This window comes from Meles meles, chromosome 9 (assembly GCF_922984935.1).
Source record: "Meles meles chromosome 9, mMelMel3.1 paternal haplotype, whole genome shotgun sequence".
Lineage (NCBI taxonomy): Eukaryota > Metazoa > Chordata > Mammalia > Carnivora > Mustelidae > Meles > Meles meles.
The window spans coordinates 78,714,205-78,786,293 of record NC_060074.1 but is presented as its reverse complement, the minus strand read 5'-3'; the positions used below and the strand labels follow the sequence as shown (position 1 = coordinate 78,786,293).

Genomic DNA, 72,089 nt, shown 5'->3' with positions numbered 1-72,089 from the left:
GGTGGAGGTGACCACATTTCCTTCTTCGTTATTAAACTGGGGAGGCAGTCCTAGATGGATAAAACAAGAAGGAATTGGATGCCAAAACAAATTTGCCTATTCCCTCTCCTACCCAGCCACTAGTACCTGGGTTGAGGGATTGGCTCCCGTTTTGTTAGCCATATAAAGGCACAGTGTGGAATTAGGTTCGTCTTCACTTCAAAAATCTGAAGATGTTTCCCAGATGAATTTAGAATGCCTTAAAACAATTATTAAATGCCTTTTAATCATGTTTCAGATGATAGGTGGCTCAGTGTCCTAGAATTTGTGTGAAAGGTCACATATCCCTTCAGAGATCCTAGGAAATCAAAAGCCACCAGTGCAGATGTCCCTGGCTTGGGGACTGGGATGGTGGCTGTGACTCCATTCCCACATAGCCTGGCCACATGGCACAGAAGGTACGGTTCTGCCTGTGACAAAGCCCAAAGGGCATGAGACAGCATTGGTAGAATTGGGGCTTGTACACGAAGATATGCACAATCATATTTTGCTTTCATCTAGATATGCTGTTTTCTCCTTGGGTCATCCACTCAAGTATTTTTCCATTTTACAAAGTAATACATGTTTATTAATGGAAACTTACATATTTATTGCAGAAAATCCACATATATTTAGGACAAATACAGACAGCAATAAACACAAATATTAAATCACCTCAAATCCTATCTTTATTAACATTTAATCTAGATATAAAGAGATTTCTGATAGATGTCTAGATATATATACATACTTCCTAGAATTATATGTATTTCTGTAGGAATATTTATATTTACAAATGTATCTACATCTACCCTTATATACTGATCTATCTTCAGTTTATCTCACTATCTATATTTATAGGCACTCATACAAGATCATGCAAGGTCTCCTATGTGATAAGTTTTTAAAGACTTAGCATATCATGAACAGTTTTCCATGCCAATTTCTTCTATTATTATAGTCTACAAAGTCATTTTTAATGACGTAATGCACAGTAATCCATAAAGCATGCATTTGACAATTCTGTTTTTTTAGGAACAATTCACAGACATGGAGTTATGAGTCAGTATTGCAAAGCTTCTGCTATTCAATGACATTGTCTTCTAGATGTATGTTCCTATTTCTACTTCTACCAGCAGGGTTGGGGAGGGTCTGTTTCCCTGACTCATTACCAAACATTGCTCTAAACTTTTATGGGTTGCTCTTTAACAGAAGAGCTCAAAGTGCCACACAGACATCCACTTACCAATGTCTTCTGTATCAGGCAATGGAGTGAACGGGGTTGTTATGCTGGTTTAGCAAAGAACATTCACTATACGGTTGAGGTAGGAAACTAAGGGTGGATTCCTGGTCAGCTGATGGCCCACTTACAGTTCTTACTTTTAGCTCTATTGCAAACATTTCGTTTAACTATATATTCAAAGAGCTATTATTTTGGTGAAGAGTGGCATGGTTCATTTTATAATATTCAGAAATTTCTTCAGTGTAGGGTTTCAAATTCTAATCTATAGGAGTTTAGTGTGGGGTGGCTTCCCATTACCAGGATAAAAGAGATTTTAAAGAGGCCCATAAGAATAAACATGGTATGAAGGTTCCCATCCTTTATAAATAAATAAAAGCAACACAGAGGTCAGTGTGAAAGACAACAAAATGAATCTGCCATACACGAAATGGCAGGCACCACTCAGGGACAGGAGATTTGTAGACTAGACTCATACCTCTGCCCAGACCATGCCTCCCTCTGTCAATTAATGCTTTTTCTCTTTTGTTTCCCCCTTTCTATGTATTTCAATCTTTCTTGATCTTTTTTCTTCTCTCTGCCATAATTTTAGTTTGTGGAGGTTCCCATAGCCTTGTTCAGTGGAGGAGAAGAAGAGAATCTGCTGCTACGTGTTATTCCTTATATGGACTTACTTTATCTCCAATGGAACACTGCTGTGTGTTTCTCTAATACAGAGCAGATAAACATATAACGAAGGGAACCTTCATACCGTTAGCCTGCAATGACATCCTTTAGCTGTAGGTGGTAAAAGAGAATACTGCCTTCAGAGTTGGTGATTTTAAATGGATTGTGTCAGGAGTCTGAAAGCCCTGGTTTCAAATCTGTCTCTATTACTTGCCAGCTCCTTGCTATTGGGTTGACCTAGAACTTAGAGTATTTCAGTGAGGTTTAAATAAAGTAACATATATTGAGTACTTAGCACAGAGCTTAGCATACAGAAAAAAACCCTGTTTATTGGCATGCAGGAAAAAATGTTTTAGGAGGTGAAGTAGAAAATTTTTGGAACTCTGTTAATTATGCTGACTCCACTCAGTGTTACTGGAATTACTGGTTTGACGTAGAGTCAAACACATTCCCACTCACTGAAGAAAGTCCAATGCTTTCCCGTCTATGTCCGTGAATTCCCAAGAAGCCTATTGTCATGGTCGCCTATGCATCCAGTCTCTTGCTTCTGCCAAATTACTCATTAAGAGATTGCCTCACTTTCCCATGAACCTGTCCATGTTCTGTGCCACTTTGACCCTGACATGTCACCCAGTGATTTTCTTTCATTTCCATATACACTCAAAAAATTACTCACCATAGATATTTATGCCTGTGTAGAAAAGTTGACTGTTCAGGTAGAGGGATTTATATCACAGACACATTAGTTTAACAAATTAAATGTTGGATATTTCTGATTTTGAAAATGCCTTGGCCATTTCTGAAAAGTGAGCTTTGGATAAAATCGTGGTGAATAATAATACCTAAACCACAGGGTTGTTATGAGGGTTAAATGAGATAAACCATAAAAAACCACTTGGAACAATGCCTGGTATGAAGTGGTTAGCTGCTTTTATTCTCACTATTACTCTCACTATTACCGATATCCAGCCTGCCACCATGTGACTTGGTCGTCCTCTGTGTCCCGTCTCTTTCTTCTGCCAACCACATTCCTGTTTGTTGTCTTGGCAGCTGCTGACCTTTAGCACCGGCATTCATCCAAGGTATTTATGAAAGCATTTCCCAAACAGAGACGGTTCCTTTTCTAAGAAGAATTCTGCTGCCAGCTGTTAAGATAACATGGTTTTGTGTGTGTGTGTGTATGTGTGTGTGTTTATGTGTGTGTGTGTGCGTGTGTTTTGTTTTTGTTTCTTTGCCTTACTCCTTACATATTCCAAGCTTATAAAATAAATTTATTGAAGAAGGCAAATTCCACGCATATCACAGATTCAGATCACATTCATCCTCCTGTCCTAAACAATCTAACCCACTAACCTACTAATTACCCAGGTAACTTAGTGATCAAAGAGTGTGTTTCTTGTCTTTGTTACATGAGCATGTACTCATTGGTGGCATGGTTGTGTCCGATTCATTTTGGTTAGAGACAGAGACTTGCCTGCAGACGGATGTCATAAGTAACAATGTATTGCTTTTCTCCCTTTCTCCACCATTGTGGTGTGTGAGGTTGACAACTTTCCTTGTCCTGTTTCCTATAAGACTTTCATGATCAAGTGATTTCTGGCCAAGAAACAAAAGCAGAGTCATTTTCATTCTCCAGTGAATTCACTTGAAAACTCATAGTAAGTCAGGTACAACTCCAAGAGGAGACATTGGGGAATAACCAAGCTGTGTCTGTAAGGAATCACACATCGGATGACTCACACTGATGCTGTATTGAGGTCACTAGAATTTTACCCTATCAAGCTGAAAAACTGCCACTATCAGAACAGTTGGGCATAATATATTGGGAAAATAATTTTTTCTTTACTTCTGCACAAATAGATTGTTTCAGTAATAAATATGTGAGAACTTTTGTTTGGAAAAAAAATAGGTGATTAAATGAAGAGACTGAACAATACTGAGTATATTTAGTTCCAAGGAAGAAACATATTTTTGAAAAAAGAGTCAGCAGTCTTTTTAAGGTAGCATGGAAAGGTTTAATTCATTCGCCCCCTCACAGAGGGGTGGAAGGGTGATAATGGTTACATGGAGAGGCCACCTGTCTGCCCCAGCTGAGCCCTCGGGCAGAGGGGTGTTCTGGGAACGTTTCACCGCAGCTCGCAGCTTGGCTCCCAGCAATCTAAGTGCTGAAGACACCTGCTGTGGGAGCAGGTGGTCTGGAAGGTTCGCCAGTGTGTGTGCATGCATGTGTGCACAAGTCTGCTTGTGTGAATGTGTGTGTATCTGTATGGGGTGTGCACAGCACAGCAGCAAGGGGCCGGATGTGTGTTGAGGGGGTGGGGTGGGGTGGTGCACTTTTCATCCTTGTGTCTAGCTGAGCCTTTCTTGACAGCTTTGGATGCATTTGGCCTTTTAAATAATCTTGTAGGTATTCTACTAGCCTTGGGCATAATAAGGTTTAGGATGTTTCATCTGAAAGGGAATGTTTTATATAAATCTTAGAACTCAAAAGTCAATTTTCAACAACAGAGGATTTGACCTCTGTTCTGCCTTTCCTGATGTTGCCTGATTACTGAGGTATTCCTGTGTTTCTCCTTCCTCCAAAGGAAGGTGAGCGAATGACATTTACTAACTTCATAAGCTGTGACTTGTTAGTAGTTGTGGAAGACCTACATCTCTAGGCTCCAGCAAGGACAACTCTACTCCAGGACACCTAGCCCTACCTCGGCAGAGCTCATCAGCTCAGCTATTTACACCGAAGCTAAGAAGACTGTTCTGTTTAGAACTGGCTAGAAACTATGTGCGAATGAGGGGCAAGTTATTGGTGTGGTGTTTAGTAAGACAGAAGTGGGGTAATAACAGTGCAAATGAAGAGGAGAGTCAAGGAGAGAAGGAAGGGAGGGAAGAAGGGAGGGAAGAAAAAAGAAAGGGAAAGGGAAGAAAGAAAAGAAAGTGGTGGGTTGTGTTTGAGAGTCTAGGGCCTACTAAGGGTTTACTCAGTATTCACTGTAGGAGTAGGGCCTGGGAATGGAGGGGGTTAGGTATCTAGTCACTTTCTACTTAAGGCCTTGATTCACCGAGGGAGGTTGTAGAATATTATTTTCTGATGGTGTTTAGACTTTGGAAGCTTCCAGTCTTCATTTCTGAGATCTGTATTTTTATCACTAAAAAGACGGTGCGGTTTCCTGTCTCCTGGCCACCACCGTGCAAACCACTCCCTATTCAGGTGGTTTGGTCTCACAGAGGTGGCTGCTTCCCCTACCTCCTTCTGAAGCATTTCTGAAGCATTTAAAATTTAAAATTTTATTTGAAAAACAGTGGGAATCCAATAACATAAAAACTAATTACCCGATCTTTTTAATGTCATGGTATAAAGTGGCTAAATTCCCCCTCTGTCTGTTTACACCCACATTTAATCCCATCCTCCTGGGAAAGTTTTACCCTCTCTTAGGTTTTTGGCTGAGCCTTTACAACTCCTTCCTACAGTGGTACGTGCAGACACATGCGACTATTTCTTGCCACAAAATGGAGTTCTATGTATATTTGTTTGCATTTTTTTTTCTACTTTATGAATCATGGATTTGTTTTCAAGTCACAGTGTCCAAATCTGTCTTGTTCTTTTCTGTTGCTATACAGAGTCACCTTTGGGTAGGAACCCTCTTTTATTGAATCAGGCCCCTATTAATAGCATTTATGTTGTTTCCAACTTTCTGTTATAAACTATCTAACAATAGGTGTCTTTTTAAAAGCAGGGTTTAATTTTAGAGCATTTAAATTTTTTCTATGATTTTATGAATGAGTTTAGTTTAGTTGTTGTTTAGTTGGGCAAAGCTATTGTTCCTGAACACTGGTAGAGAAAACAATTGTGAAGACCAAAATTCTGCGTTTTCTCCTGAGAATCGTGGGATGGATTAGTTAGAGTGAGCTAATTATACAAAGAAGTCTAGTGTATGTAATTATTTTGCTGTAGCCATATGTCTCTGGTCTGCTAAGTGCTGTAGAAGTGTTAAGATTTTCTATTATATTCTTACCAGTTCCCCCCCCACCCCCGCCAAGATTTTATTTATTCAACAGAGAAAGAGAGAGAGAGACAGAGAGAGCACAAGCAGGGGAAGCAGCAGGTAGATGGAGAGGGAGAAGCATGCTCTCTGCTGAGAGCCCGATGTGGGGCTTAATCCCAGGAATCTGGGATCATGATCTAAACCGAAGGCAGACGGTTAACTGGCTGAGCCACCCAGGTGTCCCTATTCTTACCAGTCTTAAGATCATTTGAAGCCAGTCCTGCTTCAAGGTAGGTTGAAGAATGAGATATGTAATATTATAATCAGTTTGATATTCTATTTATAATTTGTTGTATAATTGGAAGAATTGAATTATAATTATGTTGTATACATAGCTTAATAATGATATATTGCTATGTACCTCAAGTCTAAGTTAGTTAGACCTGATTTCTGTAAGCCAGTGTTTCTGGGCCACTTCCCACACAGCTTACCCTGTTTAGAAATCTATTTAATAAGTTTATTTCACAAAAATTTAGCTGTTTAATATGTACTAAAAACCTATTTGTGAACAAGAAATTTAAAAAAAATAAAAAAATTTCTGCCCTTAAGAATTTGACTATTGTAAGCAGTTAGAAAAATTTCACATTTCATTTCCTTTCAACACATGAAAAGTTGAATGAATAAATATAAATGACAATTCATAGAACTGTATGTGATGAAATGCTAAATAAGTCAAATAGCAGTAAGTTTAATAAAGAAATTACCTTTGAAATTTCACTGTTAAGATGATTTGTTTAACATTGTCAAAACTACAACTTACAAATTTATACTGTTTTTATATACATTATCTTATTTCACCCTCAAAATTGCTTTTTGATACAGAGTGAGAAAGTACTATTAGGCTCATTTTACAGATGAGGACACTGAGGGTCAGAGAAGTTCAATGACTTATACAAGGGCAAGATATTAGTATGAGATGGAACCAGGACTAAAACTAAATATGCCTTGCTAGACTTTATATTCAGTGAGGTTATTATAATGAATGACTTCTCAATGTTGCTGTTCTTTTCTAGAACAATCAGCAAAGATTCTTGTTCACACTCGTTCATTAATTCATGCAACCAATATGTTTTGAGTTTCTACTAATGTCTGGTTCTGTTGTAGGCACTAGAACAAAATGGTCAAATCACCATCCTTGAACTTACATTCTGGACAATAAAATATACACATATAGACTATTATTTATTACAAGGTGCTAATAGTTAATGAGGAAAATAAAGCAGTGCAAGAGGGATAAAGAGGGCCATGGGGTTGAGCCTTTACCTTTTTAAATAGGGTTGTCAGGGAAGTCTTCATTAAGAAGTTAACATTTGAACTTAGAGAACTTCAGACAGAGAAATCCACCAATCAGGAGCATTTCCATTCCCAGCATGTTCAAGAGACAGCAAAGAAATATATGTGGCAGAGTGAGTGAATGTGGCTCAGAGTAGTAGGAGATTAAGGCAGAAAGGAAAAGGAAAGGTAGGTCCTATGAATCTGGTGGGCCACTGTAAAGACTTAGATGTCTGCTTTCAGTGAAAATGAAGGCCATTGGAAAAACAACAGGATCTGACTTCTGTTTTTAAAGTATTACTCTGGCTGTGGTGTCAGGATTAGGCAAGAAGGAGCTGACAGTGGAAGCAGGGAGATGAGTTGTGAGGTTCTATGATTAATCTAGACTTGTCTCTCTGTGCTCACAGTGGAAGTGATGAGAGGTGGTCAGATTCCTTATTTATTTTGAAGGTAGGACCAAAAGAGAGAATGGCCCCAAGGGTTTTGGTCTGAATTAACTGGAAGGATGGAGCTGCCATTAACTGAGATTGGAAAGATTGTGAGTGGGCCAACTTTAAAACTTTTTATTATTTTATTTTTTGCGGAGGTTGTTGGTGGTGAAAGATCAGATGGTGTGAAGATCAGGAACATGGGTTGGGACATGCTAAATTTGGGATGTGTATTAGATATCCAAGTGGAAATGTTAAGTAGGAAGTTGAGCAGAGTCCAGGGTCAAACTTGGGCTAAGAGACAAAAACCTGGCAGTCATCAGTTTCTAGACAGAATGTAAAAAGCCGTGAGACTGGATGAGATCACCAAAAGAGTGAATACAGGGGAAAGAATAGAATCAAAGACTTGAGCTCTGAGGCTCTCCAACATTAAGAAATGAGGGAGATAAGGATTTCCAGGATCATCTTTTAGGTAGAGAACATACCAGAACTCTCCTACATATACAGGTAGTGTGCCACACCACCATCATGACCACCATCACCATTATTATCACTTCCAAGACCACATAGCTCTTCTATGATGCTGGTTAGGTGCACTGGATCTGCCATAATAGTGCTTTGCACAGCAAGAGTGAACTCTTTGAATATCTATGATAGTGGAGAAATTGTTGAGTGTAGAAATTCCTTAGCCAACTTTCATATAAGGGGTACCTCTTATTCTACTACTATGGAATACTGGTTCAGAAAGGGCATTGCTCTGGATTAACATGCCTTGATTAAAGAAGCTACATAAGATAATTCTAGAGGAAAAAAAAAAGAATCCGTTCTCATTTAGGTTATAAATACTAGCCATGTACTATGGGAACAGCACGCTGGGAAGTATGGCGAGACATACAAAAGAGTTACAATATAGCTCTCAGCCTTGTGGCGTCATAAATTGTTACATGCCTCCATAACAAGGGGTAATCTGATTAAGTGATATGGTCGTGAATGAGTCACATCATGCAGCCAGGGCTGGGGAAGAGTTCATGAAGTTTATGCTTATACAACAGCCTTTCTGGAGCAGAGCATATGTATTGAAAGGCAGCTCTGTGTTGACATGGACAGAGGAGTAGGTAAGATCTAAGTAAGGGGCATCAAGAGACCAGGACCCAAGAAGCCTTGGGGTGGTGCTGGTTTGGAAGGGGAGCATGGTCTAAGCACTGGGAGATTGTCAGCGGTGTGGCCACCCTGGGACAAGTCTCTAAAGGGTTTTGATTAAAATTTCAAAGGGCGAGTCTCAGCCCTAGCCACTTACACTGCTTTGAAGAGACATGGGTTTGAGGAAGCCTGGACATCGAGACTCTGGGCACCTTCTTATATTGGAGATGGCGGCTGAGCCCCCTCACTGACCTTCTAGGTCCTTCCCAAATCTCAAGACATGCGGGGCACACGAGTGACTTCCAAGGATTGCTTTTTTCTTCCCTTCACCCCCACTAGTGTTAGATTTAATTTCGCTAGGAAAACATGTTATGAAAATTTTAAAAACATGATTTTTTTTACATGAAACCCTTCTTAAAGAACAGAAAGTTGCTATACCAGACAAAAATGACACATAATCTTTTATTTTTTTCATTCACTTCCTGCTCTCACATTCTATATTTATTGACGAAATATATAAGACATCATACTGAGGGCATGAAATGGATGGAGCCTAATTTCTGCCTTCTGTGGAGGTTCTGACTTGGGCTTACATCATATTATGTTACAGTTGGAATACTTTCTGGCAGAAAAAAAATCATTTAAGTATGTGCCCCATCACATCCACTCTTTATAACCTGAAATAGTGAGTTCAGTTTAATTTTGCACCTGTGTGCCTCAAAGGAGAAAGTAATGACCAAGCATTTTGTTAAATAAAGCCAAACTGGTCTTTTAGTTGCAGTCATCATGTGCTCACGTTGAAGGTGAAGAGCCTACAGAAAAACCTAGGGCTAAAGTAATTGAGTTTTATAATTTTATTCCACTAACAAGTGATGGTTTTCACTAAGCAGGAAAGAGGCATAAGGCACTTAGTGGGATAGGTGGTTTCAAGACTTTTCTGGTCAAAGGGTTTTTATTTCCTATTAACAACATCAGATTTTCTCTGAAAGCTTTCTTTTGGAAGGACCATATTAAACCTCAGAATGTATTTTAAGTGCCTTAATCACTGTAATAAAAAAAAAGATAAACACTGTGGCTGTTTTCATAAATTTCAATGTCCATTTTATGTCTTTGCTGCAGAAGAAAGTAAAAAGGGAAAAAAATGAACTCTAGCACTTTGGTATAGTTCATCTAAAAAAATTTTTTTTTCTTTCTTAACAGTTAGGGCCATATTTACCATTTGGGACTAGGTAAATGCAGCAACAATGACTTTGGCAGAAACTTTTTTTTTTTTTTTAAGGAAACTGAGAATTTTGGAACATTTCCAAAACATTACACTAAGGAACCTTTAATTGGTAGCTGTAAAGTTTTGTTTAAGTTTAACCATTTGGTATTTTATGTTTGTCTGAAAAAAATTGCCTAGTATGTGGCTGCCAAAGAGCATAGAGTACACATACAATAAGTCAAATTTGTAGTTCAGTATGTCATCTTTAAACAAAATGGCGACCTAGGAGGATTTTCAAGTCAATGTCACATTTTATGGGTTTCTGGGAAATATTTAATGTAAGTTATTGTAGAGTCTTCTATTTTAGATGGACAATTTAATCAAACTGTAATGGGAGGCCTAACTCTGAAGTTTTTCCTAGTTAGTTTGCTTTAAATCAATGGATTTAAAATTTGATGGATATTCAGAAGTTGGAAGAGCTCTGTAAATTAAATATTGAGACTCTTATTCTTTGTAAGTAAATATAAGTAATGTAAATATAAGCAATGTAAATATTCCATTCTAGAATAGAATGGAATGCCTTTCCAAAGAGTTGGATTTTGTTCATGTTTAATCCAATTTCAAAGCCTCCTGTCTTCTTATCAAGCTGTGCGGCACAGATAATGGTTATGGGCAGATCTTGGTTATAGCTGATGGCATTATCACAAGTGTACACTGTCTTGTCTTTCCTAGAGGCCCTAATAATGAGACATGGGATCTAATTCTAACCTCATGGTATTTTTTTTTTAAAAGATTTTGTTTATTTATTTGACAGAGAGAGATATCACAAGTAGGCAGAGAGGCAGGCAGAGAGAGAGAGAGGGAAGCAGGCTCGCTGCTGAGCAGAGAGCCCGATGTGGGACTCGATCCCAGAACCCTGAGATCATGACCTGAGCCGAAGGCAGCAGCTTAACCCACTGAGCCACCCAGGCGCCCTAACCTCGTGGTACTTTATCTGTCAAATCAAGGCCATCTAAGTCAGAGCTGGAAAGAGGGCAAAGAGCAGTGTTGATAAATCTTGGATGAAATTGACTGTGAAGGTTCTTCTCCCCTCCCTCCTCCTGCAAACTGGTTCTGAACCCTGGAGGTTTCCTCTGCATATCACAATGATCTGGGTTTTTTTCCCCTCCTTTCTTTTTCTTCCCTAAATTATCATTATCAATAAAGTAATTAGTATATACTTCTGATCTGACAGAGTGATTTAAGTTACATAAATTTGATTGAATTTTCTTATCATTGAAAATAGAATTAAAAAGCCCCAATACCACAAACAGCTAGATAATTCAAATTTCAATTATATTCAATCTGACTTTTTCTTCTTAGTCAAATTTGTTTGTTAATACATAGATTCAACCATAGGGTAAATTGTTTCTATTTTTTTTAAATTTTTAATTTTTAATTAACATATAATGTATTATTATTCCCAGGGGTACAGGTCTGTGAATCGCCAGGGTTACACACTTCACAGCACTCACCAGGTTTCTATTTTGTAAGTGCTTAAAGTGTAGCTATCTGAAAATAGAATCAAGTATATAGATATAGGTATATATGTGTATGTATAATGAAAGAAAGAGAAAGAGGAAGGGAGTGGAAGAGAAAAGAAGGGAGAGAAGGAGACGGGGGAGATGAGAGAGAGGGAGAGAAAGAGAAAGACTGAACTGTTGGTTTGGTGAGGGAATGGGGTTCACAAGGTGAAGAAGTTATGCATTCTATAGAATATTTGCAAATGTAAATAATTTCTAGGCCATGTCTGCTCTTAAGTACAGAGATACGTTCTAAAGTTGTTTTTTAAATAAAGATTTTATTTGTGTATTTGAGAGAGCCAGAGAGAGGGAGCACAAGCAGGGGGAGTGGCAGATAGAGGTAGAGAGAGAAGTAGACTCCCTCCTGAGCAGGGAGCCTGATGCAGGACTTGATCACAGGACTCTGATATCGTGATCTGAGTCAAAGGCAGACGCTTAACTGAAAGAGCCACCTAGGTGTCCAAATTTTGAAGTTTTTAATTTCATTTTTCTTGTCTGCCCCTCCTGGCTACTCCCTTTATTTAGTTTGAAAGTTACATTTGCAGTGGTTACCTTAGACACTCTGAAGGACAAATTTAACCTAATACAATCTAATGTTAATAGTTAGACAATCAAATAATCCTCTCAAACAATAAAGGATTTTAAAGTGCTTTAGCACTAATCATCACACCTTTTGGAATTACACGCTGTTGTTACCCAGTAAATAGATACCTATGTGTGGATATTGAAAAAAAAGAAAGAAAGAAAGAAAGAAAAAAAATTGGGACAGATCAGTTAAGGGTTCAACAGATGTAAATTTTTAATAGATAATTTATAAACTAATTAATAATGGAAATGTACAGGAATTTTTATCCCTAAGCATCCACAGTTTGTTAACTATTCCATATCATGGCAGAACATATTTATGTCCTGACTCTAGTCTTGGTGAACATACTCGTTCATTATTTCTATCAATGAAGAGTTACAAATAAAATAAGCAGGAGAATCTTGGTGACAGCACATGATAAAGCTGGTAGGATACATGATAAATTACAAACAGATTACACAGAAGCTCAGTGGTTTTCATGGATTTTGCCTCAGAAACTTCTACTATTTTATGGCCTTAGCTACAGGACAGATCAGATTCCTGAACAGTACTCATATTCTAAAAAGGTACAACAAAATTCTGGCCTTACAGAAACATACAATATGCTGAAAGCCCCTTTGGTCCTGGGATTTCTGGGGAGGGGGAAGGGTTATGGAGTGCACCATCTGTTCCATTTTATATTTATGTAATACTTCGTCTCCAGGGCATTTCTGTTTATAATAGGCAAAGAACAGGCAACATGAGAGAAAAGTTGGTGGTAGGGTCATGCCAAACATGAGAAAAATTAAAATGGTGAGAGTTGAAGGATTGGTAAACAGCGTATTTATCAACTGTGACTTATTTATTCTTTATAATCCTATTTATAAAATTAAACAATAATATTAATAACATCTCTTTGCAATCATATCCTCTTTGGTGGTGTATAGCTAAGGCACCGCACAGAGGTCCCATTACCACCCATATCATGGCAGAACTGGATTCCAGCATGTAGTTGTCCCTGAGGTCGATGGGGTGAAATTAGACTTCTGGTACATCTTGAGGGAGTCCGATAAACAAACCCCTCTCTTACCAATTCAATTTCAGAACCACTTGGAAAACAAGTTCTAGCAGAGAAACTAATGGATGTTATTACTAACAAAGTTGATTGGGGAATGTGAATTTAGGTATATGGCTAATAGGGCTTGCTAATTTTTGACTCCTGGCTTAGTAAGAATTAAGTACCCAGTCACAGAAATGCCGGACCACCCAAGGCGAAGCCCCCCTGCAGTGGCTGAACCACCCGTAGCAGTGACCACATGAGGGGCCAGACAGGGTGGAAGAGCCCCCAGGGAGAGGGGGGCAGCCTGAAGCATCCTTTGTTCAAATCCACAGGTCAGAAAAACTGCTCCTTGCCCCGCTTCCTCCCATGACTCTCCGTCCTGGGGAAAAAAGTGGACAAGACCTCCTCTCTGTCGAACTCTCTTCTTGTTTCTCTGCTAGTGTTAAGTTCATCCCTGGCATCCTCCCATCTTGTTCTCCTGGGCTTTCCTTTGTTCTCATTTACCTGCCTGCAGTAAGGCAGGTGGGTGCATGCTGTATTGATCGTGGGCAGCGATCGGACATTTTTCTTCTGCATTTTCTTATTTCAATCATGTGTTGTAGATTAGAGATATAATATTAACATTAGTGATACACGTTTAAGATGCAAACATGGGGACACGCATTTTATATATTTTGAGATCTCTGTATGAAATGACACAAATCTTAATTATCTATATTCAGGAAAGAAAAAATACCTTTGGTTGAAAACATGGAATGTGTGAATGTTTAAGGAACATTACATTTGTTAAAACTATAGAATAAGTTTATTTATATACCGAACCCAAACATTTGTCTCCCTAGAGGTAACAATATCTAGATAGAAGCCATTGATTGGCTATCTATTGGGGTAATTTTTTCTTTTCTAAATGTATTTGAATTCTGTTTTATGTAAAGTAGCTTGTTGATTGCCTTTGGTTCCTTTGTTGTAATCTTACCAGGAATTAAGTGCTATAGTTTTCGTAGTTTTCTGTTTGGTTCTTCTTAATTTTCTAGGGAAAATCTTAGCCTATTGTGGACCACATTCCTCACAGAAAAACAAGTTCTAAAATAAAATGCATTGCAAGTGTAAAGCACTGCAAATTTCCCCACCTAATTTTTCACTATAAATGATAGTCATAACACCAGCATCACACACTGAGTTACAGACGCAGTGCTGGGTCACAGAGAGTTCCTTGTGCTTGCACAGACCTGGCAATTAGGGTCTTACAGATACTTCTGTGAACATTTTTTCTATCTAGATGAGAAAATGCAATTTCCTGGGGTGGGGGGGGACCAAACAAGTCCATGGATAATGTGGGAAAAGAAACAAAAATAAAAATAATATATGGACCTATAATTTGGTGAAATGAAACACTAAATGTCATCTGTAGGACAAATAATTCTTTCAAGTGTACACTGGTAGGGTATTATTACATGCAAGGTGACTAAATAAATATATACACCAACATGACAGTATGTCAGTGAAATGTAAGCTGTTTTACAAAAGCTGTTTATATGAACTATCAAAAATGCCTACTTAATCATTTTCTACCTGCTAGTTCTTTCTATACCTCACCTCCCACGCCGTCTGTCTTCTACATTAAGCAGGGGTCCTGTCTGAAGATAGGAGGAAAATTTGTGGCTTCATTTGCAGGTGGAGTCATCCACACTCTTGGAAGAGAAAGATGGTCTCTCAATAGTAACTTAATTTTTAAGGGAACCATTTCAGGACTTTACCAACCTCTACCTGGAACATTCTTTAGATCTATTATAACGCTTTCTTGCCATAACATAATGTTGTAATTTAGTCTTTCCTTAGTCAAGATATAGGGCTGATCATTTACCATTCTTTCTATTTTGTAGAGAAAAACTTTATTAGGGTGCAAATTTTATGATGGCCCTGACTTTGCTTTGTTAATTGTGCTATTTATTCCACCTAAAACTATCTGGAACTTAAAAGGCCAGCAACAAGTGTTTAGGAAATGAATGAATGAAATTTCTTCTTCAGAACAACAATATTCTTTTAAACTTTTTCCAGAGATTATATTCCATCCTTGCCCCCCAAAGAAGATGTTTCATGTTTCCTCTGTATCTTCTCCAGTTTGATGCTATTGGACACAGATTTCTAGACCTTAATAGCTATGTTGTCATTGTGTTAATCACCATCTTCATCATCGTAATAAAAAACATGAAAACATTTATATTGTTTATAAAACAGTGTAAGTAGATGCCAATGGACATTCCCCTCCAAGGTCCTCTTGAAGGCAAGTAAATTGTTTTCACTTAAAGCAGATTATATTATGCTTACAAATTAAAATCTCTTTAGTTTCAAAATTGGTGAGAAAGAAAATCTAAGATGTACTATGTCTTACTCTTACAAAACATTTAAAAAATTCAAAATGTTTTCATTTGGCAGTTACTAGTGAAAAAACTCAAAATCTGAACTTCTATCAAGATACAAGGTGGGTTTATAGAAATTCTGTACTCAGAAAGTATCTGGATGGCCTTAACTGGTCTTCACGTGTGTTGTTGTTTTCATGACTTTGCCAGGTTTTTATTTTTGACAGGCCAAGAGAAAGGATGGCTAATTTTTTGGGTCCGCATTTCCCTTTTCACCTCAGATTGAATAAGTGAGTGATGTTAACTCCATATTACATCTTTCTCAAATTCTCACTGGGAAAATTTCCCATGTACCAAGCTGCCTTTCAGATGACATGTAACTAGGGGACAAGGATGGTTTCCCAGAAGACCTGTGTGCAAAGTCCTATCAAATCTTTTTTTTTTTTTTTAAGATTTTATTTATTTATTTGACAGAGAGAGAGAGCTCACCAGCAGGCAGAGAGGCAGGCAGAGAGAGAAGGGGAAGCAGGCTCTCCACTGAGCAGAGAGCCCCATGTGGGGCTCAATACCAGGACCCTGAGATCATGACCTGAGCTGAAGGCAGAGGCTTGACCCACTGAGCCACCCAGGCGCCCCAAGTCCTGTCAAATCTTAAACCTCATCAGGTCAAGCAAGGAATTGGAGAGACTTTTCTGTTCCTTTAGTAATGTACACAATCAGACTGACAGCCAATATTGAGTATCAAAAGAAGTATTACTTATAATGAATTATAATTATTAAATATATTCTAGATAGGTTTAGAATCTATTTCTTATAAAGGATATAAGTAAAAACAAATTTTTATCTAGATAGAAGAGATAGAAAGTATAATTCTCCCCTAGAATTTTCCTGGAGACTGTCATGTATCATAATGTTATAAGTAATGGCTTTAACAGGATGCTTTTCCTTTGGGTTCAAAAAATTATTTGCTACTGTGTTCAGTTAATAATATTGTATTAATAACATATCAGTCATACATTCAGGGTAGTATTTGAAAGTCATAATCTTCTTGTCTTGCCTCATTATTTCTGAGAGATCGCTCAAAGAAGATAGGCTTTATAGGACAAATTTCGCAAGACAAAACCAATGTTGGTGTTAAGGTCTTTGCTATTTATCATCAGAATGAATCAGGATATCAGGACAGTGAGTAGAATAGAATTGAGAATCCAGAAACACCCTTTACATCTATGTTCATTGATTTTGATGAAGATGTCAAAACAATGAAATGGGGAAGGAATAATCTTTTCGACAAACAGTGCTGAGACAACTAGATAGGCACATGCAAAAGAATGGAGTTGGACCCCTTCCTCACACCATGCACCAAAACTAGCTAAAAATGGATCATAGCCCAAAATCAAGAGCTGAAACGATAACATTTTTAGAAGAAAGCAAAAGAATAAATCTTTGTGATCTGGGTTACTCAAAACCTTCTTAGATATAACATTAAAATGCACAAGAGACAAAAGAAAAAATAAATAGAACTTCATCAATATTAAAAACTTTTTTCTTCAAAGAACACTATTAAGCAAATGAAAAGACAAACCATAGAATGAGAAAAGATATTTATAAATGATATATCTGATAAGGGACTTGTCTCTAGACTATAAAGAATGCCTACAACTCAAAACAAACTTAAGAACAAATCATCAATGATAAACAATCTAATTAAAAAATGCAAAGGGTCTGAATTGAGATTCTCCTGAAGATGATATGTAAGTAGCAAATAGGCACTTGAAAAGATTCTCAATATAACTAGCCGTTAAGAAAATACACATCCAAACCACAATGAGATGTCATTTCACAGTCGTTAGGATGGCTATAACAAAAAAGACAGACACTTACAGTAAGTGTTTACGAGGATGTGGAGAAATGGGAACCCTTATGCATTGCTGGTAGGAAGGCAAAATGGTATAGTTACTTGGAAAAGAGTTTGGCAGTCCCTCCAAAGGTTAACCATGAAGTTACTATGTGATTCAGCAAGTTCACTCCTGAGTTCTACCCAATAGAAACAAAAACCTATGTCCAGACACAAAAAATGTGTACACAAATGTTATAGCGGTGTTATTCATTATAGCCCCAAAGTGGAAAAAAAAAACAGGTACCCATTGGCTGATGGGTATTCAGTTTTTCCCACTTTTTGGCTACAACATTGGTGAACCTAAAAACATTTTAGGAGGTGAAAGAAGCCAGTCAACAAGAACCCATATTGTATGATTCCATTTATATGAAAATGCATATATATGTTTCAAATAGGCAAATGTGTAGAGACAGGATATAGATTAGTTGTCATCTCGGGCTGAAAGGATTAAGGGAGAGATGAGAAGTGACTACTAATGAGTTTGGGTTTCTTTTTTGGGGTGACAAAAATGTTCTAAATTTGATAGTGATGATTGTTACATAACTCTGTGACTAAGCTAAGAACCACTGGACTGTATGCTTTAAAAGAATGAACTTTATAAATTTTATGCAAGTTATATCTTAATACAACTGTTATTAAAAAAAGATATCTGAGGAATGGCATGCAATGTAGTAGGTAGAGTGTTTATGTTATATTATACAATCCCAAACCTCTCCCTGTGGACATTGTGCCTAGGAGAGGAGTAACTTCTCATGTAGAGGACTGTCTGAATCAGAATCCTGATATGACCTCTTATTAAGTCATGGGATCTTGGGAAAACAATTCATTCTGTGGCACAGCTTCCTCATTCGTAAAATGTGAATAATCGTGCTACTATGGTATAAAGTTGTTGTGATGCTTAAATGAGTTAGATGCTTTAATAGTGCCGGGCACGTAGCAAATCAGTCAGTGCTATGTAAGTACTTGTTATTATGATAGAGTCTACAAAATTCAAGACTTAATCCTCTGGTGCTGAGTGAATTCCAGCTCTTCCTGTTTCTAACTCAGGGAATAAATATATTAAAAAAGGAGCTCAACTTTGAGTAAGGAAAGCAGATTTCCCAGGACAAATTTCAGACAGATAACAAAACAAGGTAGAGGGGAAGAATAAAATAACATCTGCATTTGCCTCCTCATGATCCAATTCTTTATGACGGAAAAATGGAGAGAATGATTGAAAGAGTATCAGCCAAAGGTAGGATTATTAGCTAGGGACGGGAAGGCTAAAGTAACTGAGGGCCACCTTGAGGGTCAAGGACATCAATTAGAAAGGATCAGGGGGAAAAATTGAATAGGATGATTAATATTCTTGGGGTAGCAAGAAGGTCAGCAGGCCAGGATTCCCACGTGGGGTAAATTAGTTGATTAGTGATATAAGGGTAATAAACCTAGTCCCAGGAAAGGTACTATTAACACTAGAAGGATCCATGTTAAGATTTAGGGCTTAACATTGGCTAATTTATTTTGAAATACCTCATTTCAACCCTAGAAATTTGTCAGTAGCCATTTCTGATATTCTGATGAACATTTACTCTTTAAGACTGAGGAAACAGTTTTAGACTTAAAAAAAATTCACTGGCTTTAGTATTTTAGTATCCGATATCTTTGCCAAGTTGGCAGATTGATGCATTATTTATGTATCCATGAAAGAGAACAATTCATCTTCCAGGTTTAACATGAGTTATATGCCTCACATCTACACATTTAACAATTCACAAATGACTGAGGGCTAGCTGGGTTATTGCTTCTTATTGATTGTTTTGCAGGATTTCCAATATAGTGAGAATTATTTTAAGGCTTTTCTGACTTGGTCTTGACGGTCACAGTCAGTTGCTCACTTGTTCAGCCATAAGCCTAAAGCCCATGTTGGAACAACCTGTGTGCCACTTGACTTCCCTTCACCATCAGAGGGGAGCTAGGGAGAAAATTAAAGACTTTTAAAGATATAAGATGTTGTCAAACACACAGGTCTGTCCTAGAGTAAGATGGCAAAAGAGTATTCTAGACATCATCCATAATTAAATATTGTCAAAGGGAGATTAGAAAGAAATTCAGGATCACTTGAGTTTCAACTGATGTCAGCCAGAGGGAGCAGTACAGTCTGGGGTCCACTCAGATGTGTCCCATACCTCTCCTTCTCAACCCCCAAATCCATTTGGGCTGTTTGGAAGGTTTGGATGATTTTAAGGGATTGCGAAAACTGAATACATACATATTTGGTATAGGCATTGGTGTTGCCAATCAAGAAGGGTGGTGTAAATAGAAAGATCATTGAATTGAGCACCATTGACTGCCATTAACTGACTCCATGATTTTGCATAAGCGATTTTTATCTCTGAGTTTTTTCAAAAATTAGGCAGGGAAGGCTGGACGGTTAGAGGGGGAGAAGCAGGTGGGTGGGCTAGATCAAGGAGGTTCATTCCATTACTAAGATACTATGGTGACTCCTGGAACTTCTTTGAAGCTCCATCTATTGTTCTTTTGTTGCAGTGGGGGTGGAGTGGTGCTACTTTCCTTTAGGAAAGTACATGGGGGTGAGAGAACCTGCTGATTTTATTGTCAAGTCTCGCTGAGGCTCTGGGGTTGGCCTTTGAGTAACTAGTAGGGAAATCTAGTCCTCTGTTCCTCCCCAGCCCCCCTTCAGAGTGTCATTTAGCTGTCTGACTGCTTTACTGAAATTTTGTTTCTAAATTCCTCCTGAGAAAAGATCACCAGGAGATAAAATAATGAAAGCTTTATAGTATGCAAAGTTTACTTAGGGCGAATCAAGACTTCATATCTTATTCAAAATGGTGATTCTCAAAGTGTTATCCCTGGACGGCAATACCATATCACCTGGGAACATATGAGAAATGCAGATTCTCAGGCCCTACCCCAGACCTACCATACCAAAAACTGGGTGGGGCCCAGCAATCCGAGTTTTCCCAAGTCCTGCAGGCGATTTTGCTGCACAATCCCTGCCCTGATACTGATGCAGCTCACCGGCAGGAAGCTTTTTTTGGATTGTTTGGAGACCAGAAAGGTCATTTCTTCCCAAAGTGGAACTTGAGGAATTACAAGGTCCACAGAACAGTTTGAATGAAGCCATAAAACAAGGTCTCTGCATTTGAAGAACAAGGCTTCATATTCTGTTCCTGGGAAGGCAAAGCCAGTGTCTGACAGTGAGGACAGGGTTCAGGCTGAAACCTAGGTCCACAGAGAGCCACGGTCCGACCTGTTCACAGATCCTCTGTGCCTAGGGAGAAATGGGCGCCTGGGTAGCCCAGTTGGTTAAGCGACTGCCTTTGGCTCAGCAGGGGTTCTGCTTCTCCCTCTGATCCTCCCCCTTCTCATTCTCTCTCAATCTCTTTCTCAAATAAAAAAATTTTAAAAAAGAAAAAAAGAAATGTGATTGTTGGAGTTGGGAAAGGAGCATGGATTCAAGTCCCACCTCCGAAGGATTCTATTCTAGTTGTGAGAACTTTGGGAAATTCCTCCATTCCTCTGAGATTCAGTGTCTTTGTCTTTGGAACTACTACCTTCTGCAAAGCACGGACTGGCTTATGTGGCTCACAGATAGTAGGTACTCAATAAACACTAGTTCCTTTGCTCCCTGGCTACATAGGGCTGATCCCCAGTTGGTGCAGAATGGGACTAGACTCATTCAGACTGATCAATGACCACGCTGTACTAGTCAATTAGTTCACATACCAGCCCTGCTTGTAGGAATGTAAGCACACTTTCTTAAGGGACAGATGTGGATCCTCTTACAAATGCAACCCTGGGATAAGTTTAAAGTGTATTTAGACAGAAGAAAAAGAAATGCTGACACTTAAATTATTGACAAGAATTACAAATTACAAATTTGTAAGAATTACAAATTCTTTTTTTTTTTAATTGGTCAAATTTGAATTTTGGAAGGATGGCTATTTCACAGTGAAAACCTCTAGGAAGATCTTTTTTTTTTTTCTGTTTGGTATTTTTTATTTTATTTTCTTTTAAAGATTATTTATTTGAGGAAGAGAGAGAGAGACAAGAGACAGCAAGAGAGAGCATGAATGGGGAAGAAAGGGAGAATCAGGCACCCCACAGAGCAGGGAGTCCCATGTAGGGCTCAATCCCAGGACAATGGGATCATGACCTGAGCCAAGGCCGACGCTTAAGCAATTGAGCCACCTAGGTCCCCCCGGTATTTTATTTTTATTTTTTTAAATTTTAATTCCAGTGTAGTGAACTGACAATATTATATCAGGTTCAAGGGTACGATGGAGTGATCCAATCATATCCAATTCTATATAGAAGATCTTTTCTTGAAATCACTTATCAGGAAATTAGATGAAATGCCTATGATCCTGATGCTATGATGCATTCTGAAAAGACTGATTGGCCATGTGTAGGTCTGGAGGCACTTCCTAAGAAGCTGAGAGCCCAGAACTGACTCACAGCCCCCAGTAGGTGCTGGGGGGCAGGTGCTATGCTGCAGTTCTCAGAGAGTCAGGGGCTACGTAGTTACTCCCAGTGCTGGCACCCACGAAGGGCACTGGATGTGCTTTGGGGAGCCTTTTAGGGAGCCTTTTAGGGTCTTGGAGTCTGGTCTTCATTAATGTTTTTCAGTAGGGTCTTAGTACATTAGTAAATTTGCATTTGTCACCTTGACAACTTTCTCCAATACAAAATCTACTGCAAAAATCTTTGATTTTCATCCTTAGTTCTAAAAAGTGAGTTTTTAAAAATCCCTATTACTGTGCCAATCAAAACATCATTTAAAAGCTTCAGTTCTCCAGCCGCTTATGTGTTGCCTGCAAAGTCTTTACTTATCTTCAGCAGATCCAGGGAGATGTCTGAAGTAGTCAGCTGACTTCATGCAGCCTAGGTGCGCTGTTACAGAAAGATTCTGTTAGTTCAACACTGGTTAAATAAAAACCATGCAAAACAACATCAGAGAAACAAATTACCTATGACCCATATCCTCTGAGGAACCAGGTTTCAACCTTCCCTTCATTTTCTCTGAACGTGGGGCTGTTGGAAGGCACTCATTCTTACGGATATGGCTCACCCACTAACAGACACTGTCCTATCTAATTGGTGTTTCCTACATGATTATATAGCCTATTTTTCAAACTTCGTTATCACTATTTGTTCAAATTGTATGTTATTTCTTTTTAAGATGTTTATTATTTTTTACCTTTTAGACATTTATATTTTAATATTTAAAATATTGCAGGCTAAATTATATCTGTTCACATTTCTCAAATGCCCATTTCAAAAGAAAAAGATTCATCAAAAGATGAATGCTCTTCTTGAAAAAAAATCATACATGTCATTTAGGAAGGCAGAGCACACCCAGATGAAATAATAAAAGGAAAAATTTTAAAGCAGTAAATTGACAGGTGTTAAAGAATAATTCACAAAAATGAACAAAGTTCAAGAGGAACTAACTAGAAAAATGAACAGAACCAGGCAGTATACTCAAAAAGACTTCTGGGAGGCACTGAAGTTTATTTTGGGTTTTGGTAAAGACACATTTGGATTTGAGAAACCTTGTGAGGGGACATGTTAGACAGTGGTAATTAACGTCTGTGAAGGGGAAGGAAAGCAGCTTTTATTTCTGATAGTTGTGGAACCATAAAAACAATTAGTTTGTTTCTTCTATTGTAAGACTTAGACTGAACAGCAGAACATATATAGCAAACAATCTATTATGTTTACTCTTCACTTCTTCCTTCTTATTTATTGAAAACCCCAGCTACATTTTTAGATGCAGATTAGCCCGCAAATGCTCTAATACTGACTGTTTTCAAAATGTACTTGTTATATCATTTTTCATCTAATTCATTTCTGTATTTTTGGCTTTGTTCTTAAGAGAACAAAAATAAATAAATGAAATAATAAAACGAATAAAACAAATAAAATAATAAATAAATTTAAAAAAATTTAATGCCATGTAAGCATGGCATTAAATAATTGTAGACCAGACAAAGTTTGTATCCTAACTAAATGACTCCCTATCTATCATCTGTTGTGGGTTTTTTCCCCGCTCCTAAGTGGAACAAACTTTCTTCTGCAAAAATTTACTTTAGTCACAAACTGTGCTGTTTCTGGTCATTTCAGAGATAAAATTCCATAAACCCAAGTGAGCACTGCCATTTTGTAAGTGCTGTCAGGTCAATGCTGGGGAGTGGAAACCAGCATCTCCCCGTGTGCTCTGAAGTGGGGGCATCTTTTCTGCTTCTTACGGACTGTAAGAAATGGCTGGATGAAAGCAGCAAAATATTTCAATGATGCAGAGCAAAGGTGACTTCCTGTTTTGTTTTAGAGATTGTTTCCTTCTCTTCTCAACGAAGGCTGTGTTTTCTGACATTCTGCAATCCTTTTGCTGGGTGAAAGGGCAGGGTGCAGGGCCCCTGTCGGTCATTCCATTTACAAAATGCCCGGAGCTGGGAGAGGGGGAGAGGAAGGAGGAGGGGCCCCTTGTTAGTGGAAGGGACAGACCAGGAGGGGATCTGTTTTCTGTTTTCTTCTCTAGATTGAGCTAATTTGGATGGTTTGATTGTCGTCAGCACCATCATGATTACTATTACCTGTGTGGTGTAGTTTTCCTACACAGTTCTCTTGAGTGTTAGGTGAAATCGTTGGTGATAAGAGAGAAATAATTAGAGCCATTTTATTTTAATGAGTAAAATCAGAGGAAAAAGATATCCAAATACTTCAAAGCAGGTAGTTTTTCATTCTTAACCTTAAGAAACAAAACTCAAAAGTTCTAATTCTGAGGGCCAAAAAAATTTTTTATACCTGTTTCTTCTGATGGCCTACTTGTAATCATGTGCAGCTTTTCTTTTCTTTTCTTTTTTTTTCTTTCCTTCCTTCCTTTTTTTTTTGAAAGGCAGTTCCCCCCCCCCCCCACTTTGTTATTCATAATGCAGACTCTGTAGACCTAACCTCTGGGTTCCTAAGCCTCCATCGCTGCTGGCCAGGGGCTGTGTTTTCTCTGACCTGGACATTTAAAGTGACATTGCTGCAGTCCACCCTCCTCAGGTCGGACTTTCTGCAGAGCTGGTGATCCGCAGAGGTCAAGCTGTAGTACGCTAAAAGAGCCACCTCCAGGGAGGGAGGGAGTCTGGGCGGGTTCCCCAAGAAACAGTGGGGGCTTGGGGTACTCCTCCGTGGGGATTGGGGTGGGCTTTCAGCGAGGGGCTGGGGGCTCTTCTTTGGAGCCGGCGTGAGGACGGAGAAGGGGGTACATGTCTCATGTAGTACGCGTTGGACTGTAGCATCCTGGCTGCTTCTCGAGGCTTCTCTTCCTCTGCCTCCAATCGGTGGACCTTCTCTCCTCCGTCCCCTCTCCCTTCCCGGGAGCCGGCGTCGGAGGGCTGGGACTGCACCGGGGGGCGGAGCTGCCTCTCCGGCCAGGAGGTGGGAAAGTGAAGAGCCGCGGGTCGGAGGCACGAACCTCGCGTCGGGGCTCCTGCGGCCGGCGGGTGCTTCCAGCAGCCGCGGCAGCCCGCGCCAAGCGCTGGATCTTTTTGCTCAGCCTTCAAGACTTGAGAACTCTCAACTGCCCCCTCCTCCCGCATTAAGAGACTTTCCCTCTGTTTTGCTCTCCATCCCCCCCCGCCCCCCCCTCCCCGCTCCGTTGGAGAATTTCATGCTTCTGTTAGCACCTTTTCGTAATCCAGGGGACGTGACAGTCCAGAGCTCCAAGGGCCTCCGCTGAATTCTACTTTTGTTTTTATTTCTCCCTCGCTTCCTCTTGTTTTCCTCTAATCGGATTCATCTGCGAAGTCTGGCGCTTCTGCCAGAGGGAGCAAGGAATAAATAGATGCTGCTGCCCCAGAAGGCTTAGACGTCGGGAAAGAACAGCCAGAGCCGCAGGGGCGGCGGCGGCAGGAGGTCGGCGGAGCTCGTGGGACCCCATTGGGGGAATTTGATCCAAGGAAACCGAGATCGTCGGGGGAGGAGAAGCTCCCAGATCATTGTGTCCACTTGCACGGAGTAAGAGGGGACGGCGGAACGGGCCTCTCGGCGTGCACGGCACTGCTCCACCCTGTCCCGTCCTGCCGGGATCATGGTCTGTGGCAGTCCTGGAGGGATGCTGCTGCTGCGGGCCGGGCTGCTCGCCCTGGCTGCGCTTTGCCTGCTCTGGGTGCCCGGAGCTCAGGCTGCAGCCTGTGAGCCCGTCCGCATCCCCCTGTGCAAGTCCCTGCCCTGGAACATGACCAAGATGCCCAACCACCTGCACCACAGCACCCAAGCCAACGCCATTCTGGCCATCGAGCAGTTCGAAGGTCTGCTGGGGACCCACTGCAGTCCCGATCTGCTCTTCTTCCTCTGTGCCATGTACGCGCCCATCTGCACCATTGACTTCCAGCACGAGCCCATCAAGCCCTGCAAGTCCGTGTGCGAGCGGGCCCGGCAGGGCTGCGAGCCTATCCTTATCAAGTACCGTCACTCGTGGCCCGAGAGTCTGGCCTGCGAGGAGCTGCCTGTTTATGACCGTGGCGTGTGCATCTCTCCCGAGGCTATCGTCACCGCGGACGGAGCTGGTGAGTCCTGACCTGGCCCAGCCTCTCTCCTGACCTCCAGCCACCCAGCTCCTCTCTTCTCTTGAGTTTTTGTTACTTGCCTTTGGCTTTCTAATTCTGCCTGTTTTCTTGGGGTCGCTTGTCTTAATCACTCCTCTGTGGGGCACCACTTCTTTCTTCTCTCTTCCAGTTCCATGCCAGTAGGTAATCTTTCAATCCACTCTGGTCACACTTGTCAACACTGACCCTGCACTTTCCATCCTTTACGTGCCCTCCTAATCACATCTTCAATGAGTGATGCTCCTTCCTTGCTGTCTTAATTTGTTTACAGGCACTGCACTTTCTTCCCGGATTCTCTTGCATTCTCAATCCTCCCTTTTCCATAGCTTTACTGTTTTAGCCGCTTGTCAAGATTGTGTAGCGAGAACAGAAAACTGAAGCACCATTTTCTTCTAATCATTAGAAATGCCTAGATAATTTCAGTAACCTTACTCTAACCCACAGATATTAGTGGTATGTGTTTGCTCAAAGTCCAATTGGAGCAATTACCTTCACCTTAAATTTCCCCCTCCTTTCAATGAGATAAATTGTTCTTCTATTCCAGACTGAAACAGCTGTGAAACATTGCTATGCACTGCTAATTAGCTTCTGTGACTTGCTCCCAGCCACAGAACTGGCGAAGGGAAATTGCTGGGCTCTTTTCACATTCCCACATGCCTTCAAGTCCTTTTGTAAGTGACATATGGATGAAAGGAGTTATATTTAAGGCGTGTTATCATCATTCACTCATGTAATGTTATTTTTAATCTCACTTCTTATCCCATTGTTATGCTCTGCAAATATGCCTTTAGTGCCTTATTTCATGCCCTTTGTTCTGTGTGTGCATCAAGCACAATCTATCTTTATCTTTTCGTACCCGAAAGCTTGATTGCAGTTCTACATTTAATGGAATCAATCACAAGTTGTTTTCTCACTAGTGTTTGGTCTAATTAGGACACTCATGACTCTGAAGACCTCAGCTACACCTAGTTCACTATGGTTCATTTAATTCTCACTCAATATCACTCTTACCAATTACCCCTGAACTCAAATTTCACCCTTCATATAATTTCATATTTTTTGTGGTGGGTCCTTTTTCATCCCCCCCCACCCCCAGAGGAACTCTGTTACTAGATGCGATGACTTGATTGCCTTCTCTGTTCGTTTCCTTGGCAGCAGTTTTTTCCTTCTGCCTCTCAGCTTGTCCAGCCTATGCTCATGCCCTTAGTCCATTTCTAGGTAATAGTTCTTGGTTGTCAAGAGAATTGACTTGGAAAAATTGCTTTCTGTGCACCTTGACCCTCTTAATGGAAAGTGAGTGAAGAGGCAAAAAGTACAAATAGCTGCAAAACCAACACTGAACAGAAAGATTCCAGCACCTTTTCCATCATCCTCTAGGTCTTATATAGACCTATTGTCTGTTTGATTTTAATCAAGAACTAAGAACTGGCTGTAGACTATATGCAGAAAGGAGTGTATTTCTTATTAATCTTTGGGCTAAGAGCATGCTCTTGAGCCTTTGTACTCACTAACGTCACAGGTTGTGCAGAATCTGGAAGAGCCTGGTCAGTTGTTGCCTTGGTTTGCCAGACACTTAGAATCAGTTAAATGCTGGTGCTTCGCTCAGGCCAAGGACTAGGAATGAGGTGACTATGGCTCACTCTGTAATGCTTTCCTCCCCTTAAAGGAAAAGACTTGCTCTGAAACCTCTCTTAGAAATGGACCTCAAGTGAGAGAGGTTTGGCAAGGGTAACAGCTTTCAAAACCCATGCTCAGTATGGATGGGAAGCAGTTTTCTTAAGTGTCCCTGTATTACCTATCACTGGGGACCAAATGCAGAACAATTGCCTCATTGAAACACTCAAATAGGCCATGCATGGAAACAATTTGTCAGTCCGTGGGACCTGGTTTCTGAGCTGCTTTAAAATGCCACAATATCTGCTTTGTTGACAGCATCCTTGCTAGAAAAATACGGAGGGTTAGGTAGCAGTGGGAACCGTATTTTTGTGATCGTCTCCCTTTCCCACAAGCTTCGGTGTGAGTCAGAGACACCGGTGGCAGGAGGGAGCCACAGGGGAGGTGGGGATGGGGAACGGAGAGGTGGATTCTAACCCCAAGGGTCTGCTGGCTTCCGAGGCCAGCTTGCTGAAAATTGCATTCCCTATCCTGGGTCAAACTGTCAGGCACCTGGAATTACTTAGTAAGTACCATATGTGGCCAGTTTTAATTTACGATGCAATATGCTCTTTGGTTCAGTGGGGTATGATAGTTCATGAAGCCGTTTTTTTCTCCCTTTAGGAATAAACAGAATCACTTATGTTTTATGATTAGAATCCAGCTGGATACAAAAATGAGGTCTCCCTGAATAAAAGGGGCCACCCTTCACATTCCTTTGATGCCAGGAGGATTTGGAAATCCTACCATTCACATGGGTCTGTTCCCTCCTCCCTCAGTATGATGCCACAAACAATTTAGGCCCATTTACAAAGCAAAATCTATTGAAATGGCGTAGTGCTTCAAACTACTTTTTGCTTTCAAAATACTAAGGCCAACATACGTTAAAAAAAAAAAAAAGAAGTCTCCAATCCTAACCATTACCAAGAAATTCACATTACATTTGTTCCTTTTCCCACATTGTTCATTTACTGTAGAGCTGTGGCTTCACACACAACTTCTTTATCTGAATGACGACCTCTAGTCCAGTCTTCAGTACCATGTGGCAAGTCAGGAGTGAGGGCTGGGAGCCTGGCAGACCAGGCATGGAATCTGGACTCTGCCTCCTCTCAAGTGTTATTATGGGGAAATTCTGTAAGCTCTCTGATTGAAAGTTTTCTGGGCCGTACCACGGAGACAGCCTGCCTCTACATCCCCCGGGCATGGTGAGGATGAAATGAAGCAGCATGGTCCCTAACAGCCTGTGCTGCTCTTCACCATGATAATTGCTGTTCTATCCAAATGACGTTTCCTTTTTTTGAAATGGGATGCTGCTCAGTGCAGACACAGCTTAGAACTTTGATCACTTCAGCTCCGGAAACCAAGCTGCACACCAGGAACCAAGTGGAAAAGCAGATTTTCCTTCTGAACACATAAGCTTAATATTGCACTTTTTGCAAATGGACTTGGACCTCAGGCTCAAGAATACATTCCTTTGGGAGCACCAGGAAGAAAGAAGGAGTCTGAGGGATGTCTGTTACAAGTAGTTTATCTTGGAAACGGAGAGATCAAGAATTTAAGAAAACTTAGGGTATGATATTCACCAGCTATTTATTCAACGCCCATGGCTCATCATGCCAAGGGCTTCATAATCAATGCTCAGTCATTGCTGGTTTCCGTGGCAGTGGTAGCTTGTCACCCCGGCTCTTGCTCAACACGTCTCCTGGCCATCTCTTGCCTGCCTGCCCCACTCCAGCTTTCCCCTGCAGGCGCTGCCGTGGAGTCATTTCTCTGTGCTCTGAGGAACAGGCAGCCTTTTCTTTAGGCCTGGTCTACAAATATTTGAGGGGCCAAATACCAAGAAGGAAGAATTATTTAGTGTGATAGGAGGAAAATGGAATGGAAAGGAGAAATGGAAATTTTAGATTAAGGCTGGAGAGAACACATTTCTGAGGACCCGTCATTCCATAAAATATTGAAAGGCACTCTGGTTGGGGTAGGGACAAGACTATCTCCGAGAGCTCTGGTATTTCATTATAGCTAATGGAATTAGTGGTAAGAGAATCTTGCGTGTCCCCAAATCTGATTTTAATAATTCATTTTCTATTTCATTCCTATCAAACTTCCAAATAGTTGTTGCTATAAATAGCATCATTGACTTTGTTCTGTTTGGCCTTTGTCTTTCTATGAGGCATATAGAAAGAAGAGACAGTTTTGAATAATTAAGAACTGGGTCTGTTTCTGCAGCTTCCCAGTTTTAGATGTAGAGGCCCTTAGTTGGAATTCCAGCTTTGCCATTAAGGTTAGGCCTTGAGCAAGTCATTTGAGATTGACCCTGTGAACAGAGAAGAACAAAAGAGTTATTTATGTGAATGACTAAGAAATGGCAAAGCAGAGGGTAAGTGCTTAGCAAAAACAGCATGCTCCGGGATAGGACGTGTCCTCTCAGAAGAGGGGTCTTTGGTAGCAACAGAATAAGCAAACATATTCTGTCTGCTGTTCTAAGTGTGTTATGCATTTCAACTTTTTGTAATTCCATGATAGGTACTATTATTTCCATTTTGAAGAAAAGGAAGTTGAGGCATGTAAGTGACTTGTGCAGGTTCATGAAGCTACTAAGAGGAGAGGTTCAAGCCAGAATCCATTCTCCACTACACTTCCCGTCTCATGGAGAAAGAGGTGATTCATAGCTTAAGGAAGAATCTGTGTCTTTTGACTATCAGATTTCAGTTAAAGGATCAAATTTTGTCCATTGTATTTTGAAAGCCCACTTATGTGTAGTTTAAGAGAATAAAAGACAGCCTTGGACAGGGATTCCAAGAGATAAGAGATAAGTACTTCACTGCCCTTTTGAGATAACAGAGTGCTTTCCAGACTCTCACATCTAACCCAGAGCCCCTCAATCTCTTCATGCCACAAAGTGAATTCCTCATTTCCTTACCCCATCTGCCTATTCTTTTCTAGTATTTTTTTATATGGTTATGAGGTCGCATACGCATGCTCCAGGCCTGGGAGTCAGCCTTGATTTTACCCTATTTTTTTTAAAAAAAGATTTTATTTATTTATTTGAGAGAGAGAGAGAACATGAGCAGGGGGAGGAGCAGAGGAAGAAGGAGAAGCAGACTCGGTGCGGAGCATGGAGCCCAACATGCAGCTCAATCCCAGGACCCCAAGATCATGACCTGATCTGAAGGCAGACGCTTAACTGACTGAACCCCCCAGGCACCCTGATTCTACCTTATTCTTTACCCCTCCCCGCCCTGCATTCAGTAGATATCAAATGTCACTGGATCGACTCTGAATCCAATTTCCTCCCCTCCTCTGATGTTACTCTCTTAGTTCGTATCTCAACATGTCTCACACATATTACGGCCACAGGAGAATAACTGGCTTGCTTACCCTCAGTATTGCCCCTCTGTATTCCAACAGGGTGATCTTTCTGACCTGCAGATCTGTTGCTTAAAATCCTTTGGTGTCTGTCTCTAGCCTTCATGACCTCGTCCCCTCCTGCCCCTCTAGCTTCATTTCTTCCTGCTCACACTTCTGTTTTAGCGGCTCTGGAAGACTTGCATGTCCCTTGGTGAGTACTGTAGTTTCTTTCCATACTTCTTACACATGTTATTTTCTATGTGGCACTAACCTTCTCCAGCTCCTTTAGGAAACTTCTATGACTCCTACTAGAAATTCTTGGGGCATAAAACCTACTAATGACTTTTAATGTAGGATGTAGGATTTTTTATTTTATTTTTTAAAGATTTTATTTATTTATTTGACAGAGAGAGATCACAAGTAGACAGAGAGGCAGGCAGAGAGAGAGGGGAAAGCAGGCTCCCTGCCAAGCAGAGAGCCCAATGCGGGACTCGATCCCAGGACCCTGAGATCATGACCTGAGCCGAAGGCAGCGGCTTAACCCACTGAGCCACCCAGGCGCCCAGGATGTAGGATTTTAATGTAGGATGATTTTGTTGGAATTCCTAAGTTGAATTTTCTGAAAACAATTTTTTTTGGATTATTTATGACCAGACAACTTTTTTCCCCCCTCTTTTAATTCTAACAAGTGATTTCTAAGCACTTTTAAAAACAAGAACATTTTCCTGTGAATAATAATGAAAGAAGAAAACCACTTTCCTAGGTTCAGCTGTATCAAGGGTTCCCCCTGACCAGGAGAAGAGATTTATTTTTCATTTATATTTAAACTCTTCAACACTTAACAGTTACTTTACACGTGGATTGATATAATTTCTTCATTTATAGAAAGCTCATTAAAAAAAAAAGGTTTATTTGAGAGAGAGAGAGAGTGTGTGTGTGTGCATGAGCGGGGGAGGAGCAGAGGCAGAAGGAGAGGGATTCTCAAGCAGGCTCCCTGATGAGCATGGGACCCCAGGCAGGGCTGGATCTCATGACCCTGAGATGATGACCTGAGCCAAAATCAAGAGTTGGCTGCTTAACGGACTGAACCACCCTGGCGCCCCAGAGAGATCATTTTTGTATAGCTCAAATGTGTGTTATCGTGATTATTGGACTCAGGAATAAAACCATTGGCATGTTACTTTAACACTTGGTTACATTTGTCGTGAATAAAGTCTTTAAATAGAATAAAAGTCATAAAATTAATAGTATATGACTGAGTAGAACCTAATGTTTTGGAATCAAGTATTTGTTGCCTGTTTGTTTTTTTGGTGGTTACTATCTTTCCTGTATATAGCTTTTTAAATACCAGATGAATAAAAGTTAAAAAGAGATAAAAAAAAAAAGGTCAAATCCCAGATGATGATTACTCAGCCTGAGAAAGTAATTCATTAATTGTAATTTGAGTGCTATTGTCCTAAAATGATATTTAGCTTCTCCTTTTTAATTTATTCATGATACAGCCTATGAGGAAAAAGGACAGAGGAAGAACGTTACTTTCTGTTAGGATAAACGGATACTAAACTCATTAAACATAAAATGTTAGTACAAAATTAAAACATGAAAGTATGGAGTTGAAATATCAATAAGAATATATAGGGGCGTGCAGCAAATTCAGCATGGTGTTTTGCTGAGGCACTCTTACTCACTAGAGGCTGAGTTCTTAACTAGATCACAGAAGAACTTTTTATAAGTGCTATTTACTGTGTATTGTTACCATTTTCTGGGATTATGGTGGAGTCATTGGCCATTTCCACCCATATCTATTAATCGCACTGACTTGAGTGGTCCTTGCATGGTATGCTTACTTTCTGCTGAAAAACCGTTCAGTTTATAGGTAATAAAGGGCATGAGAATGGGTTCTGAATGTTTTCCTGATGCACTAAGAATTTAAATATATGCTAGTCATGTGTAATATGTCTATTTATTGAGGAGATGTATTGACTTCTTTTAGATAAGACACAAGTGTTGCATGAATGCTTAATATGTATGTGGATTTTATTGGGTCAGAAATTTCGTGAGACTCAAAACTTATTAAATCCTGAAATTCTAGGCACAGTTGTTGAGGATTCAAGAAAGTGTATTATAATCTCTCAATCACACAAAAGAATAGATCTTGTCCTTATTTGATCTATAAGTAATAGAGTGCAAAGGTCATGGCACTAATAAGAATCCACTTCCTTGAGATTCCTGGGTTCTTACTCAAATTAAATTTATGACTGAATTAGATTTTTGTATGGGAAATTTTGAAATAATAATGAATAAATTATAATTTTTTGTTCTATCACCTTTCAGATTTTCCTATGGATTCTAGTAATGGAAACTGTAGAGGAGCCAGCAGTGGTGAGTAGATCACTCACTATCTTCCCAGTTTTCATTTGTGTTCAAATTAGTCTTCGTAACCTAGATACTCAACTCTTATATGGGTACATTTGTGTCCTGTGTTTTAAAAGTAAAGTTAAACATTTTTATTTTATTTTAGAAGTTAGCACATAATAAAATTGACATTTTCTCTTGGTCATTAAAAATTGTGTGGATTTTATGAGTTCTGTGGATTTTAATGCATGGATAGACTTGTGTAACCACTACCATGATAAAGATACAGAACAGTTGTATTTCCTCAAAAGAAACTTCCTCTTGCTATCTCTTCATAATGGCAAGCTCCTCTCACCCTTAGCCACTGGTCATCACTGATCTATTCCTTTCTCTAACTTTGTGTTTTTGAGATGATTTTATAAATGGAATGGTAGAGTATGTAACCTTTTGAGTTTGGTTTATTTTGCTTATCACAACGCCTTTGAGCTTTATCCAAGTTGTTGGTGCATGTAGCAATATTGATTTGTTTTAATTGCCAAGTATTTTATGCCTTGAGTCCATTACTATTTGTTTAGCCATTCATGTCTTGAAGGATTATCATGCTGGTTCTAGTTTTTGTTAGTTATGGGTAGGCCTACTAAACATTTGTGTAAACATAAGTCTTCATATCTCTAGGGCAGATATCTAGGAATAGAATTACTGGGATTATATGGTAATGTGTTTAGCTTTGTAAAAAACAGTCAAACTGTTTCCAAAATGGTTGTTCAATTTTACACTAGTGATATGTAAGAGTTCCAGTTGCTGTGCATCCTTTCTGGCCTGTGGTCTTTTCAGGTTTTTATTTTCTTAATCCTAGCTATTTTAATAGGTGTGGAGTGGCAGCTCACACCTATTAAAGTAGTGTTGTATTCTGGATATAAAGAACCATCTTTTGGTTCCTTTGATTTTCTCCATTGTTTCTCTTTTCAATTTTATTGATTTCCACTCAGTATTTCTTTCCTCTGCTTGTGTAGGATTTAATTTTGCTGTCTTTTTCCCCCCCTTAAGGTAGAAGATTAGATTATGATTTGAAACATTTCTTCTTTTCTAGTATAGTAATTTAATGCTATAAGTATCCATCTAAGGATGGCTTTATTTGCTTTTTACAGAGTTTGGTAGGTTTTATTTTAATTTTTCTTCAGTGTAAAATATTTTATAACTTCCCTTGAGACTACCTCTTTGACTCATGAATTACTTAGGGTTATGCTGTTAAATTTGCTATTTGGAGATTTTTCTCTTTAAGCTGTTATATTTTATTCTAATTCCCCTATGACTAGAGAACATACTTTGTATAATCTTGATTCTTTCAGATTTGTTAAGGTTTATTCTATGGCCCAGGATATGATTTATCTTAGTGAATGTTTTATTTGCTCTTGGCAAAAAAAATATATATATTCTGCAGTTGTTGGGTAGAATGTTCTTTTATTTATTTATTTATTTGGGGAGAGGGAGAGAGACAGAGACAGAGACAGGGATAGTGAGAGAGCACAAACAAGGAGGAGAGAGAGAAGCAGGCTCCCTGCTGAGCAAGGAGCCCAATGTGGGGCTCGATCATGGGACCCTGGGATCATGACCTGAGCCAAAGTCAGTTGCTTAGCTGACTGAGCCACCCAGGCATCCCAGGTGGAATGTTGTTCAAATGTCAATTAGTTTAGTTAATACTGTTGTCTAGTATTTTTATATCCTTTCCCATTTTCTGTGTACTAGATCTATTGATTACTTTGAGATTAATATTTAAGTCTTCAAATATTGTAGGCTTTACTATTTCTCTTTTCAAGGCTTCAGGTTTGTTTCATGTATTCTGAAACAGTTATTTGGTGCCTCCACAGTTAGTATTTTTATGTCTAATTGGAGAATTGACCCTTCATCATGTAATGTCCCTCTTTATCTCTGGTAATTTTCTCTGCTCTAAAGTCTATTTTCTTTAATTATTAATATTAATAATAATTAGTTTATAATAATTTTTATACTGTATTGTAATTAATAGTTATATTAATTAACTTCAGTTTTCTTTTGATCAGTATTTGCAAGGTAATCTTTATCCTTTTACTTTTAACATACTTATATTACTATGTTTTAAATAAATTTCTTGTAGTCATTTTTTGTTGGTATTGGTATCTTTTGTCCATTTTACCAAACTTTGTCTTTTGATTGATGTGTTGAGACCATTTACATCTAATGTCATTACTGATATGTTTGTATTTAGATATACCATTTTATTATTTGTTTTCTGTTTGTCCCTTCTCTTTTTCATTCCTGTTTTCTATTTCCTAATTTATTTTGGATTATGTGAAAGTCTCTCTCTCTCTCTCACACACATACATGTATACAACATACAGATATATCACAAGATATATATATGTGTGTGTGTATATATATATATTTGCACATATATATATCATGAGAATATATATACTTGTATTTTTTTCTTTCAGGCATTAAAAATGCTTCTTTTAAAGATTTATTTATTTTTGGAAGAGGAGGGCCAGAGGGAGAGTGAGAGACAGAATCTCAAGCAACTCTGTGCTGAGCATGGAGCCTGATTGGGGGGCTTGATCTTATGACCCTGAGATCCTGACCTGACCTGAAACCAAGAGTTGGAGATGCTTAACCAATTGAGCTACCCAGGAACCCTGACATTAAAAATGTTTTAAACAACTCAATAGGAGAATAGCTTACTGTCTTTACACAGATATTTTTAATTTCTATTGTTTTTTTCCCCCGATTTCTAGTATTCCTTCTGCCTGAAGAGTGTCCTTCAACACTTCTTCTAGAGCAGTTCTGGTGGCATTAAATTCTCTTAGTTTTCCTTTATCTGAAAATATCTACCTTTCACCTTTTCCTGAGGGACATTTTCACTGTATAGAATTCTGGGTTGGTAGTTCATTCAGTGCTTAAAAAAGTTATTCCACTTACTTCTGTCCTCTGTGTTTCTCATGGATAATTGGTAGTCATTCAAATCATTGTTCCCTTATATATAATGCATCAATTTTCTCTGGTTGCTTTCAAGAATTCTTCAGTCTTTCGTTTTTAGTACTTGGATTATGCTATGTCTGGACATTTGATTTCTTTAGATTTATCCTGTTTTAGGGTTAATTGATTTTCTCGAGTCTATAAGTTTTTGCATTTGTCAAATTTGGGAGGCTTTCAGCAACCATTTCTTCAAATATTTTATTTTTACAGCACATTCTCTTCTACTTCCAAGTCTATGATGATGTGAATGTTAGAGCTTTTGTTATTGTCCCACAGGTCCCAGAGTTTCTGTTCATTCCCCTCCCGAAATTTTCTGTTTCTTCAGATTAGATAATTTCTTTTGATCTGTCCTCAAGTTCATTGAATTTTTGCTTGATCATGTCTGTTCTGCTATGGAGCCCATCCAGTAAATTTTTTATTTCAGTTATTGCAATTTTCAACATTCAAAATTTCCAACTGGCTCTTCGTTGTATCTTGGATTTCTTTCTTGAGACTTCCTATCTTTCCATTCATTTCAAGGGTGTTCACTATTACTTTTGGGGGAATTTTTATAAAAACTGCCTTGAAATTATTGTTGGATAACTTTAACATTTGTGTCATCTGATTTTTTTCCTGTACATATTGAGATTTTTCTGGTTCTTCATATGCAGAGTAATTTATTGCATCCTGGTCATTTTGATTATTATGTTCTAAGAATTGGGGTCTTATTTAAAGTTCTGTGAAGAATGTTGATATTTTTATTTTAGGAGGAATCAGTCTTGCTGCATTAAAGCAGCAAATTCTGACTTGTCTTCTGTAGGTTGTGCTTTCAGTATCAGTTCCATTGTCAGTCTTTGCAATGCCTTTCAGGTCTACTCCGTATGTATCCTACCCAGTGGCCAGTATGAGATCAAGCAATGATCTATCCCATAGTTTAGTTTTCAAAGTCTGTAGTATACTGTTTAGTGTCAGATTTATATATACCCAGGGGTGAACCTACCAGTTCATAAACAATTTTATGGATTTTCTCCTGCATTTCCTCCCTCTCTGTGGTCTTCTCTGTACTTTTCAGTTCATTGGGGGCTCTTCTTTTTGGTCTTTTGGCCAGGAAGCTGGAGATTTATTTATCTCACTCTCTGATGTATTTCCTGTGACTGACTCTGCATCTGAGGCCAGATGGTGTACTCCCACAAAGTGATGAGATTTTGCCCCAGTCTCTTGACACTACATGTCTAATCAGAAAGGAAGGTTCTCCAACATCAGCAGTTTAGACTCCTGAGGGCCTCCCTTGGTGCAGCTATTGTCAGCACTGCCCCAGGATTGCTTGATGGATGGGGTATAAGAGAATGGAGTGTTAGAAGACCCTTTTCCTATTTTTTGAGTCAGAACTAGAGGGCTTTTCCTGAAGGACTCTGTTTGTATCATGCCACTTACAAGCAATGGGGCTGTGTTGAAACTAGGCTGGAAGATACCAAAGGGGAAAAATTGATGAGCCTACTACCAGTTTGATAGTATTAAACTGGTACTATTTACTTTTTGGAGTCCTTAAGTAGTTGCTTCATGGATTCTGTAACTGTTTTCAGGGGAGAGATAGGTGGGGGCTAGTTACTCCATCTTACCATAAAACAAGCTTTTCAAATGAATTCAAATGAATTATGATGTATGTGCAAAAAAATCCACAAATCATAAGCATGCAACTCAGTGACTTGTCACAAAGTAAACACTCTTGTGTATTGACCACACAGATCAAGCTATATACCATTACTAGCACTTCAGAAACCTCCTTGTGCCTCTTCCAAATCGCTCCTTCCACTCTGCTTTCCAAAGGTAACTACTAGCAGAGATTCTAATAGCATATATTAATTTTGCCTAATTTTGATCTTTTATGAATAACATATACACATGTATGTGTATATATATACACATATATGTGCATGTGTGTGCGAGTGGCTTCCTTTGCTCTTTATTATGCTGTATATGGTAGTACTTCTGGATTTTCATTGCTGTATAGTATTTTATCATACGAATATACCACACATTATTTTAATGTTCTTGGATATTTGGGTTGCTTCTAGTTTTTATTTCTATGGTTAGTGCTATATTGCTTTTACAAGAACATTATAACTACAGTTAGTTACTATATACCTTTTCTATTTCACTTTCCTCTAGGAATTCACATTGATTTGGGTCTGCGTGTCCTGCCTTACAGGTGTTTTTTTTTTTTTTTTTTTTCCAGATTTATTTATATGAGAGGGAGAGAGAGGGAGAGAGAGGGGTCGTTCCCCTCCACGGCCTTGAGATTAGTGGGAAGTTCTTTTCTACATTTGCTTTCGTTTCTGATTTAGCCTCCACAGTCCACATATCCTTTCTTTTTGGACTAGACAAGCTTCCTTGAGCACATCCTATCCGTCTTTACATCTCCTTGAGTTCTCAACACCTGCCATTAAAGTAGAAACAAATATTGATTATACTTTTACCCCCCCCCCACCGCCCGCCATACACACACACAAAAACTCCCCAGATTTAATGGTCTTTCAATGTGTTGAATCCCTGTCATGAAAAAATATTTAATGAAAGAAAAGCAAGAGGAATTAGGTCATATAGAATAGTATTCCTTCTTGGCTGTGGAAGATGCTGGTGGTGGGAGGGCTTAAGGAAAGATCTGAGAGTGAGAAACAAGAGTTCCCAGTAGAAAGTAATCAGCCTGGTTTTATTTGTAGTGACCAATCAACAATCAACTTTGAATTTCAGCTTTCCTCCTGACTTTGTTACATACCATTAACTCCAAACTTCTCTCCAAATTCAAGGGAAAACGGAAACTTAGAGGGAAAATACCATTTTTTTTCTACTGAGAATCCCGTATCTTTTTTTTTAATTTTTTTTTTTTAGATTTTATTTATTTATTTGACAGAGAGAGAGAGAGAGAGAGATCACAAGTAGGCAGAGAGGCAGGCAGAGATAGGGGGAAGCAGGCTCCCTGCTAAGCAGAGAGCCCCATGCGGGGCTCGATCCCAGGACCCTGAGATCATGACCTGAGCTGAAGGCAGAGGCTTAACCCACTGAGCCACTCAGGCGCCCCGAGAATCCCGTATCTTTAAACTATTAATGCTAAAACAAACCAGACTATTAAAAGAATCACTTTAATTGTTCACTTACCTGCTCATTCTCTGTAAGAATCATTCCTTCGAAACAACTTGAGATCATGTCCTGAGCCAAAATCAAGAGTCAGATGCTTAACTGACTGAGCCACACAGGTGCCTCTGTCTTGTACAGTGTCTTGTATGTGGAAGTAGAATATTTATTTTATTGAACTGTAAATAAGTTTGAGACATCAATTTTCATTAGACTGAAACTGTTTTCACTGTTGATTTCCACTGAATCGTGTCAGAGTGACAAGGGTTTGACCAGAGGCAATGTCTACCAAAGGTGCTCAACGAACATTTATATTGTGAAAAACACAAGTGAATGAAAATGACTTGTTTAGAATTATTTCATTGCCTTCTTGATGCAATTGAGAATGTTCACACAGTATCATAAAATCAGCTGGAAATTATGAGTGTCCAGCCATGGTTCTATTTTAATGACCACTCCGACTTTATATTTGATCAAAACAAACAACAATTATGTAGTACAATTGATAAGTCAACATTTTGGTCAAGTGCAGGCATGGGCTATCAAACTGTCCAGAAGTTATGGTTAGAATAATATAGTACTTCAGTGTGTCAATGAAAGAAGATGGCATCAACAATACTATAAATAATTTACACAAACAGTTCAATGTGTAAAACCACCTGGAATGAATGTCCTTTCCTGGGTTTAGTGTTTACTGTTCCCCTTTTACAAATGTTTTCTTGTTCCCTGGTATAATGGGAACGATGAAAACCAACCAACAAACAGGCAAAACCAAGCTCATTCAGCTGTGCACTGACATATTCACATGTTCTGTAAAGAAAGTAGAAACTATTCACACTCAAAATTTTATGCTTTGGAAAAATGGAGCAGCCGGGTTGATAAAATAGGGAATGAGGAAGGTACAAAAACATTGTAACCCACATAACCCCATTTTCAAAAGTGTCAAGCTGTTTGGCCTGGAATTTGGAAAAGAAATTCTTTCACTCCAGTTAATTTATCCTTGGATAAATAAAAAGCCTGGAAGTTTAACAATTCTTTTCTCCCTTTTCTCCCTTCCTTCATTCCTTTCCTTCTTTTTCTTTTTGAGATAACGACTTAGTCTGAACAGCTTCCAATTTGTGAGTGTGTTTTATTATTGTAAACCCACTGCCCTAATAAAGAGTACATCACCTCTAGTTTTCATAATGTTTCATAATGAATTTGGGGAAAAACAATTTTAGTTTTATTCCACTGAATCATTTGGTCTGTCAAGTCAACACAGAAAATGAAGGCAGGTATTCGAATGGTGCAACGAAAAGATCTATTTTTTATTAAAAGAACTCTCTCAGTTTTCTACTTTGGGATGGTGACCAATTTATGAATTTTTGTATTTGAAAAACACAGTTTTTTCCAGGGAGGAGGTATAGCCGGTAAATTCTGACACTAAGTAATCATAGAAGCATAATCAAATTACTTTTCTGCTTTGTTTCCAAATATAATATCACACTGTATTGATCTCTGAGGTTTCATCAGGTATATTTTCAAATCAAGGCAACATTAGCAGAATCCCCAGCATAAGTTGGGAGCTCTAAAATGTTTCATTAACATCTTCCTGCCTCTAATTTAGAGGCGCTTCAGAGAAACTCTTCCCGGGGCTGAGGAGCATCCCCCTTTTGGGGATGGCCTAGGCTTGGCTTGGGTAGTATAGATTCATTCTCTTTCTCCTTTTCCAAACTTCTTTCCTCCCCTTTGACTTGCTCCTAATTTGGGGAAGGAATTTAATTTTTTTCTTTGGTGCCAATGTTTATTGACTATAGCAGCTGAATTAATTTGGGGTCAGCTTCTGCCCTTTATTGGAAAAAAATTAGGATAGGTAAAAAGTAGTGTACTTAAAATTTTAGAATAGCTTACAAGTATATGCATTCTTCTTCTTTTTTTTAAATTACTTTGCAGTATTTGACAATTTTTTTTTTAAGATTTTATTTATTTGACAAAGATCACAAGTAGGCAGAGAGGCAGGCAGAGAGAAAGAGAGAGGAAGGGAAGCAGGCTCCCCGCTGAGCAGAGAGTCTGACATGGGCCTCGATCCCAGGACCCTGGGATTATGACCTGAGCCGAAGGCAGCGGCTTAACCAACTGAGCCACCCAGGCGCCCCAGTATTTGACAATTTTGACTCATTTTTTATTCCTAGGCATTCTTCTCCTGGAGCTGTTACCCAAATCATGCTTGCACTTCTCCTGTCCCCCAGCTGTGGGCGTCCTCCAAGGCTCTGTGCTTGGCCTCTGTTCCTCTCTCCTTACAATCGTTTCTTCCCATTGAATTGCATCCAGCTACAAGGGCTTAGTTATCACCCTTATGACTCCAGGTCTTATCACTGTCAAGGGTAGAGCACCACATTTCTCCTTCAGTAAACACTTCTACCCAGTCACCTAGTTGTACTTCAAATACAACCTGGTTAATAATTAAAGCTATCTTTGTATTAGAGATTTCTTCTTTGCAACTTTCCTTTTTGGTAGGTAGCACCATTGTTTTCTCAGGTCCCCAGTATGGAAACTTCACATTCAGCTTATTGGTCCATCTACCCTACTGTTCATTAGAAATGTAATGGCCACCTCTTCGTGCCAGGCATTCTGTATGCCCGGGGCATGGGGCGAGGGAGTGAACAGTACTGCACCTCCATTTTCTGTCCTCTTTTGTGTGTGCTTGAGAGGGCTAGAGAGATACCTGATTTTTTTTAAAAGATTTTATTTATTTATTTGAAAGAGAGAGTGAACGTGTGAGAAAGCACGTGTTGGGGAGTGGGCAGGTAGAGGTGTGAAGGAGAGTCAGGCTCCCCACTGAGCAGGGAACCCAGATACAAGGTTCCCTCCCAGGACGCTGAGATCATGATTTGAGCTGAAGGTAGACATTTAACTGAGTCACCCAGGAGCCCTGATACATGATGTTCTAAAAGACTGTGAAACCCACTTTATGTTTTTGTTAATTGACTACTTTAGAATATATTATTGAACATAACACTTCAGATCTCACAAGAGAAAATCGGCAAATCTCATTGACTATCTATTTTTTGTATATCCTGAATGACCCTTGGATCCAGAAATGTTGTGAAGGACAGTTTATTTAAAAATTTCCAAAGACCTAAATCCTAAAGGAATAAACTAAATTTCCTTTTCTTATTAAAACAGTGTTAGTCCTCTCAATCTTAAACAGTTCCCTTTTACAAAGTACAAATTACTATGAATAGAGACCTTTATTACAATATTTGAGGTTTGTTTTTTAAGCTAAACTGAGCAAATGTTATTTTTGCTTTTTAAAGCCTTATTATATTACCTCCGTTCACCATCAGCTGCATTGCATTTTCCACATACTGCTCTTATCCAAAATAAAATCTAACAGATTCTTTGACTTATGCTTATGATTGGGAAATAAATATTATTTTAGCATGTAATGAACAGCTGCTAAGTCATGGCACACTTCAGTTTATGGAAAAATGAAAGGAATGTCTCATGAATTTTTATGTTATTGGTACTTTATCAACATATAATTCACCTACAGTAAAATGCATAATTGAGTGTATGCCACAATGAATTTTGGCAAATGTATACACCTTTGTAGCTATCACCCAGATCAAAATAAAGAACATTTCCATCACCCCTGAGAATTTCCTTGGGTCCAGTCATCCACCCCACTGTGAGGCAAAGCCTAAGTGTTATTTTTATCACCATAGATTAATGTCTGTTTTTCAGGTTCATGTGAATGGAATCATATAGTACAATATTCTTTTGTGATTGGCTACTTTTGTTTTTGTGTAATGCTTTTGAGATTTATCCATTTCTGTGTTTCATTTCATTTTTTTTTACTGATAGTGTACCTTTGTGGAGCACAATACCAATATGATTTCTCAATTCTATTTTTTTAATCTAGTCCCCCCCGCCAACTAAATGTAATACATATAAAAGTATTCACCTCTAGGAAAAAACTTAGTAAATTTTTATCTTTAAACTTAAAACTTTTAAGTATAAACTTTTGACTTTAATTTTAAAATCAACTTGCAAATGATTTTTCTTTAGAAAACTGTCTCTTCTGTTTCATCAACTGCTCTTAAATTTGCATAAAATATCTTCGGATTTTTTTGGTTTGTTTATATATTACCACTATTGCTAAGAGCTAACATTCAGTGAGTGGTTTACTAAGTAATAGGCTTTGTGCCAAATTCCTTAAGTGAATTACTCTTTAAATTCTTAACAATAGCCCTATGAGGTAGACCGTATTCATTTAGAAATAAGTTTTGCCAAAGGTAACTTGCCCAAGGTCACACAACTGGGAAGGAATGGAGTTGAGATTCAAACCCACATGCCATTAATCATTTTGTCATATTCTCTTGCATTCTAATGCTTATTAGAATGGTCACATATGTGATCATTTTGGCTTGCTAAGATTGATCCTTCTCATTTTGAATATGTACATGACAATTTAAATGGACTTCTTATATCAGGACAGAAATTACCTTGGTCCACCTGAGTCAAAATAGCAGAATCTGGTACTGTTGAAACGCCTGATTGCTTAATTTTGGACACCACAGTTCTGTAGGTGGTGAGGAACCTAAGATAAGTAGTGCTTCTCTTATCATTAGATGGTCTTTATATAGAATGAATTAAAAATCCCAGTGAATCTTGATTAAATCTGACATTTATGGGGCAGGTATACCAGGTACCATGATAAGTATTTTATGTGTATTCTCTCATTTAATTCTCCCAATAATTCTATGAAAGGTATGTCTGAAATTACCTAAGGGCATACTTATCGACACCTCTTATAGGAGGTTACAAATATAGATCTGGATCTCAGTAAAGAAGTTGTAGTTAAGAATATAGATATTCAAATTGTAAAACTTTATTTTTTTTGTCTGTTTTAAAAGTTGTGGTTTGCTCCTGTTTTTAAAATGGAGGGAAGAAGTCAAGGGGGGCTTCTAAGGCCAAATGTCAAGATATAAAACATAAAATACATTTGGTACAAATTAAAATTGCTTAAATTCTAATCTGATAAGAATGAGTCAATCTTGAAAGAATTACAATGGAAATTATAAAACAAATAGAATTATATTTTCTTTTTTTTAAAAATATTTTATTTATTTATTTGACAGAGAGAGAGAGGTCACAAGTAGTCAGAGAGGCAGGCAGAGAGGCAGGCAGAGAGGCAGGCAGAGAGGCAGGCAGAGAGAGAGGGAGAAACAGGCTCCTCACTGAGCCGAGAGCCTGACGCGGGCCTTGATCCCAGGACCCCGAGATCATGACCCGAGCCGAAGGCAGAGGCTTAAACCACTGAGCCACCCAGGCGCCCCAGAATTATATTTTCTTTAATCCCCATGTAAATTTTGACAATAGAATCTGCACACAGCTCTAAGATGTCTTCTTCTAGAAAAAGCAGAAAAATACTAACTCATAGATAGTAGTATTACAAAGTCATGGTACCTGAAAAACTACAGGGGCTTTAGAGTCTGGCAAAGAAAGTCAGTTATAGTCTTTTAGCTCTGGATTGGACCCAGCATTAGTCGATTTCAAGCAAAGGTCAAGGTTAGAAAGTTGTATCATCCTTACATATGAACTTAAACAGATTGTACTAAGTAGTGAAAGTCCACTGAGAATCAGATTTCATAGTTTTATCAGATACTTATAATTCTTTAGATCTTATGAAACCATAGGACTCTTTAAAAATACTATTATCAATAAATGAACCCATTTTTACATACAAAAATTCAAATAAAGAAGGATTGCTTTCCTCTCTGAATTATGTTTAAAAGAAACCTCATTGTTGAGACAGTGCATTGGGGGACATCTCCTCTGAGTTGCAGACCAGTTTCTGTGGAGCTCAGCCATGTTAATTTTGCAAACTAATGTTTGTATGAGGGTGATAAACTCCTATTTGTTTGAGGATGATGAACAGTCTTCAATTTCATTAGCAAAGAAGTAGGAAATCATTGATTCTAGGAGAGCGCCTGAGAGAATCAAGCAAAAACATGAGGGAGACCTGCCAGAGGTGGAGGCCCATGGATGCTCATGGGATGTAGAACGCTATGTTATTCCACAAGTCAGGATGTTACATTCCATCCTGGATGCTGAGGAGAATGAATTGTTCATATAAAATCTTCCCCACATTTGAAGAATTCTTTGTCACTTAATTTTGTTGTAGCCTGCTCCTTTAACTTATTCCTGTATTATTTTCCTTAGAGAAAAATGCCAAGGCGGTTCCTTTAGAACCTTTTCTTCCCAACAGTGGAATGCAAGCGAATCAGTATCTAATAGTTTCTGTGCAAAGCTCAGTAAATAATAGATTTTATTTTGCCACTGTGGGAAGCAAAATTTAAAAACCTTGTGCAGTTGGGAAGCTGGGAGAGGAAGACTGCTAGCAAAATTATTAGCAAATTAAAGTAGAAATGATGATAATATTTCTGGCTCCATAAGAAGTCTGAGAAATTAACTATTTTTACTAAAAGAAGGGGGGAAAAGGAGGCTGTTGCAATCTGATTTAGGGTGTCAGGGACAGAAACATAATGAATAATGCATGTACTATATCCCTCCATGATTCTTTGCAATTTCCCAGTTCTCGGGCTTTTGGGGATATATATGTAGATGTGAGTGAAAGCATATTAGAGAATGAAGAATTGATTTAAGATATATTTTTCATGAATACGCTCTCATATGAATATGTTTGGTTTGAGTTAGCATAAATAAGTGAAAGGAAGTCTTTCCATATTTGAGCCTTGTAGATATAAATTTCCACTTCTCCTTTTATTCTGTTATTTTATTGAGCTACTAGTTACTTCAGGTAGGCAGATGTTTATTTGTAACAAGAGCTAGGGACCGAAGCATGGCAAGTGTCACTTTTATGATAAGGCTTTGCCACCCCTGAGACTAGCAGAGGTAAGTGCACTGTAAATCAATCAAATCCAGTTCTGAAAATATAATCGCTCTGCTCCTTAGCTATTAGGAAATGGCCTAGCTCTGTGTATGTAGTTGTGTATATATAGTTATGTAAATACCTACTTGAAATCTTCTAAATTACTTTATGATTTGATTCTAGAAAAATATCTCCTTGGGAAGGTTATGGAGTCTGTTAGATTATGCTTCAAGTAAAGTTGTATGGTAACAACATCATATTAGACTCAGTCCAGTGATGGTTGGTATAGTTTTGCCAAGAATTATTATTAGAGTATGAGCAAATTTCTGAAGAATTACAAATATGTAGATAGTTTATCTACATGCATCATGTTTAAGAAATATCTATTTTTAAATGTTAGAAAAGCACAAATCCCCATGTGTGAATGGGTGAGAATAATTTGTAAACCAAAGACCATAGCAGTTATTGCTTCAGAAAAGGTCTCATCTCAAGAATAGCTCTCCTTAAAAAGGAACCCTCATGAACTATTCATGGGAATGTAAAGTGGTGCAGCCACTGTGGAAAATAGTATGGAGGTTCCTCAAAAAATTAAAAATGGGGGCCTCCTGGCTGGCTCAGTTGGTATAACATGCAAACCCTGATCTCAGGGTTGTGAGTTCAAGCTTCACATTGGGGGTAGAGCTTACTTAAAAAAAAAAAAAATTAGAAACACCATGTGATCCAGTAATTTCATTACTGGGTATTTACCCAAAGAACACAAATACACTAATTTGAAAAGATATATGAACCCCTTTGTTTATTGCAGCATTATTCATAACATCTAAATAAGGAGGCAACCTAAGTGTCCACTGATAGATGAATGGATAAATATGCGGTACACACACACACACACACACACACTGGAATATTACTTGATCAAAAAAAAAAGAATGAGATCTTGTCATTTGTGACCAGATAGATGGACCTAGAAGGTATTATGTTAAGTGAAGTAAGTCACACTGAGAAAGACAAATATGAGTTCACTTATATGTGGAATCTAACAAACAAAACAAATAAAAAAAAAAGCAGAAATGGATTCATAAATACAGATAACAAGCTGGTTATTGCCAGAGGGGATGAGGTGTGGAGGATGGGCAAAAGGGATGAAGGGGAGTGAGAGGTATAGGCTTCCAATTATGGGATGAATATGTCACAGTAATAAGAGGCACACATAGGAAATATGGTCAATGGTATTCTAACAGTTACGTGTGGGGACAGATGGTAGCCACACTTTTGGTGAGCATGGCATAATGTATAGACTTGTCCAATTACTGTGTTGTATACCTGCAACTAATGTTACATTCTGTGCCGACTGTATTTCAGCAAGAAAAGAATATCTCTTTAAAAAAACTGCAACATTTCCATTAAAAATAAAGCAACTATACAATAGACGTAGATATCTTTCCTTTTTTGACAAATGGGAATATAAATATTTTATGAATAAGAAAGTAATTATTGGAGTAGACTTCTTCAGAATAGCAACCAACATTGAAATTACCCTTAAATTATTTGAGGTCTTTATTCTAGAGAAATTTTGTGTTAAAAATTATCTGTAGAACAAGGGAAGTGCTGTGTGTAGTGTGAGAAAATCCTCACCTCTCTCATGGATGAGAATGACGTTGCTACTATTGCTTTGTAGAATAGCACCTGTCCCCATCAATGGTGATTTCTAGAACTTAAACGCTGCTAGTATGGTGCTTGATACTCTTCTTGGGACTGCTACTTTAAAACATGTTATCTATAAGTTCAACTGCAAGTAAAATTTATTTTGATTAGAAAATATCAGCTGGTCATCAAAAGCTTCTGTCTTTTATTTGTCTATGCTAACATAAAACATTTCTTAAACAAAATACTTTTATTGACTTTCTGTGATTCATGTGCTCTTTTTTCCTTTTTCTGTGTCACAGCATAGACAGATGCCATTTATGTTTGATGAAGCTTTCTCAGGCAGACTAGTTTAAAGAAATCTTTACATAAACTAAAACACTTCCTGAGATAATTGTGTATTATTTTCTATTTTTATATTGACTTTAATGACTAACAACTTACCATGGTTATGATGCATATATGACATATATTTATCAACTAGTATATAAACAGTATAGTAATCCACTTCCCAAGATTTTAAGTGATTTATCCTATATATAAAACATTTTGAGACAATTCAAACTTTAATTACATTTACCTGTCTTATATATAAAATGTACTCTTGTCACTACTCACAAGATCTAAAAAGCATGGAACTTCTCATTTTAAATTATGTATATAGTAATTTCTTCCAATAAATATAATAATATCATTGAGTTAAATAGCAGTTATTCGGCCTCTAGATGGGTCTCTTGGCTGCTCTTAAGAACTTTACTAAGTTCACTGGGTTGTAATCAAACCTATCTCATTGAGTTGCTTTTAGATCAGGAACTAGTATTTAGAAAAATGACCTGTAGGGGCGCCTGGGTGGCTCAGTGGTTTAAGCCTCTGCCTTCGGCTCAGGTCATGATCTCAGGGTCCTGGGATCGAGCCCCGCATCAGGCTCTCTGCTCAGTGAGGAGCCTGTTTCTCCCTCTCTCTCTGACTGCCTCTCTGCCTACTTGTGACCTCTCTCTCTGGCAAATAAATAAATAAAATAAAAAAAAACACAAAAAAATCCTCAATTTAAAAAAATAAAAAAATAAAAATGAGAGTGCCTTTAAAAATGGTTCTTTATTTAAAAAAAAAAGAAAAGAAAAATGACCTGTAATCTGTAAAGTATATATGAATGCAGGTGGGACCCCACAGAGGCAAACCAGTTACCTGAGCATCAGCAGGAAGTTGCCTTTCAGTAGGCATTGATTCTACTTCCATAGGCACTAAACATACCTCTTTCAGGATTTGGGGTTCATGCCCTCTTCATGCGTGGCAGTGAACAGGGTTTCCTCAGGATTTGGGTGGTTTGTTGAAGAGGAGAAGCTTATGAACATATTGACATTAAATAAGAGTCTAGGTAAAAAGAAGTAACATGAATGTTGTCCTAAGAGAAAGAGATCAGACACATAGAATGGTGAAGAGCCTCTTCACCACCAAATCTGGATCAAATCTTACCAAGAAATGTGAACGACTAAAAAGAGAGCTCATGGTGAATTTTTGCTTATAGCTAAAATGTTGTATTTTTCAGAACGCTGCAAATGTAAGCCTATTAGAGCTACACAGAAGACCTATTTCCGAAACAATTACAACTACGGTAAGGATAACTTCATGGTTGACCAATAAACTGCTGTGCTGAGAAAGGGGTGTGTGTGTGTGTGTGTGTGTGTGTGTGCGCGCACGCTTGTGCATGAGCTTGTAGGGCAGTTTAAAATTAAGGCTTCGAACCAAACAAGGACAACTTTCAAGCACAAGTTTACTGTTCCTCCCAAGCAATTAAAATGTCTCATGGGCCAAATTCTTTTTTTTCTTTTTTCTCACGGGCAGAACTCTTAACAAATGCTTGATTTTACAGCAGCTCAGGCTGCATTGCTGCCATCTTAGAACCATGTAAGTAAGTACCCAGAGCTGCGTTTCAGACGAGATGGGAGGGACGCTTCTTTCCCTGACAGGCTAAGGAGGGTTGGAGCCTGAGTGTCTGGAGCTGCCCTGGTTTTCAGTCGTGCTTCGAAGTCCGCTTCCCCGGAGCGCTTTGAAGCATAAGGGACTGATGGGTAATAGAGGACAGCTTGGTTTCTCCAGTCAGTCTAGCTCATGGAACACACTGACAGAACTGGACGGTAACACTGGCAAAAGTTGTTAGTATTCAATTAAGGAAATGTTTTTTTTTTGTCCAGCTTGACCAGGAAAAGTGACATTCTGTTAAAATATTAACTGAAGAACCACCACTCCAAATGTAGCTGCCAGACTTAACTGAGGGAGGAAAAACCTCCTGTCTCTGTAGCAGGTACTGTGCTGGGCGGTTCCTATACACTGTCCTTCATAGTTTTTTCAACTGCCCCAGGAGGTGTATTATTATGCTAATTTTATCAGTGATTATTGAACACAGATTGTCCTTTCTTATTTAGAATGGTCTTTGGGGCACTGGCTGCTTCAGAGTCACAGAGATCAATTCCTATTATATTTGAAAGGCTCAGAGTTTTCCAGTTGATAAAATAAAGGACAAATCAACATTTGCTGTCATGGATAGGCATTTTATTGTGATTTTTTTTTTTTTAAAGATTTTATTTATTTGACAGACAGAGATCACAAGTAGGCAGAGAGGCAGGCAGAGAGAGGAGAGAGGAGGAAGCAGTCTCCCTGCTGAGCAGAGAGCCCGATGTGGGGCTCCATCCCAGGACTCTGGGATCATGACCTGAGACGAAGGCAGAGGCCTAAAACACCGAGCCACCCAGGTGTCCCATTTTATTGTGATTTTTTCCCCCCCTAGCATCTATGAGATTAATAAAGTTCATGTGACTATCCCTGGAGAAGATTGCTGATGCTGAGCCAATGAATTAAAATATGACAATTAAATAGATTTTTAAAGGAAACATTATTAAAATGAGAATTTTATTATTGAATTTATGTGCCTTCTTTTAGAGGATAGAGGACATACAGCACAGATTTATTTTTATTTCTATACTGTTGGGAATCGGAAAGAGAGAAGTTGGTTAAGACTCTGTAAGAGTAATTTTTGGTATCTATGAAAATACTATGTCTTAGAAGGTATAAAGTAGAAAATTCTCCGTGTAAATAAATCTCTTTGAAATAAATGTACTAGTTTCCCACGTTTTTCTTCAATGAAATCAATTTTTATTTTTTGCTTACTACTCATCTCAAGAGGAATCTGATTTCTCTTAGTCAGTGGTAGAAGCGCTTTCCAAGGTTGGAAGGTCATGTTTTTCTGAAAAGTCAAATGCCTGGCTGCTCATCTGAGAACCCATTCCTCTAACAACTGATGTGAAAAATCACAGGGAAATGGAGGTCTCAATTTTTAGGAGATAGTTTTTCAAGACTGAAAAATGTGATGTGAACTTTTAAGTATAGTTATACTAAAAGCAAAAGCGTAATAAAAAATGTTATTTCAAGGAAATTTAGTTGACTTTGTATTTATTTTACTTCTCTTATTATAAATTTTTACTTTATCTCACTTTCTTAGAGCTGTGGCAGTTGGTCCTGCTATTTTGGTTAAAAGTGAAAATACGAGTGGTTACAAGCCTGAGTAAACATTATAACGTAAAATCGAATACAAGTCACAATTAGTGGGAAGGAGATCATTTCTTCTTCATAGCCAAACAATAACCAGGTTGCCCATAGTTGAAGGGTTTTCATGGGTATGTAGCCACTACTTAAAGCTTCTTTGGGGGGGGGGGGGAAGGCAAGCACTCAAATGATTAAGTAGAAGGAAGAACTCTGAAAGGAAAATGCAATTTAAATTTTAAAATATGTTGATTTTTATCACGTGTCTGCCTGTGTCTAATGAGAAAACAAAGTGGGGGTGTGAGTAAATGATAATTCAGACAACCTCTGCTTCATTCAGATTAATTCAGTAAAAGCTCTTGAGCTTTAACCAAATTACTTGAATAATAAAGTAAGTCTTGTAGAGAGGTATTTATTTTGGAGTGGGTACATGTGCTAAAAATTTCTAATGAAAATAGTAGACACACTGGGTAAATAAATCATTAGTTAGAAAACATTTGCACAGTTTGCTAATCTCTAAGAGTTGATGGAGGCTCTGAAGCACATTTACATAAACCAGGACACAACAAAATGTCTGCGAGCCAGGCTTGTCAATTTATCATCTGAATCTCCCAAACGCCATTTCAAAAAAGGCAATCTTATTTTTTTGTTAAAATATAGACGCGAGAACACGAAGAAGGGATTCCTTTGCTTGCAAGTTAACACCAAGCAGGGACAGCTGGGTAGTTCTATTTCGTTCATGGTAGTCGTCATATTTTTTCCGGAAATTGAAATACCTGTGGAGCAAAAATGAGGTTTTGTCCTAAAGTTTTTAGAATCAGCAACTTAATTTCTCTCATCCATATGTCCTACTGGTGGAACATTGAACATTTCTGTATAAAGTCGGGGCACTGATAGGAGGAATGGTTTATTACTGGCTTTATGTTTTCGAGGATTACTTTTTTCCATTCCTCTGTAGTCCAGAAGACCCTAAAATCTGTGGGAAGGGACTCAGATGAAAGTGGTTTGCAGAGACATGCCTAAGAGGCTTTCAAAAAGCGGATTCATTTAGATACGTTTTGTCTTCCTCTCTGTAATGTCCCTGAATATTGGACTAGAGAGCTGGGCCAAAAGCCCCTGGCTTCTTGCTAATTGACATTTTTACTTCTTTGCAGGCCTTTTCAAAGCCCTCCTTAAAGGGGAGGGGGGGGGGGGCGGGAAGACAAGCTCATTTATCAGAAGGAGGAATCTAAAACATTTGGCTCTTCCAGAGGACAGAATATACAGATTAGAAGCAGAACCGTACTTTGTAGATTCTGAGTCAAATACTTTGACTTTGCAGCTGAGCTGGTTACTTTAAGGGGGTTCATCTTTATACTGAGAAGTGAAGGTGGCTTTTGTGAGCTACATTGGGTGTCAGGATTTCCGTTGAGTGAGGTACATCATGTAATGAACTTAGTAGACCATGTTCCATAGCTCATGAAGGGAGGGAATGTTGGGGGGTCTAACTTCAAAACACATGGAGGAAACAGGATCTCGTGGTAGCAGTTCTTATTCAAGAAGAAAATGTAGTATACCTACAGGAGAACATAAAAGATAATCTGTACTGAAACGAAGGAGAAAGGAGCTGGTGCCTGAACAGCCCCTAAGATGAGCAAGGTGGAGAGGTCGCAGAAGCAGCTGGGGAACACTGTAGAACAGGACTTTAAAACACTAAAGAGGCCCCAACTCTTTAGAAAATCCATTAATACATCTGATAGAAAGAAACAAAACATATCAAATACCAGGTGAATATATAGAGTGAATACATTACATAGAGTGAAATTAATATAAATTCCTGTTGGCAGCAACTCAAAGCACCTATGTACACATTCAAAATAAAATTTTGGAGGAAAATCACATCAGAGTCACTCAACCTTTGATTATCTAAGTGGATTTCTCACAATGAAATACGTGCACACACATATGACTACACACACACACACACACACACACACACAAATACGTATGTGTACATGAATTGGAAGGTGATCAGGGCTGAAGAGTAAAGGGGCAGGTGTGTTATGTAGTGTGTCATTCACTACCATCTAAGGCAAAAAAAATCTGGTCAACATTTATGAATTGACTAGAAAGGAGCCTACCTGTCTTTTTTGATTAGGGAATAACTGTGTGTCATATTACCACATAAGCTTTATTTTCTTTTATCCAGTCATTCGGGCTAAAGTTAAAGAAGTAAAGACCAAGTGCCATGACGTGACTGTTGTAGTTGAGGTGAAGGAGATTCTAAAGGCTTCTCTGGTAAACATTCCAAGGGACACCATTAACCTTTATACCAGCTCTGGCTGCCTGTGTCCTCCACTTAATGTTAACGAGGAGTATATCATCATGGGCTATGAAGATGAGGAACGCTCCAGGTAATTCACTCCCTAAGGATTCAGAATAATTGCTGTGCTTCTCTTTTCTTTTATCCTATGCATTTCTGTGGACCTCTTACTCTGGGGTTCTTACCTGGGGCTCTGTCTACCTTCTAGGGAGATAGGCTTTAGTTGGGTCCCTCAATATAATGTTTTGGATAGAAAAGTGTATGTGTGCAATTTGTGGGTGTGCATTTCTCTGGGGAGAGTGGTCATAACCTCATTTCTTCTTAAGGGAGTCCATAATTCCCAGATTGTTAAGAATTACTGCTCTAAAACTTGCCTGCCCTACTCTAGAATAAATAGTAAATCTTTCTTGACAATGATTCCTTGTGTGTTTCAGTAATACATTTTAATTTTCAAAAATGGTTGCTTCTTTAAAAAATACAGATTACTATTGGTGGAAGGTTCTATTGCTGAGAAATGGAAGGATCGACTTGGTAAAAAAGTTAAGGTAAGCCTGTATTTTATGTTCAAAGTGATACATAAAAATAAAAGTAGAAAAATAGTCATTTGTCATTTACATGAAAGAGTTGCCCTTAAGAGCATGAGAAATACTTAAAGCTGAGACGTATGTGTCTGTATGTGTCTGTCTGTCTCTCTGTCTGGGTCTCAAATTCTGAGGATGGCGTTTGTTTTTAATGTCAATTTAATTTTAGGAGTGAGTTCTTTGTAACGTATCAGAGATTTAGCCATAATAAATCTTCTCACAATGAGAAATCTGACTATGGTTAGTCTAGTCCCGGTTGAGTGGCTCCACATTATCCTTAGGGCTCCAGGATCCTCCTTACTTCCTGTTCTGCCATTTTTAAGGGAACTGCTTCCATGCTCATATTCACCTGGAGGTCACAAGATGGCTGCCCACCTCCAGCATCACACCTATATTTTAGAGAGAAAAAAGGGGAGGTATAAAGGGCTTTCCAAGTGTCCCATCTGGCAATTTATACTTAGGTTTTAGTCTCCCTTCCATCCCTACCTGCAAGAGAAGATGGCAAGTGTTGTTTTTTAGCTGGACATATTGCTTCCTTGAACAAATTGCAGTTCTGTGAGTCAAAGAAGAAGGGGATAATAAATGATGGGCAGGAAACTACCAATGTTGTCTCAATTCATAGACACCAGTTCTACAAGCTGCAGCTACATTCATCTGTATGTAAGAGATCTGACCAAATCAGTCTTTATAGCAGTAATGGAGGTTTATTTATAAGCCAATGATTCTTAGATTCTAGAAATGATGTGTTTTTAGAAATCACAGTAAATTATTATAGAAAGTTAGAAGGTTTCATTTCTTCTTACTATACTAAGCAAATCTGTCTCAAAGAAAGGAATGTATGCATAGAATGGCAAAGAATTGAAAAGTGTGTGTGTGTGTGTGTGTGTGTGTGTGTGTAGTGGGCAGGGAGGGAGAAAAAAAGAGTGGGAATTGTACCAAACATAATACATCCCCTTCCTTCTGTGAGTCTGAAGGCTTGGGAAACATTTACAGGGTAAGTTAAACACCCCTGGGCAGTTTATCTTATACATCTGGCACTTGACACAGCAGACACATTTGAGTTTAAGTGACCTGCAAAAATGTAAAGGGCATTATTTTTCAGGGAGAAACTACCCTTTGGTAAGTTCTTTTCTCCCCCCAGTATATTTGTCAAAAGTGAAATGTATTTAAAGTTCAGACTTGTGGGAATTCTCCATTTGTATCTCTTTTCAGTTACTTTGGTGTTTATTAAAAAAATGGCTCTTTTTCAGGAAGTTGGAATCTCTTACTGTCCTTTTAATTTGGTTTTCTGCTTGCTAATGCAGAACAGGAATTTGTCCTAAATTCCTGTACCAGTTGGAAGAGCTTTCAACATCCCTGCTACAAAGCATGTAACAAGGCTTTCTGCTTCTCTTTTGGTATACCCAAACAGTGACCATCATGTAAAGACCCAGGACACATGGCTGGTTTATCCTATTTCTTATGCAAACATATTTTCCATTGCTTTCTACAGGGGACTCACAGAGTTACTGTGAAACCCTTATATTCTCAGTCTGGATTTAAACATGTTAAAGGGAAGAATTAAACCAAAATGTGAACAATTTTTAATTCCTATGCAGATACTCATGGCTAAAGATCTTGGGTAGAAAGTCTCTTTTGTTTAGAATTACTGAGATTCTTACTTTAATTTTCCTGTCAATATGAGGTTGTGAAAAAGAGTTTTAAGGCGGATACCATTTTTTTTTCCCAAATAAGAGTTGCCCTTTTCAGCTAATTTCTTTTCTTTTTTGCTCAGTGAATAGAATAAGAATTTCATAAAGACCTTCTTATGGTTTTGCCATACAAATTGTTGTTTACCTAAGTCTCTGGTGTAGCAGGATGTTCAAATCAAAATATTTGGTCTGCCTTGGAGAGTTGGGAATCAGACTATTTTTTAATATGAAAAACAGTAAGATTGTGTAATAAAGTAGGCTAGAATAAAGAATTATTTGTAGTAAATGAAAAATGATAATTTATTATGTACTAAGCCCTTTATATATTATTTGTTAAGCTTCAGAACAGTCTTATTAGTATGCTCTATTAATTTAAATGTGTTAATGATAAAAATGAGGTTTAATAAGTTCAAGAAATTTTCCACAGTAACTGGTGGAAGTAGAATTTGAATTTGGGCCCTCTGACCTCAGCTCTGACCTCAGCTCCTTGCCGCTCAATGTGGTCTCTGCACCAGCAACACTGGCATCACGTGGGAGCTTTTTAGGTATGAAAATTTTGGGCCCCATCCCAGACCTACCGAATGACAATCTACAATTTTAACAGTATCTCCAGATTATTTCTATATTTATCAAAATTTGTAAAGTACTGCCGTAGTCCTTATTCACTACCTGTAATACCCAAAATATAACTTCCTTTTAATTTATTATTTTACATGTAGACCCTCTTGGCATTGTTAATATGGAATATTAGTGAATTTGATTATGGGTATTAGAAACATTGTGGATGTCTGCTTTGTACAACTTTGAGTGTAGACCCTCATCTGTTGTGATTGTTGCACTTGATAGAAATTACTTGGAAATACATTTTTTTAAAAGATTTTATTTATTTTTTTGACAGAGATCACAAGTAGGCAGAGAGGCACGCAGAGAGAGAGAGAGAGGAGGAAGCAGGCTCCCCACTGAGCAGAAAGCCCGATGCGGGGCTCGATCCCAGGACCCTGAGATCATGACCTGAGCCGAAGGCAGGGGCTTAACCCACTGAGCCACCCAGGTGCCCCTTGGAAATACATTTTTAAGAGATCCCATTTGCCACCCAAATTTCCATTTTTTTCACTGCTTAAATCATATATGTCTTAAAAGGCTAAGTTCTGACGTATCGTCAGAGAAAATGAAAAATAGCCCTTCAAAGTGTCTGAGTGTCTTCCATTCGTTGCCAGACTTATGTATATTACCTCCAGAAATATCCACAGGTTTGGATAGATACTTGTGTCACCATCTGACGTGGAAATTTTAAGTTTAAGGATTGATATGAAAACATGGCTGACATATTCTAGGTGGCCAATTTTGTGCTTTTTATGGTCAGAGAATTATGTCTGTATAGCATGATCTGATAACAAATTTTATACTCTTTTATGATCAGAGAATTATGTCTGTATAGCATCACAGGAAAACAAAATTTTATACTTTTGGAAAATGCTTTTGCGATCTGACTTTGCAGTCTTATTAAGTTGTTAGAATAATAGAAATGATAACCCTGGCAATATGTGCCTGTGACCGTTTAATGTTTTTTTAAATTTCACAGCGCTGGGATATGAAGCTCCGTCATCTTGGACTGAATAAAAGTGATTCTAGCCATAGTGATTCCACTCAGAGTCAGAAGTCTGGCAGGAACTCCAACCCCCGGCAAGCACGCAACTAAATCCTGAAATGCAGAAAGAACATCCGTGGACTTCCTATTAAGACTTGCATTGCTGGACCAGCAAAGGAAAATTGCACTATTGCACGCCATATTCTATTTTTCACCACAAAAATCATGTGGTAACTGATATTACTTCTATTTTCTCTCTTGTTTTCTGTTTTTCTCTTCCCTCCCCCCACCTCTTTTTTTGTGGTCTGAGTGCAGATCCTTAAATATATGTATTCTGTTTCACTAATCCTGGGAAAACTGTTCTTTGCAATAATAATAAATTAAACATGTTGATACCAGGGCCTCTTTGCCGAAGTAAATGTTAATTTGCTGTTCTGCACCCAGATCGGGAATGCAATATTGGATGCAAAGAGAGTTTTCTAGTATCCACAGAACGCTAGATATGCCGTAAAACAGTCTGCTTATCTAATTGCAATTGCCTTGTTTTCACATGCCTTTCGGGCATTCTCCTCACGCTTAAAAGTTCTGAATGTTTATAAAGGTAAAATGGCAGTTTGAAATCAAATGCCACACAGGCCAGGCAATCAAGGACCAGGAAGCATTTATGAGGAAACGACACACAAGATAAATTATTTGCAAGATTGGCAGGAAGCAAAATAAATAGTTCTAGGAGCTGGGGAAAGAACATTTCGCTTGATTGAGAACCACCACTGAAACCAGTGGCTGTTGGGGTGTAAACAGTAGCATTTTTCTTTGGGCAATACATTTGGTTTGTTTATGAATATATTAATCAGCATCGGGGAAGCGAATTATAACTAGACATCTGCTCTTATCGGCGTAGCGCTGTTAAATTTGCTACCCTTTAAATAAACTCATTGGTGTGAGTCTTTTTCCCCCCACCTTTAAAAATAAATCTTGACTTGCTGCATTGACCAGGAAAAGAAAGTATGAATGCATGTGCACCGGGTGTTATTTTTGAAAGATACATAGCTCTATAAAATGCTGTAGTTTGCAAGATGGTAAAATGTGCGAGGGTGTGCCTGTGTGTATGTGTGTGTGTATGTGTATGTGCACTCACACCCAAGCTGGACTGAATTACAGGCCTGTACTCTATCATTTGGATTTGTGCTGTTTAATGCTCAGTAAAATATGCCTAATAAAAGGAATTCTGGTTGTCAGGAGAGCAGTTTTTCTTACTTTTGAACCACATGCGCAATCTCACTAACCAAGCTGCAGTGTCCCCAGGGACCTTGGGGGAACAACTGATACTTTTCCTTCTTTCCTTCTTCTAGCCAGTTTCTTCTCTTCAATTTACATATTTCATATTAGCAGAACCAAATTTCTAAGCTATGGCATGCTGAAAATAAAACATTTATGAAGCAAAATGGTGCTGTGCTTCCTTCTACCAGGGCAATCGTGCCAGAATGAAATTCTTTCTGGAACAATCATTTCCCCAAATAGTAAATAATTCCTCTAAATTCTTCCTTTTTAAAGTAAGAGATCATCCTGACATTCTGGCTAATACTCAAGCCCCTGCAATTTCTGGAATCTCAGAAGAGTTGCCACTTTTGCCCCCCGTGAAGACTGTATGCTTTTTGAGCTGCCGAATGGTTGCTAGTGGGTAATTTGGCCACTTGCTCTTTGGGGTGTATTCTCAAATGGCTAGGGCAGGTGCATCTCTTTCTAGATACTGCTGTCATAGCCTTAAAAAGGTGAGTTTGGGGGCGCCTGGGTGGCTCAGTTGGTTAAGCGACTGCCTTCAGCTTGGTTCATGATCCTGGAGTCCCAGGATCGAGTCCTCTCTACTTAGCAGGGAGTCTGCTTCTCCCTCTAACCCTCCCCCTTCTCATGCTCTCTCTCTCTCTCTCAAATAAGCAAGTAAACTCTTTTTAAAAAATTAAAAAAAAAAAGGTGAGTTTGGGTGTCACAGGGTAGTTGTGAAGTGGCACAAGGGAAGACCCGCATCTTGGGATTTCTCGTTGTGATGTTGATGCCTCGACTCGAGCTTCAAGGATTCACAACTGGAAAGTCATGCTTCTTCAATGTTCTATTTCTCTCATGTGTTTTTCATGTTCACTATGGGCAGAAGAGCAAGAATGGACCAAAGGAAGTTGAAAAGAATTGGTTTCTCAAATCCACAAAATGTCATCATCTCTTCCAAAGCATAGTAAGGAAGACATTTTTTTTTTAGAAAGAGAGAGTGAGAGAGAATGGGGGAGGGACAGAGGCAGAGGGAGAATCTTAAGCAGGCTCCATGCCCAGGGTGGAGCTGGACCCGGGCAGGGGATTGATCTCGTGCCCCTGAGATCACGACTTGAGCCAAAACCAAGAGTCAGTTGCTTAACCAACTGAGCCACCCAGGGACCTCCCCCATAGTAAGAGGAATTTTAAGTGATGAAATATTCTGATGTACAATGGAAGACATAGATGTGTCCAGGCCCTGCAGTAATTTTTTCAGGGTTGAGAGATAGCTATGGTGGTGGTAATAATTAGTTTCTGTGTAGAGATGTGACATAGTTTATGCTCAGAACATATACAATTATACTTACAAACAAAAGAGCACTCCATTTTTTCATTCACCTGTGTTCTCTGCCACCTTCCCTTTAGTGATCTCTACTGGCAATGTTCGATTTTGCTCATTCTATGTGAAGCTCTGTCAGCAAACTTTCCAATGATACGAGGTCTGTGAATTGTGGTGATTGTAATGTGCTCCTGGTATTTCGCTACGATAGTTGGAATATCTTCATTAATAAATTATGTACAGGCCTCTCTTGGGAGATAACTTGATTTTCATCATGATGGTCGTGTTTCTAATTAGACTGCAAAATCATTTCTACTCTCCAATTACCATAATACACATACATCTTATTTGTGCCTCTCTACGGGCTTTTCTGACAGGTACTAACTTTCAAAGCTACTAAAAATTTAATATATATGCACCCTTGTGGGTAACCTTGAGATATAAAGAGTTAATTTAAAATTTCTTTGAGCAATTTTGTTCACCTTCAGGATTTTAATTTCCCCAGCCCAAGTAACAACACCAAAATGTTAGGTGCATGCTGAATAGACTGGCACAAATTAAAATAACAGCAAATTTGGATTCTCTGCACAGATATGTGAGTATTTTACTGTGTCACATATAGAGTGTAATCTGATTCGGTGCCATATGTTGCACTGAGCATTTGGGGGTGGGGTGGGACAAATGCTTGGCTTTCCACATCTGTTCTGTATTAAGAAGACAAATACAAAAATTACAATCACTGTGAGTAAATAGCACTACTTATTGCCTTCTGCAAGAAATTACTTGCTATTATTTTTTCAACAAGTTAAAATGACAAATAAGTATTTCAAGATTGGTATTTATTCAGACTGGGAGCTTTAATATTTAGATAATATAAGCATTCAAAAATGGTAAAAATGAGGTAGAGCAGAGATTTCTCCTACTATTACTGAAATCCAACTGATAGAATTTTTGAACATGGTTCCCAGCTGTATTAATAACAAAAAATGGTAGAGTCAGACCTTTTTTCAGTTATCTCTTTGGGTAATAATACCTAACAGTGGCTAGAGCTTTATAAAAAACACCTGTATTTGTGTTACCTCCTGTAATCCTTGAAAGTCTGTGAAGTAGGTTTTATTTCTATTTTACAGATGAAGACATCAAGGTCTTCGAAACTTGGAGTTTTGTAAGTAGCAGAGCTGGGCCTCAGATGCTCTTATTTGTATTTCCCAAGTTATATGTTTTCCACCACTGTGAATGCTGATAAAAAGATCAATGCATCTTGACATTTTAAAAAAGCATAGTATCAGGCATGGAGTGGGCTACTCATATTTTTTTCTTAAACTGAGGTCTACCAACTGCATGCCAGAAAGCATTTATGATACAGTTCCAATTATGATCCCAAGTACTGTTGTTTTTATTTTTCAGTTTTCCTTGCCTACAAAATTAAAGTTTCAATGGAATGATTCTTATAGAGGAGGAGCGCGTAAATAAACAATTAAAGTGATTCTTTTGGTATTAGCAGTTTGATTTGTTTTGGCATTAATAGTTTAAAGATATGGGATTCTCCGTAGAAAAAATGGTATTTTCCTTCTAAGTTTCCGTCTTCCCTTGAATTTGGAGAGAAGTATGGAGTTCATAGTATTTAACAACGTTAGGAGGAAAGTTGAAATTCAAAGTTGATTGTTGATTGGTTGCCACAAATAAAACCAGACTGACTACCTTCTACTGGGAACTCTGTTTCTCACTCTCAGATCTTCCCTTAAGCCCTCCCACCACTAGCATCTTCCACAGGCAAGAAAGAACACTATTCTACAGGACCTAATTCCTCCTGCTTTTCTTTTATTAAATATTTTTATAATGACAGGGATTCAACACATTGAAAGACAACTAAAGCTGTTTTTTTTTGAGGGGGGGTGGATAAAATGAGACCATTATTTGTTGGTTCTACTTTGAATGGTGGGTGCTGAGAACTCGAGGAGCTATGAAGAAGGATAGGGTGTGCTCAGGGAAGCTTGCCAGTCCAAAAGGAAAGGATGTGTGGACTGTAAAGCTAAATCAGAAATGAAAGCAAATGTAGAAAAGAACTTCCCACTAATCTCAAGGCTATGGAGGGGAATGACCCCTCTTAGTAGGGCTGGGGCTGCCCTTCCAAATAGCCAGAACACCCTCCGCACACACTACACATTATGAAATGGGACTGAATGGGCTGTAGGGTTGGGTCTTAGGAAAATTGGGGGCATCAGTAAGGGTAGGTTGAATTATACACGAAGCTTAGGATTGTTCTGAGATGGTAAATACACTATGAAACAGAGAACAAAGTATTTCCTGTCTATACTGGATAGCAAATAAAGCTAATAAAGTTGATCTGGTTCATTCATTTTATCTCTACATTATTTTGGTGACTCTGGCTGGGGGGATCAAGATTTCTCTGAGATAAGATCCCTATACTAGTATTAAGTAGAGAATTTGAGGTAAATACTTCTGACTCAACTAGACAAAAGGATAGATGATAGATGAATGTAAACAAAATCTCTACTGCAGAACTCTTTCCCTGGGACTTACAACTCAAGTGATCTATCAGAACTTTAAAAAGAGCATGGAGTTCAGAAATATTATACCTATGAAGACGGCATTGTCCTGTCTGTGAACATTTATCTCTTTCCCTCTTGTTCATTCTCCCCTGTTCTGCTTCTTCTTATATTGTTCTGCTCATTAAATCAAATACAGGGCTGTAGGAAGTATGTGCAGAATTGTTAGAAAGTCAAGTATGAAACAAATAGAAGAGACTTACATTCTTTAAGCCCTTTGATCAATATCCCTGAAGCTTATCTAAATTTCTTTCAAATCCCTAGTTCAGGCAGTCTTGTCTTCAGCTTCTCTTATATACCCAATACCAATAGCCTGAAACTACAGGGCCTGCACGCCTTCCTTAGAAACATCCACTCATTCAAAACACCCTCCTTAACCCACCTTGAAAAGAGCTTTGAAGTTAGGGCACCTGGATTCAAATTCTGGCTTTGCAACTTACTGGCTGTTTAGCCTGCTCTCCAAGTTCTAAGATCGGGTGAGTGGAGCTGGGCAGAGCCTGTTGAGCAGTGCCCGGAGCATGGTAGGTGTTTAATAAATACCGGAATTATTCCACTTTTTATTCTTGAATTCTCTCTTTAAGGTCCACAGTTCTCAAACAGTGCCCCACTGAGTGCTTACCCAGGCAAGAAGAAAAACTGGCTTCCAAGAGATCTTACACACTGCCCTGTTCTCGCTCCACCATCTTTAAGATGCCAAACTAAAAAAATTCCCTTCATTCATCATCAGGCTGAAGACTGAAATCCTCTTTCTTTTCTTCTTCTTCCTAAGCTGATGTGCTTAGAAGTAGCAGGGTCAGGAGACAGGAAGAACACTCATTCAATTAAGGTAAGATTCTGAAAAAAACAAAAAAAAAAACAAAAAAACCAAAAAAAAACCAAAAAAACACATAATACTCAATTCTACAAAAACTTAAATAATTGATAAAAATTTGTTTTCTTCCAAACATGATTTATTTTGGAAATCAAAAAACCAAGACTCTTCTCTAACCACTTTTAAATACAGAGAATGGTAATCTTATGGGAAGCTTAACATCTTTATGTTGGTTACTTTTATGGGGATATCAACTTCCAGATTGATTCACCTAATCTTCCAGCTTTGGAAGTGGGTTTTTATGCTTTGCTGTTATTCATTGTAAGTAATGGATTATTTCACATAAAGGAACGAAACAAGTAAGCCAATATTTTTTTAATGTTATTGGTAAAATTTTGGTCCCCAAGAATGGTTATTGTTCATTGTTTAGGTGAGCACGAAGACATCTCTTGGCAATGATATGTGTTCTCAATATGAGCTCAATTTTGTCAGAGGAGCTTCTTGGTGTTTTTCATTTCCTAGAGAGTTCCAGAAGTACTAAAATTATATCGAGACAAAGTGTTTATGTTTCAAAAGTTCAGGCTCTGCATTCCAGGCTGCACACTGAGGGTTCTCAAAACAGAGAAGGCTTTAACTGAAATTGGGGAAATAAGGATAACTCCTAAGGGCTTGGATGAGTACATATTGGAAAAATAGAAGATAACCTATCAGCCAGCTGTAAAAGGGAACAACCTGATTCTAGGGGTTGGCACACCTTTCCGTAAAGGGTTGCATAGTAAATACTTAACCCTTAGTAGAGCCTCTGTTGCAAGCTCCGCCCTTGAGGTTTAGAAGCAGGCATTGATAATACATACATGAGTGAACATGGTGGTGTTCTAATAAAACTTTATTTACAAAAACAGGAGGTAGGCTGCTTTTGGCCTTTGGGCTATAGTTTGCCTACCTTTGTGGGGCATCTAATCAAATGTTCACTAACTAGTCTGAATGATTTGATCACTTTTTGGACTTAATGAAATAGATAGTTTCGGTGGCATAGAGACTTAATTACTGAGAAAGGTTAGGTTTGTGCTTAAATAGGACTTTGCCTAGCATTTTGCCATTAGAGAGTGAATCTATTGGGTAGAACATTGTTCTCTCCAGGAATAAAATGCAAGGGCTTGGGAAATATATCAAATTACCATTTTTTAAAATCAACTAAGTAATTAGGACCAAAAAAGTCCCTAGAAGTTGCAGGAGAGTACATGGTACCTGGCCTAGGGAATAGAGGAGTAAAAAAAGTCGGAAAGGGAGATGTCAGTTGCCCCCTTTAAGCAATTAGTCAGAGGACTCATTTGACCACCCAGTGATATTTTGTTGCTTCCCTGCAAAGACACAATCGTTAGGATGATCCACCAGGGAAAATTCATATGTAATACAAGATGGTAGAACCGACAAAAGAAATAAGACAAAAGGTAATTCTTTTAAAATTCAAAACTTCTGGTCTCAAACTGCTGGTCTCATTTCTCTCTTGCCTCCCCTCCCATTCATTCTAGTTTGGTGTATTGAAAAGTGTTCCTACTATTAATTATCTTCTCCTTTTAAAGCTGGCATGCCTATAGTAATGAAAAACTATAAATATGGTTGGTAGTTGTCATTTTAAAAAATTTTATTTACTCCTTGCTATTTCCTTAACATTTCCATTTAAGTTGCTTAAACTAAAAGAGAGAGAGAGAGAGAGAGAGAAAGAAAGAAAGAAAGAAAGAAAAAGAAAAAAAGATACTAGGAAGTGTTGCCCATGCATTAAAAACCCTGTTGTGTGTTTAACCCACTCACCATAAGCTTGATTTACAACTGCTTTCCCTGCCTGATGAATCCCACATGGCTCATAATTTAAACATCTTAATGTGCCTCTCACTGGAGTCCCTTTTTATTTGAATGTAAATTGATTCTGAAACTGCTCCCAGTCAGAAGTTTGTGTTTGAAATACTGTAGCTTAGAGTCTAATATGGTCGTACTAAGGTTCAATCTGCAAGGTATAGGAATGAGGTTAAATTGCTGGCATAATTAACCTACCTCAGGTTCATTTAGCCATCAAATATACACTCCAGCTGACTGTTGAACCTGCCGTAAATAAATAAATGGCAGAGATCCTGAGCCATTCAACAAATGGACTGCAGTTTGTTCATGTAAATACAAAAGAACCTTCAGTTCCTTTCTGGATTTGTGCAGTTTTTTCTTTTTTGGAGGACTTTTAGGGATTTTCTTTCTTTTTTTTTCAAAGATTTTTAAAAAAATTTATTTGACAGAGAGAGAGAGAGACAGCGAGAGAGGGAACACAAGCAGGGAGAGTGGGAGAGGGAGAAACAGACTCCCTGCCTGGTGGAGCCCAATGCAGGGCTCGATCCCAAGACCCTGGAATCATGACCTGATCTGAAGGCAGCCACTTAAGGACTGAGCCACCCAGGTGCCCTGGGATTTTCAAAGGAAGGCAGACATGGTTCTTGTAGCATTCTAAATCTGAGAGCAAGCCCACTAATTTTTATCTAGTCCAGGTAAAAGCAGATAAAATCTATGTATGACAGTGGCTTATCTATCACCTACCTCATTCAAAAAGAGTATTCTGAAAGATATTTGATGATATCCTTTAGTAGATAACTCTGGAATTTAATAATTCCTACTATTGACAAGTTCCATTGCAGGTTTTAGCACAAGAAAATGTCAAATTACATGAAATATTTGGTGATAATTATAAACGCTGTACTTTTTTAAAGTGCTTGTTCAACACCCTACACGTAAATAGCTAGATCAGTAAGTATTTTGGACTTAGGTTGGATATTCTTTTAATAAGTCTTGGTAACATTTCAAGTCCTCCTGTTCTCCTTTAAGCTCAGGAAGGGATGTGTTAGCTCCAATTATGCCTGGGTTCAGATGTTAGCCGTCCTTGGAGACAAACCACAGGCTCTTGATCTGATCCCCTTCTCAGAGCCACAGCCTGGAGAGTGGGAAAACATCTTGTGTGATGAGGCCACTGACCAAAGAACAACAGCAATGACAACAACAAAATGTGAATAAATGGGGCAATGGGCACACAAATGTATCCAAAGATAGGCTTGCGTCTGGAAAATGTCCAGAGTTCCACTGAACAAGCTAATCCACTCACCCTGGTCTAGTGTCAAACAGTCAGAAGCTGTGTTGAGCACAGATCTTCCTCTAAAACACAGAGGATGGTGATTTTTGACCCAGGGAGCCAATCGCTTGGACAACTGCTTTTTTTTTTTTTTTTGTCTCAGGAACTTAGTTGTGGTTTTACAAATTCCTGAGGCTTGGAACAGACGGAAAGGGCATAACAATTGTTTCCTCTGCACCAGGAATTGTGCCATACCCTAACTTCTTCTTAGAATGGGTTTAGAAAGGGAAGGAAAACAAGCCGGCTTTAATAACATGCCAGCTTAATTTGTAAAATGACTCTTTTCATTTATCTGGCACAGTTCATATTAAAAGACACTTTGTCACTTACTCATTTAAGGGCAAATTTTTACTGAGTGCTACTGCGCCAGATGCTGTGTTTGGGGGTGGGCATTCTCGCATGGTGCCTGCCCCATTCTAACTTGAAACGTGAGGCGGGAAGCAGACAAGACAAGTGACATATTGTGAGAAGTGCTAGGAAGGATAAATAAGATGTGATGATATTAGGGGGGGAGGCGGAGGTGGAGAGGGAGGTGCCAGGGAGCAGGTAACTCCCTGCTGAACAAGGGGAGTCATTGAACTCGAATCACTGTGAAACTGATGAGGCTAAGCCTCCTTGTCCTTCACTTGTCCTGGCCTCTTCCAGGGTCCTGAGGCATCCCATGGTCAGGTGTTTTTGTGATGTTTGCAAATGTAAGGTTCAAAAGAATTATTTTTCCGCAGAAAGAACCCCCCCAATTGTGCAAGTTTAGGGCTTAAAAAGTCTGAATTTAGGCTTGGTGGTTAGGGAGGTTTCTCTGTGGAGGAAATATTTTAATTGATTCCACCAGGGTAAGAAGGAGCCTGCCATGCTTGGTGTGGGGACAGTGGTCCAGGTAGGTTGCAGGGCCATTTAAAAATTCTGAAGCTGGAAATTGCCTTGTGTTGGAGGACCTGTGGAAGGAATAGAATGGGGAATGGAGAGAGAGGTGGGTGATAAGGTTGAAGACATTAGCCAGGGCAAACATGGAGGGCCACGGTGGCCATATTATGTAGTCTGGTTATGTCAGTGTGATATTGACATAAAACCATTAACATGTTTGAAGCAGGAGAATAACATGATCAGATTTATGTTTTTAAAAGATGACTTAGGAGTGTCGGCTGGCTCAGTCGGTTAAGCATCCGACTCCTGGTTTTGGCTTAGGTCATGATCTCGGGGTCCTGAGATTGAGCCCCGTGTGAGGCTCTGCACACAGCACGGAGTCTTCTTGAGATTCTTTCCCCTCCTCTCCCCCTGTCCCCCGATATCCTTCTGCTCCTTCCTCTACTCACATACATGCTCTCACTCTCTCTAAAATAAATAAAAAATAAACAAACAAGTAAATAAAATCTTAAAAAAGAGAAGATGACTCAGATTCCATAAGAATGCTTGATATGAGGTGGAGGCATGCTTAGAGAAAGGAGGCTGTTGCAATATTCCAGGTGAAAGGTGATGGTGCTTTGGATTAGGGTGGTTATGGAGGGAAGCAACAGGTTTAAGATGAACCTTAGATTTTTGAGTCATAGGACTATCCAATGGGTCAGATGTACAGAGCTGGAAAGAAACAAGTGACAGAGAGACAAGAGACAAAGCTGACAAGTGATTTTCTGACTTGAGCCACTGGGTGGATGGTAGTGCTACTTACTAGGACAAGGAGAGCCTGGAAGAGAGAAAAATTGGGTGGATGGGTTGCGGGGAAATCAGAGTTCTGATTTGGTTGCATCAAATTTGAGATACTTATTACTTAATGGGAAACATTGAATAGGTGGTAAGATACATAGTCTGGAACTTAGAAGAAAGCCACAGGTACAAATGTAGGAGTCACCAACACAAATATGATAAAGAACATATTTCCACACTATGTAATATTCCTATGTCTGCTCCTTTTAGTGGTTCTTCATTCTGTAATTTAATTAAATGGGACAGGACAACGTTTCTAAACTAGATTAAGTAGAAATGCTCAGTTAAAGAGTTACTTTATGTGGAACTACAGGATTCTTATAAAAAGATGTTGGATGGTGGGTACTAAGGAGGGCATGCATTGCATGTCGTGCATCAACAATTTATGCTGGAACACTGAAAAGAATAAAATAAAATAAAATGAAATAAAAAAATAAGATGTTGGAGTCTGGAGTATAGCTAGAAGGTTGCAATACTCACAAGAAGTTGTATTAGGAATATCTCAAAAGGCATTTATTATTATTATAATGGCTATGGATTTATAAGTGTAAGTATGTCAATGTTGACATCTCTTTGAAGGTGATATAAAAGGAGGATTATGGAGTTAGACGTGATTTGGCATTATTTAATCCCACTCAAGTGTGCAGGAATGAATTAGGTATGTGAAATATGTATACTGTCTTAATAAATCAGACTTTAACTTTGTTATCAGAGTGAGTTTACATTTCTTAGTGGCCTGTGAGAAACAATTATGCGACTACCATTGAGTCATTCCAATCAATGAACAGACCAGGCTTTTAAAGCACATGTGAAATGTGGCCAATATTGTTTTTGCCTGTGGATTAAGACGTTGAATTTAGGAGGTTTCAATTAGGTGATGTTTTCCCAGAGTTAAATACACATTTTTGCAAATAAGCAAGGAATAGGAATATTGGCTAATCCGGCTGAAAAGTTCTAAATGTCAACTATAACTAAACACAATCTGAGGGTTTAGGATCCTGACAAAATCATATTTGTACATGGTGTCAGTAGCATTAGAGACAATTTCAAAGAGCTGTGAGACAGAGATATGTGCTAGAAGGGGAACGTAATTATGCTGGTCTTTAAACATTCTTACCTTTACCTTATGGAATATAGTTTAGTATACATAATTAGTACTTACAAATGCAGTGAAATTTGTGTTATTCTTAACAACTTCATTCATTCATTCATTCATTCATTCATTCAGCTTTTAAAAAATACCCAGGTATTAAGGTAACTTTGGAATTCGGGAAGGAGATTATTGGGCTACAAAGTAGGATTTGTAGGGAATGACACATCTGTAACTATGAAATGTGAAGAATGCCAGCGTCAGCTCAGCATCTGACCCTATGGGAAGTTTTCCACGAGCGGATTCTGTGTGAATGAGTGTCTATCTTATTACAGCCCCCTTTCTTGAGATTCTTCTCTGTTTTTTGAAGAGAGTCGGTGACCTAGAAGTTTTTGTTCAGACATACAATTCCCCAAATACTTACTGAGAACCTTAACAGTATCGAATAAAAATCTAATCTGGAAAAAAAAGGTAGGCGTGAGGAAGGTAGCAGAAGATAATCGGCAAGCGGACAGGAGAGCTTTCGGGGCAAAAGTCATATTTTTCGGTTGCTTGACATTAGAGTGTTAAACCCTAAAGGAGTACAGATTAATGATAAGATAAAAACATTTTAGAGAAAAGTAGGATAAGAGGCCGAGACCGTGCTAGGATTATAATGGAAGAATTGAAGAGACCTCGCCGATCGCACTGGAAAGAAAAGGGATGAAGTTGCAAATTCGGCTCCTTGTAAACTTTTCGGTAGGTAAACGAAATAGGGCAGGCAGAACAGTCTCCCCAAGCTATGTCCTTGTGAAGACCGCCTCCAACTCCCACTTGCTGCTGTCATCAGCCAACAGCGACGGGGAAATCAAACCTAAGTTTTAAGAAGTGTTACCATGTGGGACGACCGCAGCACTGAGTGTCACCTCCGCAAAGTGACCTCTCCCTCCTTCTGGCTGGGACACACCAAGGGGCTGCTGTACAGACCCGTCCACGCTGCTGTAGCTCATCTCACCACCCAACTCCTGGAGATGTCACAGTGACCTCTGAGCTCCAACAGGCAGCTTGGGAAACTAGTGCCAAACAGCTCCAGGGAAAGCCTGCGCTCTTGAGATGCGGAGCCTCTGCCTGGGAACTGCCCCTTGATCCTTCTTGTGGAGCCAGAATGCTCCCCAGGAGCTCCTCACACTCTGCCTGACAAGTCCCATCAGCCTACCCGTGTGTCGCTGTTCACACAGACTGGATTGTCCCTCCCCAGTTACATTTGAACGACCACGAGCCCCTAAAGAAGTCAGTATGCCGAGGCCACCCAAATGCTAGTGCTGACGGCATCACCCATAAAGTACCAGTATTTTGACATGTAACTCTGTTTGCCTGTCTTTGGTTAAAAAAAGATCACTTTTAAAGAAGAAGAAAATCTTGAACGAATGTGAGGTCTTTATTTTATCGTCATCAAGTGTGCCTTTTGTGAAAGCTTGAAGAGTTGAGGAAACGGATAACTTTTCATCAGCCACCAATGGGGAAAAATAGCTTAAATATGTGACTTTCCACAAGATTAATTTAAATTTGGGAAAACTGCTGGACTTTCCCATCCCTCCTGTTCTGCAGTAAGTCCCAGAGACAAAGGCATGGCAGCTAAGTCAGCCCTTCTGTTTTTTGTACTGAGAAAGTGAGCTGCGCGTGCAGTTCGGGTGACCCTGCCTTCAACAGCCCCAAGCGGCTTTGGCCTGCTGGTTGCATTGTCAACAATAAACACAGGAAAGGAGGCACGTTAAGCTACCGTTTCCACAAAAACTTCACTTAGAGGCTGCCTGCTGTTTCTTCCAACTATGCATGAAAAGCAATTAAGAAAAAAGTCTTGTATACTGTAGTCTGCTAAATGAAGGCTAATCTGTACACTGGGACTAACAAAAGACACACAAACTGCTTACAAATCTTCTCAGAACCAAACTGTGTGCTGCGGTGCTTGTAAGAATGTGTGGCCCAATTAATGGAAAAACACTTAACTAAAAGTTAAATTGCCCTGTTGCCTTTTGCCCTATAAACTGGTGTCTAGCCTTAAGCCTGAGAAACCTAACCGCGTGCTTATTTTACCAAGGCGGACACACAATGAACCGAGATAGGAGCCAGTCTAAGAACTTTACCGGTCCTGGGCCAACTATTAATGCTAAGAATTTACACTGAATGCATACATACCTCTTTGTTATTTCTAATTGTGGCGGTGCAAAGGTTACTAAGTTCCCACATGGGATGGTACAAAGACGCTAGACCAACACAGCAGCTCCATTCCACACCCATGAAAGGGACTGCAGGCCTGGAAGTGGAGTTCAAAAAATGAAATGAAGGTTGCATTTGCAGAAAAAGGGTTGTGCCATGGTAATATAAACCTGAGTTACCAGTTTGTAAAATAGTGCGATTATCCTCTTGTTACTAATAGCTTACG

The 72,089-nt window shown here is 38.8% G+C and overlaps 1 protein-coding gene across 1 annotated transcript; it reads left to right on the top strand.

Moving 5' to 3' along the window:
- Positions 1–23,698: 23,698 nt before the first annotated feature.
- Positions 23,699–58,992, top strand: FRZB (frizzled related protein). The gene is made up of 7 exons (XM_046019914.1): positions 23,699–23,764; positions 25,253–26,013; positions 33,388–33,435; positions 49,599–49,664; positions 53,778–53,982; positions 54,373–54,436; positions 57,746–58,992. Exons 2-7 carry the CDS (start codon positions 25,536–25,538, stop codon positions 57,860–57,862), a joined length of 978 nt encoding a protein of 325 aa, XP_045875870.1. The 5' UTR covers positions 23,699–23,764; positions 25,253–25,535; the 3' UTR covers positions 57,863–58,992.
- Positions 58,993–72,089: the final 13,097 nt, after the last annotated feature.

Excerpts from the sequence above, each read along its gene's own strand:
- FRZB (XM_046019914.1), top strand. The coding sequence starts at position 25,536 with ATGGTCTGTGGCAGTCCTGGAGGGATGCTGCTGCTGCGGGCCGGGCTG. Across the intron at positions 33,436-49,598 it reads CTGTAGAGGAGCCAGCAGTG|AACGCTGCAAATGTAAGCCT; the intron begins GTGAGTAGATCA and ends TGTATTTTTCAG. Across the intron at positions 49,665-53,777 it reads CCGAAACAATTACAACTACG|TCATTCGGGCTAAAGTTAAA; the intron begins GTAAGGATAACT and ends TCTTTTATCCAG.